Source organism: Amphiura filiformis, chromosome 2 (assembly GCF_039555335.1).
Source record: "Amphiura filiformis chromosome 2, Afil_fr2py, whole genome shotgun sequence".
In the NCBI taxonomy this organism is placed as follows: domain Eukaryota; kingdom Metazoa; phylum Echinodermata; class Ophiuroidea; order Amphilepidida; family Amphiuridae; genus Amphiura; species Amphiura filiformis.
In genome coordinates, this window is record NC_092629.1 from 34577793 (window position 1) to 34638740 (window position 60948).

Consider the following 60948-nt stretch of genomic DNA (forward strand, 5'->3'; position numbering starts at 1 on the left):
AAATTGCTGTACATTTTGTTTGATATGTAAATATTTCTGCATGTTCATACCAACGATTGATTCCAACTATAATAAACAATAGTGTCTTCTTAAAACCGAGAAAAGATGTCATCACGGTGATATTATTCAATTGCAAAATATACGTCTTATAACGGCGTCTTTAGAACACCGAACCCGGGCGCTGAACATCCCTACCAAACACGTGCTTTGGTCCTTATAACCCTCTCCGCGCGGGTATCGGCTGCAGACGACAAGAAATTAACTTTATAAATGAAAAAAATCAGAATTGTACATTTTCATGACGATATGTGGAATCAGCATGAAAAATGCATCAACATGAGTACAAACAAGCCAAGTCACGGTTGTTTGTTGGTCTCATTTATTAGTTTTTCAAACAAAACATCATGTATAACCAAATTTTAGGCTTAAACAGCTAAAAGTGATATCACGCTAATGTATACGGATTCTTTTGAGTCGTTCTCAACTTAAATTTCCCTTCTTTTACAAAATTATTCACTTTAATAGTATTTTTTAAAGCTTTTTCGGATAAAATGTATATACTAATGACAAAATTGGTGGCGCTATTTAGTTACTGGAAATTACCCTTTCATGCTTTAATAACAAATAATTCCTTTTATTGTTTGATAAAATATGTTTACAAGCTTGTTGCTTGTTTCACCTATTCCAGCTGTTTTAATGGCGGTATTAATATGATTTAGGATAAATAGCGCCATCTACAGTTTGCATTTAGTTAATAATGAAGCCAATTCTACATACATCATTGGTTGAGAAAATATCTCAAAACGTTTATGTTGAAGCCGGCCAGCTAGCAGAGCATTGATGTACATTAAGTAAGGTAACTATAGTAACATAATAGTATATCTCCACTATCTATTACATGTTGTCGAACCATTTCTTCTTCTCACGACCGCTCTTTCTTTTCCCTCCGAGGATTTGGAGTGTGAGCGGACTTCTACTGCCTCTAAGCACGTGGCCGAGGTAACCCATCTTCAAATTGGTAACCTTTCCAAGGAGCTGTCTTGAGGTCTTCAGTTCTTTCAAAATGCTGATGTTTGTCCTTTTCTCTTTCCAGTTTATATTCAGTATCTGCCTCTAAAACCACATCTCTGCTGGCATAATCTGTTCATTTTGCTTTGCATAGTGGCCAACTTTCTTCCCCATGCTGGAGAGTACTAGATACTATGGTCTTCACAATCTCCACTAGAGATGAATTATGTTCTTCATTTCCTAATGTGCTTTCCGTTCACGTTTCTATGTCTGATTTCTTACAGACGAGCATTATGGACGTTGCTCACTTAATGATCACAGTATCGCTGCTTTATGGACAATTATATCTTACCAAGGGTAAGTCCAGTAGCATATAATACATTGTGCAAAAGGTTCAGACTGCAACGGACTGGAAATTTTAAAAGGTTCATGGCGAAAATATAAAAACGAATGTTTTATTAAAATATCCGGCGAACATTGTGTGGCCCTCTTGTGGTGGCACCCTGCAGTGCCACACTTAATTTCGCGCGGGATATTTGATTGCATGTTGTTGTAACTTCTTTCTTGCTCAAAAACTGTAGCTTCGAATATGCACACGATAGCATATCTTTTCCAATGTTGGCTATTTTAAAATTGAGTTGAAAATAAATGAATGTTAACAAAATTTTCATGCACTCACCTGTCGTGATCAGCTGTGTTTACATCCTAACTTCCATTGCTTTACTAGATCGTTGCACAGTGTCATCGCCCCGATATCTTCATGGTAGAAATCGCCATGGTAGGTTGAATCCACAGCCACACATTTTATTTCGACCTTATGAGACGCATAATTAGCCAAGTGACCTGACTAAGGCTACTGACAATAGCCGGGGTAATTGATTTCTCGCTGTGTGAGTAAGCTTGTATACGACATTGCGGTCAATGGTCATACTGCATCCACTGGAGTAGTGAGTGCAGCTATAGCTGTACCTGCGCGCTGTAGTCCATACAGGACCAACGCAATATAAAATTAGAATTTTGGTCAGATTTTGAGTCGCACGGCCTTTTCTCAAGAGGCAAGCTAACGACTATCATATCTGTTCAACACGTATTTTCAAGTGTATGAGACCAGATCTGGTTTCTTGAGACGAAATCATTTACGGGAGATATTCATCATTTTCTACCCCGGTATTCGCAGATTTTCGTCTGATATCAAAATCTAGCAATTCACGTGTATCGATCCCGGGTATTTATTTTAGTATCTCTGCTGCACCAAATAATTATTAGCCAGGCGATGTTAGTGTGCGTTGTCGATAGTAATGGACATGCATGTGAAGCTATCGCTGAGCACATTCAAAGCTAGACTTCTCAAGTAACTTCTTCCGAATTCCGTGCCCTCACACTATAGAAATTGTGGGAAACATCGTTGATCTTGCAAGGTGTTCTGTGCAAGGTCGTCCAATGAACCATAACATGTCTCCTCCAAACGCTGTCTTTGGGTGGGTCAGATGTTGTGATTTCATTTAATTTATTTCAGGTAGTATTAACATTCCTCCTCGATGGTTAGATTTACTTAGACCTTGGTTAAAAGAAAGTAATGTTTTTTCTCCACTCTTTGCACACAAAATTAACTTGGTTGGTTTTGTCGTTCTCTGTGGTAGCCTATACCACTGCAAGTGCTTTACTTATCACGTATACATCGTAGAAAATACTGGCTGGCCCAGTATCACAGTTGTTTGATGGGATCATTTATTAGTTTTTCAAACAAAACATCATGTACAACCAAAATTTAGGCTTAAACAGCTAAAAGTGATATCATACTAATGTATACAGATGCTTTTCTCAACTTTAATTTCCTATTTATTAAAGCTTTTTCGGATATAAAATGTATCTATTACTGACAAAATTGGTGGCGCTATTTAGTTACTGGAAATTACTCTTTCAAGCTTTTAATACAAATAATTCCATTTATTTTTTGATAAAATTTGTTTATAAAATGTCCTTGCTGTTTGTTTCACCTATTCAAGCTGTTTTAATGGCAGATCACCTAACCCTTGTAAATAAAGAAATATGATTTAGAATAAATAGCGCCATCTATAGTTTGCATTTAGTTAATAATGAAGCCAATTCTATATACATCAAACAGTCGTATTTATTATCTTACTCTAATTATTCAGTCTATTTATTTAAACAATCTAATTATTTAGTCTCTATTGATACTGCCGTACTCTGCGTACACGTAGACGTTCCCTCCAATGTCCAAAGGATGTTTTTACCACAGTGACGCTTTATCTGGTATTTCTAGTCTTAATTCAGTTTAGTCTTCACTAAAAGTAACACCCGTTATAAATTTGCCTACAGCTTCAGAACTACATAACAATATTAATAATATTTTAACATAGCAGAAAAGGGTGTCTATGCACGCGCATTTCGGATACCCCGTTCGCCCAATTTTGTTCAATATTAACAACACAGTAGTGTTTCTTAAAAGAATTTAAAAGTTGCACTTACAGTATATACGGGTGGGTTAAAGAATTGTAATGTTTTACATTTCTTAGGGAACCAGCTTATTTGATGCAGTATGATCTCCTGAGCATTTTGACACTCTTTCCATCCAAATCGGGCAAAAATGAGTAGGTGCCGGACAAAACAAATATTTCGACAGGGGGTCTATTGGGGGTCTCAAAATCAATATGTGCATCAACAATCATTATTATATGCCTGACTGATTCTGTTGAAGTTGGAATTGATTTGTATGTAATTGATGTCTAGAATTCCATTTTTGAAAGTTGTATAAGAATTGGAGTTGTCGTTTTCTTAACGCCCAATTAAGTATCAGACATATTATTATAATGATTGTTAATAAAAAATATTGATTTTCAGTCCCCTCACAGACCCCTACCCCCACCCCGTCCAAATACTTTTTTTGGCCGGGACCTACTCATTTTCGGCCGATTTGGATGAAAAAGTTGTCAAAACGTTCAGGAGATCATACCGCATCAAATAAGCTGGTTCCATGGTTTAATATTAAAGGCATTAAAGCATTGTGGCATATAAAACTCATTATCAGTCTTCCCGCTGAATTCAATACAATACCATTTTTAAATTATGGATTGTTCTTAACAAATAAGGGATCTAGAATGAGCGTTTATGGCGTTTCGACAGTATTTTTTTGTGGGACATGATAGCACCTCAGACGTATCGAATTGCATTCTGAATACGAAGCATGTCTTTCTGATATCAAATAATTTTCATTTTTTTAAAATTACGATATAATACAAATTTTATGACAAATTATTAAAATATTGATATATAACAGTCCTCGAAATAAATTTATAAATCTAATGATATATTCTTAAAGTGTATGTAGCTGGAAGGAAAAGCCGACGATCAATTGAAAATTTTGACCTTTTATATTGAAGATATGGATTTTTTTCCCCAAAAGACCTATTTTTTTTTTTGGTGTTTTGGGAAAAAATCCATATCTTCAATACGAAAGGTCAAAATTTTCAATTGATCGTCGGCTTTTCATCCCACCTACATACACGTTAAGTATAAATCATCAGATTTATAAAGTTTACTTCAAGTACTGTTAAATATCAAAAATATCAATTTTAATGATTTGCCATAAAATGTGTATTACATTGCGAATTTCAAAAATCAAAATGATTTAATATCAGAAGGACATTCTTCGTATTAAGAATGTGATTCGATATGTCTGATGTGCTCTAATGTCCCACAATAAATACTGTCCAAACGTTCATACCCCTTCCCTTAACAAATACTGTGTTGTTAATAATGAACGAAATTGGGCGAATGTGGTATCAAAATGGGCGTACATTAAAACCATGCACCTTTTCCTTCACTGTTAAAATATTGTGAATACGAATTCTGAAGCTATAGGCGAATTTTGTAACGGCTGCTTTACTGTTTTAGAAGTATTTATGTCGCCGAACATCTCTATACATAATTGTATTTCCTTATATTGCTTTGAATTTCAGCATTTTATTTACCATTTGGTGTCGACTATGATACGATATTAGCTGATGCATGTGATAACTGTATATCCGACACTATCTCGTTTGCACCTACTGTACTGAACTTCTACGGTGACCAATACAGTGAACTCAGGGTTCGTATCATTTCATGGCCCAACCAATATTAACGGCAGGGAATCGAGAATTGTCGTTCCCGTTAACGTCGTGTTTGCTTACATTTTGTGTCCTCCCCTGATTTTGTCAGGTTCCCCATTTGACCTCAAGTGGTCTAAACAGACATTGAGAGACTCGACCTTAACCAATCAGCTTATTTACCAGCTTATTTTGTAATAGAAGCTACTCTCAGCAGCCGGCGGGCAGTTTATAGAAAATAATACTTTACCAGGCGTGGACGATGTGCGGCAAAGCTACTAGATTCACATTGAGATGTAACAAGAACAGTCTTTAAAAAGACATAATGTCGTCACACCGATGCGCACATCGTTAATGCGCACCTATCGGCTTTCTAATGTGCAGAAACGATGTTCGCTATAAACTGAACTCCTTTATTGTTCATTCATACACTCTTAGATAGCGAGAACCAATCAGAGCAAGCGTTAGAAAACCCCAAACCATGCATTGATTGTGTCTAATGTGCACACCGCGTAGTACGCGCAGTGCTTTCGCACGCATTAGATTAATATTATCCTGTTTTGCCAAATGAAATCCTAATCCTTTAGTTAGTCCTAATTGGCAATAAAAGTCAAATTGTAATATTTTTGGAAATAAAGGCCCAAAACATGTGTTTTTATGGTCTTTTTCGTATGCAGCGACAATCAAACCCAAAGACTTTTACTAAGACTAATTTCAGAAATGTATTTGAATTTTTGGAAAAGACATGTTTCATTTTTATAACCAATCATTTAATTAAAGTAACACAAAAAGGTGAAAATTAGAGCAAAATTTCGGCAAATACTTAAGATTTTGAATGGTTAGACTTGTTCAAAGTCTTTGATTTTGTGAATCGATTGTCAGAAAACATGCCGAAAATCCATGTTTTTGGCTCTTTTGGCAAGAAATTAGTGCCGTATTTTTCTGGAAAGGGGAGTAGTTCTTCACGTCTTGACCATTTAGTGGTACACTGTGATATCATGATGGCGGTGCTTACTATATTGGTCTCCTTATTTTCTTGATCCCCTTTAGATAAATACCAATAATTGGATTTTACTTCCTGGTAATCCTGGGTCAACAACTTTGTGGAACTTCGATTCCGCTATAAGTGAAGCATCTATTGCTACTCACTCTATAGACTACACAACTGTAAATATCGGGACCATATTCTATAGGAGCATAGCTAGAGACTCGACAAATGAATGTCAATTCAACCGAGTGGACAAGTTGTTGAATTTGTATGACGTACCTAACACCGTGTCTGCAACTTGGATGTTTGTTTATACTTATGACGGAGTTCAAGATTTTTGGACCAGAAGTGATTTAAACTTGGTAAGTTTACCCTCTATGATCGATTTTCTCTGCATGTTTTTTGTAACTTGTATACATAGAGGGCGCTATTTTTGCAACTACTCCGTTCCACCCAAACTGATAAATAAAATAGCGTACTTAGTGTACCTCTTACGTCATTTCCGGTTCGAAATGGTGGATTTTACGGTCATAAACTAAAGAGATACAGACAATCCTCAAACAGCCAAAGTCTCAGCATCACCCGTTAAAATGAGGGGCAATCGTTCCATGAAGTGCGCCGTCTTTCTCCTCTTCTCTGGCGGTAGTCTCTACAACAGGGGATGTCCCCGATCGTCAGATGTCAACTTAAATATTTCACGAACATCCGCACAAAACATTTTGTGATGGTTTCTGAGTGTGTCTTTATTCAAACTTTGCAGAAAAATTCATGGCAGTGTATTGTGGTGGTGTCGGGGTCAGAGTCTTACGTCATTTACAAATGGGAAGATATGCAGTCAAATGCTGAAGGCGATGGACCGGCAGGGGTAAGAACATAAGACCCGTGAAGGTTACAGCAGAAATCGTAGCCTTAAAATTGTTTTCTGCTTCTTAAGGCTAGATGGAAGGGGTTCATGATGGGTAGCGCTGTTCTGGCCCATTTTGTGAAAAATCTGGAAGAACTACCACAAGAAAATTAATATCAGGTTGTAGCGGAGATTGATAGTCATATGCCATGATAATTTAATGAGGGGACAAATAATTTTATACAAAACTTTCTTCGTTTTTTAAGACCAAGCCCTTAAAGGTACATTTTTATGACCTGGTTTTATTCTACATACACTGAAAGCCAAACAGGAGTCAGTGTGACTCAAAAAGCAGAGTCCGGCCACTCTGTGACTCTATGTCTAAAATGACTCCATATTGGGAGTCATCTGACTCCCTTGAAGAGTCATACATTTATTGACTCTTCTGAAGAGTCACTGTTGATGACTCTACACAGCAGTCATTTGACTCCCAATATAGGGTCATTTGACATAGAGTCGCGTAGTGGCTGGACTCTCCTCCTAGAGTAACCCAGACTCCATTAATAGAGTCGCCCTGACTCCATTACAGGGTCACTCCGACAGTCAGAAAAAAGACAATAATGATACACATAGATCTACATCAAGCTAAAAATTCTAAACTTTAGATTCACGCCATAGGCGATCGTCAGAAAATTTGGCTTGACCACCATCCACTTGCAATGGGAGAATATACATTCCATGGTGTCAACAGCCAAGCAACTACGGAGTCTGACTCCTTTAAAGAGTCAACTGACTCTCCTGTGATAATCAGGTGACTCCTTTGGAGAGTCAATAGAGTCACTTGACTCCATTCTGGCCATCAGTGTATGCCAAGAGAGCCAACAATTACAACAATAAACCATTGGCTAGATGGAAGTTGATAAACTTTCACCTGATATATCCTGCAATCTTTGTGGTTATTTTCTGTCTAATATGGACACGTTTCATTAAATTATTGCTATTACATTTTGCATTGGTTCGTTCCTGAAAATAATATTGGGCTTAGTAGAGTTCCCTTCTATATAAGCTTCCTCGTTATTGTAACATACATCCCTAGTAGAGAGATCCATGATGTATGATTTTCTAGCCACTTCGATTGCGTAAGTTGTTCAAATTTCCAGTTGATATCAATTACGGAAACTGTGCATTACATACTGAGATGTATAGATTTTAAATACCGGGATAGAGTATTGGCGGCACAACTTTGATCTAGCTTTGCAACGCTCGTAAAACCATGGTAAAACTTACGTAATAAACTCAGCAGGCAGCGCTCCTAGAAATCCGATATCGCAAGCCCTCTGGGCTCGAATTTTCCCAGCATGCATTGCGCGATGTAAACACAACCTATGACAAAATCTATGGATGTACTGAGCTGTACTGTACCTTTTCGTTTGTAAATGGCTACGCACACTGCTTAAAAAGGACTCTGCCACTCCCTGCCAGGTATCACAAAAATTGGTTCAGAGAATATCGGCATTCCATACGTGCAAAAAAATTCATAGTCCTGTTCGCCAAAATCAGATTTAGGGCAACAAAGCTATTTCTGATTTTGGTGCGATTTTTACAAGCACAGGTGCTCAAGAAAAATTATTCAGCCAATTCCCCCATAGAGCTCCACAGTGAAACGGCTTAGTGGTTTTCTTTCATTTCACCTCAACACTTCGGCTTAAAATAATCAGAAAACCCCCTTGACAGTTGTTACTAATATTATGTAATATTTTTGCAGAGAATAACAAAATTAAAATTTGACCAAACTCATACATTATGGCTTTAATTGGGTTTACATTGGCTTCAGGTCGAAAGAGGTGGGGAAAGCTTTACGCATGCGTTTTGGGCCGGTACGTGTATACTTATCATGATTATGCCTATCCACATCATCAACTCGCAGGGGCGTAGCAAGCGGGGGACAGGGTGGACGAAGTCCATGGGCCCCGAGGATTTAGGGGCCCCAAGCAAAAGAGAAAATGAAATAAGAGCTGATTAAGGAGATGCTAAAAGAGCTTAAAAGGCAGGGCCGAATTTACCTGGGCCAGACCAAATTTTGGAGGCCCAAACTCACCGAGAGACATGTGCACCTAAGAGTCCAAGTTTGGTTTACAAATTGGGGGCCTAGTATAAGATCGACAGTGGTGGCAGAAGCATTGCAAATCAATAGAGGGAGATAAGCATATTTTGTTCAGTTCTTACTAGGACTTTGCGCGCGAAATAAATTTTTAATTTCAGACAATTTTAGCTCAAAATGAAGGTGAATTTTGCTATGTAAAGGGCTTGTATGATATGCGTGAAGCGCACAAATTTGGTAATTTTACCATATTCTGGTCCAAAACATGGTGTTGTCGGGCTAAGAGGAACATGCACCGCGCAATTTGGGGGGCCCTCTGGCCCAGTGGTAAGTCCAGCCCCGCATTGATTCTTGTCCATGGGCCCCGAGGCTCTTGCTACGCCCCTGTCAACTCGATAAGAATTTCTTTAGTTTGCATTTTTTGAATAGGTTGGATTCCATAAAGGAAATGGGGTGGATTCTTTTGTGGCAAGTGGTATAACTGATTTTCTAACACTACACACTGACGTGTGGAATGTGGGTTGTCCTGGTCTACGAGCGTTTCGAGTTGATACTGATCCACCAACGGAATTAACACCAAACTTGCCTGGTATGTAAAATGATTTTTGGAGGGGTGCTGATTTTGAATAAAGTGGACTTCTTGACGAGGCCCCTGATAGCAGTTATTGTATCAGATTATAGAGACCTGAAGGAGTATAGACCCCAGGTATAGAAGTTCTTCAGGCACCCGGGGTTCAGGCATTAAAAACATACAAAGATACATTCAATAAAAATAACAATAACAACAGTAAAGAAACAACTGCCAAGGGTTAAGAAAAAGGGAATAATATACGGAACTGTTTCCAATAAAGGAATGCATGCCCTTCTTAAATCTGCTATTAATCAGTTTATTGTTATGAATTTGATCCCCAAATATTGTATCGTAAAACTTCGTTAATAAGCATTATGTGCTTTTTTTTAAATTACCCTAAAACTTCATTCTTGTCCGAGCAACTCGTTAATAGGCACATATGCTTATTAACGAATTTTTACGCTATTTGATTTATTCCCAGCACCAGATCCTGCGACATTTTCGTTTACCGTAACAGCCGACATAGCTGACTCATCCAAACTTGTCGTGTCATTTACATCTGTTCCACCACTAACACCGGATCAGATTTTAGTCGAAGCAGAATATGAATTGACCAACAGAGACCAGTGCGAAGTTATTGCCGCACCGGTTAAAATAAGCACGGCTGACGAGATCACGGGTTTGGATTCGTACTCTGACTATACAGTGTATTTGACTCCTTATAACCAATGCGGAGCTGCAATGCCAGCTTCCTCCTATTCTGCAACTACAGGAGAAGATGGTACTATCCAAAATATTTCATGTTTCTTGTTTTCGTCACACGCTCTTTCACTTTACGTTACAAGTGCCGTCAAGAATGTGTAACATTTCACGGTTCTTTGTCATTCAAATCGATGGTATTAAATAACTCAAGTCGTGTTCACACTGTCGGATTTAAGTCACTTAATACCGGTAATAAGTCACTATTACCGGTTATAATTTGCTTATTACCGGTAATAACTCACTTATACATCGCAAAATGAACCATTTTTTGTTCTTTTCAGCCACTTTTTGACAATTCAGGCCGATTGTCGTGCCGTGATATCCCATTGACAATTTCGTCGAGTACAACTTTTGATTTGCACAATAACGGTTTTTCTGACCCGAAATCTCTGTCGTTTATTGCTAAATTTTCACAAATGTTGTCAAACTAAGAAATGTAAATTTCCGAATTTTTTTATTACAGAACCTGGGTTACCACCAGCAAACGTTGTGAATACCGACGTGGGATGCGCAGACGCAACGTTTACGTGGAATGATGTTCCATGCGGTGATCGTCATGGAGCCATCATAGCATACAATTACTTGGTGAATGATGACGGATCTGGTACTGAAATCACCATGGGTGACATTGCAGATCCCGCAATCACAACCGTTAATGTTGATAGTTTGACACCAGGGAATACGTATACTTTCTCAATTAGAGCGGCAACCAGTATTGGCTATGGACCACTCGATAACACTACTTTTACAACGACAACAGGTGTGTGCTTCTCCCACTATGGACCACATTGGCCTCATCGGAATGCCTTAGTTCAATAACCTCAATTAAACAACCATAGTGCAAATTTGACCTCAAGTTGCAGATTATGAGTTTTTGTACCCAAATTTTCAAAGGTCATTCAATGAATGTACAAATGTATTTGGGTTAAGGATAGCCTTGATAGATTAGCATGTTGTGGATCATAGTGTGCTTGCAAATTCAAACACTCTCTTTTTTGCCGAGGTTAAAGGCCCATTCATTGATCCCAGCCTAAGTGTAACCAATTTAAAATTATTTATAAATTCAAATTGTCATTAGGTATTTTTGAAATACTTTGGCAAAAGACGAAGAAAATGGCTGAATTGACAAAGTCGAAGTCCCATTCAAATACATGTAGCTAATTTCTGATGTTAAGAAATTACATATTCGTTTATTCGTTTAAAATATCTTTATTACATGGCTTTCAGCTTAACCACTAAGCAGACTATGTTGGCACATCAATGAGAATAACCAAGGTACCAATACCTGAATTTTGATGATTTGTACGATCCTCCTATAATGAGCAAATCACTGAATGGGCCTTTATATATCAAATAATTGTCGTTCGCTTGATCCATGGTACCTAGAGACGGGAGCAAATTCTCCTTATCTGACCAAGCTACCTAGGATCCATATCCACCAGCGAGTTGATTGATAAACTATTAGTTTTCACGTAGTACTTTCTTTATTACTGTCGTACATTCCACAAGTAGTCGTCGTTCATCTAGTAGCCATGCAACGCGGTATATCCCGAAAAGCAATCGCTTATTATATATAGGTGATAGGGCTTTTATACAGCCTGTCTCAAACAAAATTGTGCAAGTAAAAAGCGCCCTCTGTGGCAATAAGAAAATACCATTGTGACATAATGCTTACATCGACGTCAAGGGCATAGTCTTAGCTCTCAAATGCCGTTTAGTCTGTTCAATTTGCTTGTTTTAATCACGAGATATGCTTACTTAACAACGAAAGGCTAAAATCACAATTGTGCCACTTTTACTAGGAAGAGGGCTGTACATGTAAATCAATGATAGCATCAAGTTTATCAAGAGTTCCTTCGTGAAATCAAAAGAATGCATCAATTACACAACAATACAAAATTGTTTTTAATGTTTTATCATGATAAAGGTATAATGATTCTCTTTTTCCTCTTACGACAAATTAAACGATAAATAAATATTTCACATTCTCCTGCAAAATTAAATACATGTGCACGTCAATGATTTTACCATGGTAAATACTGTTCGTTTTGTCATTCAAGACATGTTAAAAGACAAACAAATATTACACACTTATGGATTAATGAACTTTGACAAGTTCATGAAATTTGACAAATTAATGAAATTAGACAAAATAATGCACGCGCGCTGGTGTTGATGCGTCTAATGCACGAGCCACAAGGGGGGGGGAGTGCCTTAGGCGCATCAACACCAGCTATCATTGATTTACATGTACAGCCCTATTCTCTAGTAAAAGTGGCACAATTGTGATTTTACCCTTTCGTTCTTAACTAAACATATCTCCAGATTAAAAAGAGCAAATTGAACAGAACAAACGGTATTTGAGAGCTAAGACTGTGCCCTTGACGTTGATGTAAGCATAATGTCACAACGGTATTTCCTAATTTTACCCTTTCGTTCTTAACTAAACATATCTCCAGATTAAAAAGAGCAAATTGAACAGAACAAACGGTATTTGAGAGCTAAGACTGTGCCCTTGACGTTGATGTAAGCATAATGTCACAACGGTATTTCCTAATCGCCAAAGAGGGCGCTTTTGACTTGCACAACTTGTTTTGAGACAGGCTGTATACCTGTAGTAGGACCAACCAAGCTAACACAAAACGGTTTTGACATCATTCGCAAAAGCTTAGAAAAGGTTGCCAGGTTAAATGCCGGGTTATATAAAGGTATATAAAGGGTATAAAACATTTTCCATAACATTCAAAAACATTTTTAATAACTTACTGCAAATATTCTGACATAATGTTATAGTGTTCACTAAATATTGGCAAAAACATGTTTGCAAAAATATTTTACAATAACATTTTGAAAACATTTTAAAAGTATTGTTGTAGTGTGTCTTCATACAAAACGTTTTAAAACGTTTTCGTGACCTTTATATAACCCGACAATTAATGTTATTAAAATGTCTTTACCAAAACCAAAATATAAGTTTTGTGTTTGCTGGGAACACTTTGGGACACCCTCTCTCACTCAATCAAATATGGCGTATAGTTACAGAGTGAAATTTTGTGTTTTCCATAGCGGCGTAACGACCATATGCCACTTTTTATGTCATAGTGGCGTAGACCTCGCTACATGTCATAGAGACGTATCGGACCTATACGCCACTATGGAATGAAGCCGACGAAAAGTAACGCCATAGGGATTACACGGCGATCGAGGTGGCGTACGATTAACGTTAGGTTAGGGTATTGCGTTTTGCGTATTTTCCATAGTGACGTATAGTTTCGTACTTACTGTTTTCAGTTTGCCAGCAATATTATGTATCATCATGCAGTTATTGTTAACTACATGTATGCACGCAACACAGGGGCACTCACAGGTAATTGACCCGTACTAGTAGCGCTGTGCTGTGGGTATATGTGATAAACTAGTTAGCGTCATAAATCAAAAAGTATAAATTACTTATTCTTTTCAAAATATCTGGATTTTTAATCCGGTACAAGCTTTAATAACGGAGGAGCATGCATTTGTATGAGAAAGGAAATATGCCATCTTATCCAAACTCCCGTGTTAATCCAATGCACATTTTGATTCACCGGGCCGCCCTGACTTGGTCGCGTTTGGAAGAGGAGTGCCACCAAACCGTAATAGGTACAAATTTAGTACCTTCTGTCAATCAAGTATGGTTTATTTTCTACATGTCAATCTTTAAATTATTAGCATAGTCCTTATAATAACGGCGGAGCGCCTTGATGAGTAAATGATAGCAAACCAGTGAAAAATCCCCAAAACTCAGTCATTGGAGCTCCACCCGTACATGTCAATAGCGTCATTATCGATTGGATTAGTCGACCGTAGCGGACAATTCGATCGCTCATTGGATTAATATTATCACGTGGTAAGACATGTGCATTGGACAATCAATTACTATAATGGTTTAGTACTGCATATTTCGGTTTAATCTTCACTAAGCGGGTTTGTGGCTGAAAAGGTCACGGTGAATTTGCCGTGGACAAAACTGCACTATGTGTATTTCTTTTGAACAATATATAAAAATTTAATCTATTTAGTTTTATACTGCAGAAATTTCACATCATTTACAAAATATGATGAATGTCTGATTTACACAACTCGATTTTAAATTGGCATTTCTTCAAACCCGATTTTCTCGAAAAGTTGTGTATTGGCGGTGCCCCACTATACGCCACTATTGAATACAGCCAACGATTTGTTTCCATATGAGTGTTAATTGTCTTTTGTTTCATGTATTTATGTGTTTTCCTGCCTATATATAGGGCAGTAGTTTGTATTGACCCCTCTGACAAATTGAAATTGCGTTATAAACACAATTTATATGTGAGTATGTATGTATTATCAGCGATCTAATAACCAGTAGGAAGGCACGTGAGTGGTCTGTATCGTGGACATTGGAATGTCTAGAGCAAAGGTCCAACAATCTCAATTGCATCCTTAGTAATGCTTTTCAAAACCAAATGTGTTACAGTACTTGCTGTTATATGACTGTGAATCCTGGGTGATATCATCTGATAACATTTTTTTGCTAGTACATTATGCTAATGCTAAGCATTATACTCAAAATGCCAGAGGAAGAGCCTTGGAGAAAGTATATGCCCTCCGCGCACCGCCGCATAGTAATTTGCAGATTAGACCTTCATCAAAGAACTCGAAGAACACCGGTCCCATATTTGTCTTGCGCAAAGAGGCTAGTGGGGACACTGACAATGCTACAATATGATAATTGATCTCTGCATTGACAATGAACAGTAAATGAACCGTACTGCAAGGAGAAGAACTTTCCGATAGCCTGGTCTGCACTGAACCGAGTGAATAAAAGATTCTGTTGAACACTCTTTATGATGTATATCACATAAGCTACAACCTAATTTATATCTTTGCTTATAATTTTTTACCAACCAGTACCGGCTCCAAATGGAGTCACCAATCTTTCTGTCGTGCCTGATCCATCAGATTCAACAAAGCTCTTGGTGACATGGACAAGCCCATCTCACCCTTTGCCGACCTGCTCTATACCCGTCAGCTTCGTTGTAGAATTTGAACTCACTAATAGTGATCAATGTGAAGTCATAGCTGCTCCAGTGCCAATGACTTTCACCACCACAACTGACGTATCTGTTGTCATCACCGGTCAAGAGCCGCATTCGACTTACACTGTGTATGTGACATCTACCGTAGGATCTGTTGTTGGTCCTACTGTATCTGATAGCGCAACTACAATAGAAGCGAATGAGTCACCATGTCTCAAACTAATACACAATGATTCTTTTGTAATAGTCCGGGAATTGTTGTTACCAGAAACCGTGTACTGTAATGGGAGTGATACTAAAATAGGCTTATTTTCGACTGCGATTACAAAATCTATCATACCTTCAAGACTGCTGACGAATATGTATTTTAACCACCAGTGTTTTGCTTTTGAATACAGTTCCTACAACCCCAGTTGGAGTTATTTTAGCTGATCTTCGGTGTACATCCGCCATATTTAACTGGGATCCAATACCATGGTGAGATCAGTAGTTATAACTACGCTCTCTACGACAATGATGGCGCACTTGTTAATTCCGGTGACATAGGAGTCGCAGATCCACTCACCATCGAGATAGCAGATTTAATGCACGGTGGTACAATATATCAGTTCAGTGTGGCAGCTAATACACAATGATTCTTTTGTAATAGTCCGGGAATTGATGTTTCCAGAAACCGTGTACTGTAATGGGAGTGATACTAAAATAGGCTTATTTTCGACTGCGATTACAAAATCTATCATACCTTCAAGACTGCTGACGAATATGTATTTTAACCACCAGTGTTTTGCTTTTGAATACAGTTCCTACAACCCCAGTTGGAGTTATTTTAGCTGATCTTCGGTGTACATCCGCCATATTTAACTGGGATCCAATACCATGTGGTGATCGTCATGGTGAGATCAGTAGTTATAACTACGCTCTCTACGACAATGATGGCGCACTTGTTAATTCCGGTGACATAGGAGTCGCAGATCCACTCACCATCGAGATAGCAGATTTAATGCACGGTGGTACAATATATCAGTTCAGTGTGGCAGCTACAACGGGTGCCGGTCAGGGCCAGTTCAGTAACGCTCTCAGTTTAACAACGCCATTGGGTAATTGAAGACCTTGGAAAATCTCCGTATAAATTCTACGAGTCACAATGCGCTCATGTCTAAAGGCATAGTTCAATAACTAGTGGAAATCCAACATCAAGTTTTCGAGAATTCACTTTTTGCCAATTTCATTTGATTTTAGGGAAAGGCTAACTTTCAGGCCTTTTTGATCTTCCAGCTTTTCCTCCATATGTATCGTGTTTGTATATTTTTGATGAAATTAAAGTTGAAAATGACTCAAAAGCATCTGTATACATTAGCACGATACCGCTTTAAGCTGTTTAAGCCTAAAATTGGGTTGTACATGATGTTTTGTTTGAAAAACTAATAAATGATCATATCAAACAACCGTGACCACCACATGGTAATTTTGAGATCAGACCGACAAAGACAATGAAGAACACCATTATTTGTCTTACATAAAGAGGCTGTTGGAGGAAACTGACAATAATGCTATATTAAGATAACTGATCTCAGCATTAGCCTATTGCACACAAAGTTGTGATCACCTGGTCTGAACGTTCTTTAATATGTATATGTATTATGTATACGTATATCACGGTTGTTTGATGTATATAGAATTAGCTTCATTACTAACTAAATGCAAACTATAGATGGCGCTATTTATTCTAATTCATATTTCTTTATTTGCAAGGGGTAGATGATTAATACTGCCATTAAAACAGCTGGAATAGGTGAAACAAGCAACAAGGAAATTTTATGAACATATTTTATCAAACAATAAAAGGAGTTATTTGTATTAAAAGCTTGAAAGTGTAATTTCCAGTAACTAAATAGCGCCACCAATTTTATCATTAATAGATACAATTTATATCAAAAAAAGCTATAAAAATGCTATAAAAGTGAATAATTTTGTAAAAGAGAGGAAATTAAAGTTGAGAATGACTCAAAAGCATCTGTATACATTAGCATAATATTGTACATGATGTTTTGTTTGAAAAACTAATAAATGATCCCATCAAACAACCGTGATATCACATAAGCTACCACTTGATGTGTATCTTTGCTTATGGTTTTCACATGTTTCTTTTTTACCAACCAGTACCGGTTCCAAATGGAGTCACCAATCTATCTGTTATGCCTGATCCATCAGATTCAACAAAGCTCTTGGTGACATGGACAAGCCCATCTCACCCTTTGCCGACCTGCTCTATACCCGTCAGCTTCGTTGTAGAATTTGAACTCACTAATAGTGATCAATGTGAAGTCATAGCTGCTCCAGTGCTAATGACTTTCACCACCACAACAGACGTGACTGTTCGCATCACTGGTCTGGAGCCGTTTTCGACTTATACCGTATATGTGACATCTACCGTAGGATCTGTTGGAGGTCCTACTGTATATGTTAGCGCAACTACAATAGAAGCGAGTAAGTCATCATGTCTCAAACTTATAAACAATAAGTAGTTTTGTTATAGTCCGGGAGTTGATATTTCCAGAAACCATGCGCTGTAATGGGATTCTTAGTGATACGATAGGCTTATCTTTGATTGTGAGTACAAAATCTATTATACGTACAAAAGTGACCAGAACTTCGTTATCATCTTAAAGGAGTATTTCGTGATCCTAGCATCCTCTTTTTATGACATTTTTCAGTACATATCCCCGAAAAAACCATATTCCCAAAATTTCAGTTGATTCCGATTTTGCGTTTGCGAGTTATGCATGATTATGTGTATTACACGGCTCCATAGACAATACGTTGTAATTTCGTTCTGGTGCACCAGAACGAAATTCAAATTTCACGATATCTTTGCTAAACGAATTAATCTGCAAGAAATATTTTGTACATAAACATTATGTAGCCAGAGTATTCCAGTGATATAAAAATCTCAAAAGTGGGGGGATGAGGCTGTGGATCACGAAATGCCCCTTTAAGTCTGCTGAAGAATATGTATTTTAACGAGGAGTGTTTTGCTTTTGAATACAGTTCCTACAACCCCAGTTGGAGTTATTTTAGCTGATCTTCGGTGTACATCCGCCATATTTAACTGGGATCCAATACCATGTGGTGATCGTCGTGGTGAGATTAGTTATAACTACGCTCTCTACGACAATGATGGCGCACTTGTTAATTCTGGTAATATAGGAGTCGCAGATCCACTCACCATCGAGATAGCAGATTTAATGCACGGTGGCACACGATATCAGTTTAGTGTGGCAGCTACAACGGGTGCCGGTCAGGGGCAGTTCAGTAACGCTCTCAGTTTAACAACACCATTGGGTAATTGAAGTACATTAATAATATTGTCGTACTGATACAAGCATAGGCTTAAATACCTGGGTGACAGGGGACGTGTCCCCATCCTATTCTGTGGCAAATGAGCCATTGGTTGTTCTTTTCGGCCACTTTGTAACAATTCAGGCCAAACGTCTTCCCATTTTGTCAAGACGGATTGAACATTGACGTCACTAGATTTCAGCATAATATGCTATGCATAGTGCACTGGTTATTTGCCAGAGAGATCCAATGAAAATAAAATCAACTTTTTACCGCTTATGCAACATTGAGATCCTAACATTGTGCACTTCTAGTACCTCGAGGCTCAAAGCCATTTGGCGTGAGCTCATAACGCATGGTCGCGATTCGCTAAACTTCCGAAGAATAAAAAGGGGCTGTCGCGAGCGCTCTGGTACAAGAATTGGAATTGCCTTTAAATAAAACGTTTGGGTGTCCTTAACAGTCATATAAAGTGTATACGGCCAATTATCATGATGAGCTCGTTTAGTATGATGTTGGGCGAAAGTCTAAACACATACATATTCGTTCAGTTTTTGCCCAAAACCTCTTTTCATATGTTTACTTGTTCTTTCCTTCTTCTTCTTTGTGTGTGAAACGAACTAACCAGAGCACTTACTTTTGCATTATGATTCCATTTTTTTTTTTTTTTATTACTTTAGTTGTTCTTTTTGCTTAAGGTCAGTTAGAATAGTTAACTGTTGTGAATAAATCGAATCGTGGTATCATGTGAAGCGGTGTTGACGAAGATGTCAAATAATCACAGTTACACCTTTGTAGGGCTTGTGGTTTCTGAGTTATGATGTAAAGAGTGTCGAAACGAAACATCTTCATAAAACGACACATATCTTAAGGACCACAAATAAAATAAAAAAATAAACATGTTTCACGTCCCCTCCCGCTTCCTTTTTTGAGGTTTCCTCAAATATATTTTTATTTTTTGAAATTCAGTCATAACTTTTCAAAAAATATGTCTAGGAAGTTGGAATGTTTTCTATAGCCTTGTTACGATACAAGAAACATTTTAGGAAGGTTTTGTGATCATTGGAGGGGTGTAACTCTCATAACATCAAATGCCTTTTTCCAGGCATTATTGTATAGGCTAAAACAGCTCTAAGTATGGGTATTTACACCAATTTTGCGATAAAAAATAGAAAATAAAAAGCCCCCTCCTCCTCCTTTTTTTCGAAAACCCGGACGTGAAACATGTTTTATTTTTTACTTGGCCTTAAGCAATTTTTGAAAGACCATGTTTCTCATTTCGTACCCATTCAAATCTTCAAGGTGTTAAGTTTCATTAATCTCCTAATCTAGACAATGAAAATTGATTTTTTTTAAATGTTGAACGCCCATGACTAATACTACACGCTTTAATAAACCTGTTGTCTTTGGAGATTTACATTTTCGTCTTCGTATTTCTCCACGCAGTGCCACCTCCACAAGGAGTCTCCAACCTTTCTGTCATGCCTGAGTCATCAGATGCTACTAAGCTTAGGGTGACCTGGACAAGCCCGGCACACCCATTACCAACGTGTCCTATGGCCCTGTTCTTCGTCATAAGATTTGAACTCACCAATAGAGGTCAATGTGAAGTCATCTCTTCTCCAGTGCAAATGACTTTCACCACCACAACTGACGTATCTGTTGTCATCACTGGTCTGGAGTCGTATTCGACTTACACCGTTTATGTTACATCTGCCATAGGATCTATTGGGGGTCACGCTGTATTTGTTAGCGCAACTACAATAGAAGCGAGTGAGTCCTATTGTCTCAAACTTAAAATGACGAATATTGCGAAAAGGCTTATCGTCTATTGCGATTTAATTACAGAATCTGCTTCACGATGGCATCTAAGCACTTGCTCACTGTTCAGTACCGACGGTACCGTCGTCAAATGGATAGCCAAATAGAACGCGATAGAGGGGGCCCGCGGTCCGAGTGAACTTAATCAGTTACAACGGAATGAAGCTTTTATTCATCCGCGCTGACATATTGGAAAATATTGCCATAAAATATTCAGGAAGTCGGAAATCTTTTGTTTCAAACAATGGTACCACTTTTATGAATAGCCTGTCGGCAAATCCAATCGGCATCAATGGAAAATGCGTGACGTCATCTATTTTTCTGCATGTTTATATAACATCCTAAGTCAGCTCTATATAATATGTCATCTACCAAAGAAAGCAAAACATACGCTCGGGCATAAGGTCGACATGATCGTGTTTTAAAAGTGTCTTAATTTTATCTAAAATCATTATTTTAACTACCAGTATTTTGATTTTGAATACAGTTCCTACAGCCCCAGTTGGAGTTACTGTATCTGCTGTTTGGTGCACATCTGCCGTATTAAGCTGGAATCCGATACCATGCGGTGATCGCCATGGTGAGATTGGTAGTTACAGCTACGCCCTCTATGACGAATTAGGAAATACAGCCAAGTCTGGTGACGTAGTAGGAGCCTCATATGTCGACATCGTGGATTTAATGCCCGGTACAATCTATGAGTTCAAAGTGGCAGCTATAACAGGTGTCGGTATGGGTTTGTTTAGTGATGTTCTGAGTCTAACAACACCAGGTAAAGAGTCTTACCTATAAGTATAATCATAATATTGTTGCACTAATTAATCAATTAATGATTCAATGATTGATTGATTGATTGATTGATTGATTGATTGATTGATTGATTGATTGATTGATTGATTGATTGATTGATTGATTGATTGATTGATTCCAGAGGTTAGTTTTATAATTTTATTAGCTGGTATTGCGTATCTGATAATCTAGATTCATGACACATTCATGACATTCGTGAGTCACAATGAAGATTATTAGTGCGTTTCTTAAAAGTATCCAATGTATTCAATGTGCCACAGTGTATTTTTAAAGACAGTTCTTGTTTTAAGGTTACTTAATATCGTATGATTGTTTTCAATAAAGATGATCAACATTCCACTAGATGGTTGATTGTTTTTCCTTTAATGATAATAATAATGCCCTATACAGGCCTATGTTTGGCATGTAAATCAGCATTTTCGGCAAAAATGAAATTACAAAACCCCAACCGACACCCAACGTAGACTGTCCCACAGTCTCGATTCCGTCTCTGGGTAATGGAGCAATACATAAGCCTACTACAAAACCTAAAGTAATGTGGCCCTGCTCCAGCGCTCCTAAATTCTGTGAGCTAGAACCACCTTCCTCTATAGCCACACACCACTGCAAAATTGAGTTATCGTCAACACTACACAGTTAATCCACTCGATTTATTGAACGCGAAAATTTAAAACCACTCCGACCTCTTTGGGTCGATTAATAATGATATAGGCTACACAACTAGTAGTTATTCACGTGCCCGATGGATGGTCTATACACCAAACGGTAACCATTGTGGTAACGCACAAGCCCTTTTACAAGCACACGTCCGTTGTCCCATCCCCCGGGCCCATCCCTAAACATACCGCCATCCCCCGGGGGGGGGGGTACTCAAGTTTGGTTTTGGTAGGGACGTGCCGCTGAGAATTTGAAAGTGGACCCATAAATATACCAATTTTTCAAGAAATTTGGACCCATTTATATACCAAAAGTCAAAATTTTCGGCCGAATTTAACCCAAATTGTCCTAGTTTTTACAAATTTTCCCAAAATTTCGGGAAAATTTTGAAAATTTTGGCTAGGTTAAGGAAAAATGGGGCTATTTTCCGAAAAAATGGAGACAATTTAGAAAAAAGGACCCATTCATATACCAAAAAGGGGTCATTGATATACCAAGAGGCTGAAAATGCTACCCATATTTGCGGCACGTCCCCGTATGGTCATTTGTACTGAGTACCCCCCCCGGGCCGCCATCCCAACTTGATCACAATCATCCACACACTATGCATTCTGCGATGCCTGTTATAAATTGTTTTCTCAACTCTTTACCAAAGTACTGAGTGCTATAGGAGATCTCGCAGTTGTTGCCGATGAAGCCACGTTTAGCTTACTTCACGTTTCCTGGACTTATCCGACGAGTACACAATGTGCCGTTGAATTCATCGTTGAGTATGAATTGGTGAGAAGGGAAGAGTGTGACATCATCTACTCGACCCCCAAGGAACTGTACGCAATTGTGTCGTCGCTTTCTGTTGATATCGAGTCTTTACAAGCATTATCAATATACCGAGTTTTTGTGACCCCCACAATTGACACTCGTATTGGCCCTGTACAGTCTGAATCTGCGACAACAGGGGAAGGACGTAAGTTTATTGATTGATTGATTGATTGATTGATTGATTGATTGATTGATTTTGTTCTTTCTTTCTTTCCCTTATCTTGTAATTCTTTCTGTGATTCTTTTTGTAATTCTTTCGTTATTTCACCTCCTCCTTCTTTTCTTCCCCCATCATTGAAATTTTGTTTGTTTGTTTTTCCGTATAGCACCAGTCTTGCTACGAATCACCGTAACACCAACCCAAGTCGGGCCAACACGTGTCGCCTTCACTGTGAGTTCAATACCATGCGGCAACCAGAATATAGAAATAATAAACTACATCTATATTTTAATTGGACTCGCACCATTTGTGAGCAGCTCAGATTTTGAGGTTACACGAGGGACGATTGGTTCATCCCCGAATGGCGTATCTTCACTTACACTTTCCAATCTGATGCCGTGTACTACCTACGAGTTACGTATTGCAGCGCAATCAAATGCCGGAATCGGAGATTATAGCAGTTTCCCCTTTTCCACGGAAGTAACAGGTATGAAAACATCAAGTCAAAAATGCCATCTTGGAGAAAAGGGTAGTTTTGTATATATAAGATATTCTTAGTAGTAGGAAGCACCCGGAAAATACCCGGATACAACACCAGGGGGCAATAAGTAGAGGGGATAGCGATCTTTGGTGCGCCATTTGGAAAGTTCACCGTTTCCCATGGCACATTCAATAAACAGTCCCTAATGCGAACATAAACAAAGGCGCGTTTCACCAAGAAACGTTGATTAGAAATAATTCAAAGATATTAGACTTTAGGGGTCTGGGTTCCTGTGGGATCTCCTATTCAATATGTTATAAGATCTTTTCATACAATCCTATATCGTCTGCCAAGCAGAAAAGCGTTCACATGTGGAATCTCCTTGGATGATTATTGAACATTATAAGATTTTTTACAAATCACTCACCATATCTTATTTATAGCACCGGCGTCTGTCAAGGACCTTAGAGCATCACTTGATGGAGATAGTGCCCACATCAGCTGGACGTTTGAGACTACACAGGCTAATCCATGTCGCGCAACTGAATTCGTGGTAGACTACCAGGTGCTCAATGCATTCCAATGCAGCAGCAACAATGGACCTGTACCTGAAAGGGTTGAGTATACTAGAACATCTGATATGTCCGCGGTTATTGGAGGCATCTTGCCTAACACAATGTACCATATCTGGGTTATTGCTGAGAATAGTGCTGGAAGGAGCCAAGAAATAAAGATCGATGTTAGGTCCCACGGAACTGGTAAATATTTTGTTTCCTAATCTAGTCTTTCAGCTGCTTTCCAAATGCATTTGCATAAGACACTCTTGGTGGAGAGTAGTGGTGAATGTCCGATTGTCCGTATTTCAAGAAATACCTGGCAAGTCAAGTACAGATGGATATCCAGGCTGAAATGATGCAAGTTCGATCGTAGCGATAAATCACTTCAATTATCTCTTGATCATATTTCAGCTCCAGCTACAGCGCCACCTATTGTTATGTACCACGAGACAACAGGGGACCAAGTTCCTTTCACATGGAATGAAATTGCGTGTGAACACATGAGAGGTACTTTCGTTTCTTACGAATATGAACTGAGCAGTAACTCTGAAGACGGCAGCACGACCATTGGTTACGTTACGGAGACATCGGTGACATTGACACTTGACCCAAGCATGACCTATTCCTTCCGGGTAGCTGTTGTTAATGAATTTGGTGTAGGACCATTCAGCGATCCTATTAGAGGTCCGAATGATCAAGAATGTAAGTTATAGAATGGATCGAGACTACGATAGTTTGTGTTTCTCTAGTTGCATGAGTGACACATGTCTCCTTTCTAACCCAATCATGGAGACTTCGTCAAGGAGACTATCTGCTTTATTAAGCTGAATTTATACTCCATCGATAAGCGACGAGCGATTGGTATTTGACCAATGAGGCGGCACGCTCTTCCCAGCGCAACAAAAAGCTCTTTACCTTATTGGCTAAAAATCAATCGCTTTCGCTCAGCGATGTAGTATAAATTCAGTTTACTCAATAAGATACACATGAAACCTGAAAAACCCAACCGGTATCTCAGAAATTCTGTAGTAATGAGCGCAAAAATACCTCCGCTCATAGGCTAACACTACGTGTATGTTTACGGACTTTCCGTGCCATGTTTGAATAACGTGTAGCGATTCATATGTTAAATTTGGTGTCAAATTATTAAAAAGCTTATCATTTTCTGAAAATTCAGTTACATTTGTGGAATATGGGAACAAGCCAACAAGCCAACTCAGTTGTGGACTTTATTGGTGGGCAACCCTCTAGACTTACTTTTTCCGATCGGGAATGTCGCCCTGGGCTATTTTGTGTGGTAAAGACACAAAGGAGCAGGTTATAATCACCTGGGGCTTTTGGCACAAGATGCAAATGCAAAGATTATTGCAAACTGTGTAGACTCTCATTCATCTGGGTATGTTGAAATTAAGATTTAATTTAAATCTGGTCAACCAGACATACCTATTTTGACGGACGAACCGACGTTGCGACTGAAACCTTCAGTCTTCAGCTGGGTTGTGATGCAAATGACCTTGGGTACCGGACACTTCCGGTATTGATGACAATCGACGAGGAATGTCCTTTATGATCCTGTCCCAGCCGTGTGATAGTTTGGCCCGGACACCGCCACCGCGGTTGAGGGATGGTTGCTCAGCCCTCACCCAGATTGCCTCTTTCACTCCACGCTCACACCAACGATGCTCGCGATCTAGGATTCGGACATCCTTGGTGTCAAAATGGTGTCCGGTGGCTTTCAAATGTAAGAACACTGATGAGTCGTTTCCACTTGAGCTGGCTCTGCGATGTTGTAACATGCGATTGTGAAGAGGTTGGGCGGTTTCTCCTATGTAAGAGTCTTGACAGGCTTGCTCTTCAGAACAGCGGACCCCGTAGACCACTCCACTGATCCTCCCCTTGGGCTGTTTGTCCTTGGGATGCACTAAGGACTGGCGGATCGTGTTCGTGGGTTTAAAGTGGGTGGTAATTCCGTGGTCGCGATAAATTCTTTTGAGTTTTTCCACACGGCTGGGACAGGATCATAAAGGACATTCCTCGTCGATTGTCATCAATACCGGAAGTGTCCGGTACTCAAGGTCATTTGCATCACAACCCAGCTGAAGACTGAAGGTTTCAGTCGCAACGTCGGTTCGTCCGTCAAAATAGGTATGTCTGGTTGACCAGATTTAAATTAAATCTTAATTTCAAAGATTAAACTTCCATTTACTTGTCCCTTATGCAGTAGAGAATAGAATCGTTTCCGAATCGCTTTACCATGTTTATTGTATCAGGTAATCAGCAATTTCTTTGGTTGAATAGGACTTTTGTAATACTTAAAAGCTCTTAACTTATTTTATTGTTTTAGCTGCAATCATCAGCGTGTTCTCCGGTATTGCTGTTATCTTGATGATAGTGACATTCATTGGATTCCTGTGTGTTGTTAGAAACCGAACAAGACTACCTCCATCAGACACCTCTATCCAGCTACACGAGTTCCAGCCATGGTCCGTTTCTTTGCGTGTAAGCTTTTGTTACTAAGTTCAGTAGCGTAGCCAGGACTTTTTCAGGGGGGATGCAACTTTCAAGGGCGCAAAATTTGATAAAATGGTCAAAAATTGAAGTACAAAACGCCAAATATCAGGACGGTCAGCGTGCCACAGGTGGGGCAAGACTTTTCACAGGAGGGCAGCGTCCCCTTTATCCACCCCACCGCTAAGATTCCCGAAGCATTATTATGTGACATCCAAGTGTCGTAGGCCCACCGGCAACCCTAGTCAATGTGGCAACTGTAATCCACATCGGGTCGATTAGGCATTTTATAACCTTTAAGAATTTAGAATGAGAAAATATTGGTTGGTAATACGGTATTATTATTTATTAGTTTTCGTTATGAAGCAATGGCAAAATTCAAATTTAGGATAATGATGACGACGACGACGACGACGACGACGATGATGACGATGATGATGATGATGATGATGATGATGATGATGATGATGATGATGATGACAACGATGATAATGATGATGATGATGATGATATTTTATTTCAATCTTTTCAGAATGACGTTTGGTACTGATCGAACATGCAGGAATACCACGGGATAGTCCAGTACAATAATAATGGAGACAATTCAATTATGTGTTTGGTGTATATATGATGTCATTGCTCTGATATTTTCGGACAAAATTGCTATAATCTGCTAAAATACAATAGAAACTATTAATATTATAACAGGCTTATTGCTTTATCCTGCCTACGACTCATTCGAGAACTTTAGATAAATCTTGAATTGGGGCATTTTTGTACAAGTACAAACATTTTAACATTTGGACCTCTAGGGTCCCTAGCTTTGACTATCTGGGACCAAAATAGGCAAAAGGCACATAGAGCCCATACGTGTTCTACATATGAGACCCGGTGCCCTTGTAGTTTTAAAACTAGCCTTGTGTAGCGTTGGAGATAGCCCTGTCAATATGAAGGGTCAGAAGGAGAAGACTAGAAAGCACGGTTATGTTTGAGCAAACACGAATATCTATGCCTGTGATACCCACCCTAACCCCTCCTTAACCCAACCCATCCACACACCCCGTAATCTCTTTAATGCTAAAAGGGCTATCAGTATACCGACTCAAAAAAATAATTAATTAAAAATCAAACAATACCCCTTTAATTGCATATGTTGTGTAAACCCCTGAGGGCGCTCTTCTTAAATAATGCAATAAACATGTTTCATGAAAAAGAAGTGCAATTTAAAAAGAAAATATCTGATTACCCCTTTAAGCTCAAAACGGAGTGTCCTTTTAAGCGGTTAACATAAGGCCACGGTTGTTTGATAGGATCATTTATTACTTTTTCAAACAAAACATTATGTACAACCAAATTTTAGGCTTAAACAACTGAAAGTGACATCATGCTAATGTATACAGGTGCTTTTGAGTCATTCTCAACTTCAATTTCCCCTCTTTTACAAAATTATTCACTTTTATATCATTTTTTAAAGCTTTTTCGGATATAAAATGTGCCTATTAATGACAAAAGTGGTGGCGCTATTTAGTTACTGGAAATTACTCTTTCAAGCTTTTAATACAAATAATTCCTTCTATTGTTTGAATATGTTTATAAAATGTCCTTGTTGCTTGTTTCACCTATTCCAGCTGTTTTAATGGCAGTATTAATCACCTACCTCTTGCAAATAAAGATAATATGATTTAGGATAAAGAGCGCCATCTATAGTTTGCATTTAGTTAATAATGAAGCCAATTCTATATCAAACAACCGTGATTGACGACTGAGAAAAGTGAGCCATTATAATTATGCAAGATATGTTGCATTCAATAACATTTATTGTCACTAAAAATCTAATATAAACTCTTTATGACCATTTTACCATTGAGCACTTTAATTTTAACATGTTTAATAAACATCAGTATATTAAATTTTGAGTTCAACGGAATGCGTTCATCATGATTAAATAATAATAACATATTTTTTATCAAAATTCGACTATGGCATAGTCTAGGGGCTTAATGGCTAAATCGCCAAAAACCGGCTGATTTTACATGATTTTTACCAAAGTGCGGGGGCTTCAGCCCCCAAAGCCCCTGGACACACCACTGGACAAGGTGAAGGTATCCGAGATTTAAATAGATCTATACCCGAAAGTCTGGATGTGGAAGTTCCAGAAAAATGTGGAAAATCTGTTTGTTCATTTTTTTTCCCAGAATGGGGATCATTTTCACACTGTCATATAGTTGACACGCCTTAACCTGGGAGGAATATAATACTCTTCCTGGCCTATAGTTATCAGCAGACATAATGCTATATCGACAGAAGATAGCAATATATTATAATATTATTCACAAATTTAACAGAAAACAGGGTGGTCCGTAATAAGCTTTACCAAATGTCAAAGTTCATTTCTCTATTCACAATATTGTTACATATTCTTAAAATGTATTTTTCTAGTAAAATATAGTGAAATAAATGAATGAAAAATAAGCTAATATGGTGTGGTTTAAAGCATATTGAAGAGCGTTCAATTCAAAATCACTTTGTCCGGGTGTAATTCAATGTGTTGATTGCCATCAGTATTGCGTAAGGCACACAAATTGGTAAACACCCTCGGCGTTTATATCGTTATGAATTCGGCAGACGGCCGAATCCGGATTCGGCTTTTGGTGAATTAATTTTTGGCATGCATTACTTTTGAATTAGAGAACAAGGGATCGATGCTTTACCTATAGAGGGCGGCATATCGATTTTTTAACGGTTGTCGTCTTTGACCGTACTGTGAGTCACCGTTAGCTAACGCTGTATGCCGCCCTCTTTTGAATACTTATCATCTGATCTCCGTTAAAAAATTGACATGCTGCCCTCTATCATGTATAGCATTGATCCCTTATTCTCAAATTCAAAAGTAATGAATGCGTAAAATGAATTTACCAAAAGCCGAATCCGGATTCGGCCGTCTGCCGAATTCATAACGATATCATCATAGCTATGAGACGTAATACTATCTACTGAAGATGTTAACACATGGCTATCATCAGTAGATAGTATTAAGTCTGATAGCCATGTTTTATCAGTGAATATATTGCTGTTACACATACTGTTATCTACTGATGATAGCAATATATCCACTAATTTAACACAACATAGCTATCAGACATAATGTTATCTACTGAAGATAGTGTTGCGTTCTTCGGAACGGCAATGTTGCTTTGAAAATAATACACTGGACAGATATTTTTACTTGTATCACTCAGTCAGTTATTTTATTAGCAAGGTATAGAAGTTACTCTCTTTAAGCACAAGTCAAGAATGAATCTTACATTACAAATCTCAGTCCTTATATAGTAATATGCAAATAACCTGCTCAGTCATAACATGAGCAACTACAATGGCTCAGGGTACTTATGGGTAAGAAGAATAGCTCAGGAGAGATTAGAGTAGAGAAGAATGCTCAGGACAGATTAGAGTAGAGAAGAATGCTCAGGATAGATCAGAGTAGAGAAGAATGGCACATAAGAGGCAAGAGTAGAGAAGAATGCTCAGGGTAGATTAGAGTAGAGAAGAATGCTCAGGGTAGATTAGAGTAGAGAAGAATGCTCAGGAGAGATAAGAGTAGAGAAGAATGGCACATAAGAGGCAAGAGTAGAGAAGAATGCTCAGGGTAGATTAGAGTACAGAAGAATGCTCAGGAGAGATAAGAGTAGAGAAGAATGGCACATAAGAGGCAAGAGTAGAGAAGAATGCTCAGGGTAGATTAGAGTAAAGTGGTAAGGGTGCTCAGGTGATTATGATAATTAGTACACAGAGAGAGGATAGGAATAGAGAGAGTACATGGGGAATGTGTGGTCATAATATAAGTCTTTAAAAGTAAAACAATGGTAGGGGTCATACGCAAGATCACAACAATAGCAACATATTCACTAATTTAACACAACATAGCTATCAGACATAATAGTTGAGGCAAACAATGTAATTGTTGTGTTAAATTTGTGAATATATTGCTATCTTCAGTAGATAACATGTCTGATAGCTATGGTGTGTTAAATTATTGAATATATTGCTTTCATCAGTAGATAACATTATGTCTGATGGCTATGTTGTGTTAAATTAGTGAATATATTGCTTTCATCAGTAGATAATATCGTTATGAATTCGGCAGACGGCCGAATCCGGATTCGGCTTTTGGTAAATTAATTTTTGGCATGCATTACTTTTGAATTAGAGAACAAGGGATCGATGCTTTACCTATAGAGGGCGGCATATCGATTTTTTTTAACGGTTGTCGTCTTTGACCGTACTGTGAGTCACCGTTAGCTAACGCTGTATGCCGCCCTCTTTTGAATACTTATCATCTGATCTCCGTTAAAAAATTGACATGCTGCCCTCTATCATGTATAGCATTGATCCCTTATTCTCAAATTCAAAAGTAATGAATGCGTAAAATGAATTTACCAAAAGCCGAATCCGGATTCGGCCGTCTGCCGAATTCATAACGATATTATGTCTGATAGCTATAGCCTATGTTGTGTTAAATTTGTGAATATATTACTATCATCAGTAAATAACATTATGTCTGATAGCTATGTTTTTGTTAATTTGCAGTAGATAGCTATCATCAGTAGATAACATTTTGTCTGATAGCTATGTTGTGTTAAATTTGTGAATATATTGCTATCATCAGTAGATAGCATTATGTCTGATAGCTATACTGTGTTACATTTGTATGTTATCACAACATTGCTATCAGACATAATGTTATCTACTGAAGATAGCAATATATTCACAAATTTAACACAACATAGCTATCAGACATAATGTTATCTACCGATGATAGCAATATATTCACAAATATAACACAACATAGCTATCAGACAAAATGCCATCTACTGATGATAGCAATATATTCACAAATTTAACACAACATAGCTATCAGACATAATGCTATCTACTGAAGATAGCAATATATTCACAAAATTAATATAACACAACATAGCTATCGGACAAAATGATATCTACTGAAGATAGCAATATATTCACAAACATAGTGTGATGTGCGCTGAGTAATTTAATTTAATTATTTAACTTTGTTTACAAGCTGAAAGTATTTCATGAGATGGATAACCCCCTTGCACTTGCAAGAGTGTGTGTGTTGTGGCATGTTCTAGGGGAATTCCCTTTCATTCATCAGGTGATCAAAACAAACTGAATCAGAGTTATTAATATCATAGGGGATTTTCCATATTACTCAATATTTAGTGCATAGTTGCACCATCAGGGGAATCCCTGATAACAGATTGTGAAATTGACATGATTTTGTAAAGTCCCCAGGAAGTAAATGTGACAGAATGGTCTATTAATAGATTGTGTGTATAAAAGGTGAAGATTTGGCGTTTGGTTTCACAGAATGTCATGGGAGATTGTAACCTCCACATGTGTGTGATGGTCTTCGTGCTTCAAAAAAGAAGTACATTTTAACCAGTTTACATAGCCAATAATTGAGCTAATTTTAATACATTGCGAGCACACAAATGTGCTCTTTCTCATCAAAGGATTAAAGTTCTTTTGTCGAATTGCTGGAGTTTACTGGGTTTATGAAAACCACACACGTCTGTCAAATACAGCGGAGCTGTGTTAAAGAAACCTGTTCCCTGGAGAAAGAGTGATTGGTGAAAGAAACACCATTTTTGGAGAAAGCAGCGCAAGGAGATAAATACTTGGAGAAAGCAGCGCAATGAGATATATTTTTGGAGAAAGCAGCGCAAGAAGATAAGTGATTGGAGAAAGCAGCATCATTTTCGTGTGAGAATTTCATACGCAAGGATATTTATAAACGCAGGTGTACACTGGACTTCGCTGATTTTCGCAGGACAAGTTAGTGAATAAGGATATATTACATCAGTCGTCCAGAACATTTCAAGAACTTTAGGACCACCAACAAGAAGACGCTGGTTAAGTACTGATAGAATAAAACTGATTGTGTGATTTTTTTGTATATGCAATATTGTTGTTATATGTACTTATAGCTTTGTTTTCAATTAAAGACTTAGATTTTGTTAGCTAAATCAAACAGTTTATTTGTGTTGTGCATTCGTGTGAGTTCGGGTAAAAGGTGATTTTGGCCTTGAGTCAGTACGACTCGTAACAATAGCTATCAGACATAATGTTATCTACTGATGATAGCAATATATTCACAAATTTAACACAACATAGCTATCAGACATAATGCTATCTACTGAAGATAGCAATATATTCACAAATATAACACAACATGGCTATCAGACATAATGCTATCTACTGAAGATAGCAATATATTCACAAATATAACACAACATGGCTATCAGACATAATGCTATCTACTGAAGATAGCAATATATTCACAAATATAACACAACATAGCTATCAGACAAAATGCTATCTACTGAAGATAGCAATATATTAACAAATTTAACACAACATAGAGGGGAGGCTATAGCCGTGAAGGCTATAGCCGCGGAGCTGAAAGTTACCCTTACCAGCACCCTACTACCATCTTAAGGGGCTGGGTTTCCCACTGGATGTTTTATTATCCTTTGGGTGCTCCATGTGTTTTCCTGCTTATACTAGTTCTTCCTCCTTCTCAGCATCCAGTTGCCTAGGGCTAGGGCTTATTTTTAGTTTTAGTCTTCAGCGTCGTTTGCATGGTAGGACAGAATACCTGTTTCAGGTACTTCTGTAGGGTAGAGACACCTGAGTCTGGGAAAAATCGAGACTTCACTGATGCCGCTGAGGGGTACATACACACAGATCTCCTCGGCAGGCGACCAGGTGTATCCCCATATGATTCAGTATGGGTGGCAACTGGACTAAATGCTGAAACCTTTCCTTTATATCCTTTAGGCATTGAATTAGGTAAATATTTTTCGTCTATTTGATGTCTCACAGCCTGGGGACGGGGCTGTGGAAGAATTCCTCCTGCGTAATCTATGCGTGTCGTAAAAGCCGACTAAAAGAGGACCATGAAATCTTAGGGGCCAGTTGATGTTGGATGGCACCAACAGGATCGGCAGGATCAATAACAGGCTCAACCCTGATACATGGTTAGCCCTGCATCGAGCAGCAGCGATGTAGTACGAGTTCTTGGCGCTCCTTAATATATTCAAGGATATCGGCAGTACTCGATTTTGTGATGGGCGTTTTGGCAACCCCAAACACGGCTGTCAATGCTGCAGTGAAGAAGGCAACGGGATACCACTTCACTTATTGTTTCCCAAGATTAATCATGGAAGGTCACAATTTGATGTTAGAGACTAACGGCATGAAGGGGGCTGTGGAACATAATGTGGACGGCTCCTCGCCCGGTAGGGTGTCCCATGGAGAGCAGGTGGGCCCAGACCGTCAGCTAGCTACTGTTCGAAACAATAAGGTCATCTTGCGAAAAAGTAAGATCATCAGAGTTGGAACCTGGAATGTGCGAACTCTTAACCAGAGTAGGAAGCTGGAAAATGTTAAGCAAGAGATGACCCGACTTAAAATCAACATACTAGGAATAAATGAAACCAGGTGGACAAATAATGGAGACTTCAAAATCGATGACTTCAAGATGATTTATGCAGGTGGTGACAAGCATGAGAAAGGAGTTGGGCTAATGCTAGATGCAGATATGGCTAAATGTGTGCTGGGCTATTGGACTGTAAGTGAGAGAGTTTTGCTGGTCAAACTACAAGGACAACCTTTCAATATCTCTGTTATTGTAGTATATGCTCCCACAGCAGAGAGCACAGAAGAGGAGATTGATGCTTTTTATGATAAACTGGAGGAAGCAAAGTCTCAGTGCAAATCAGATGAAATACAACTGATCATGGGAGATTTGAATGCAAAGGTGGGGCAAGGACAAGATGGCAAAACAGTAGGCGAGTTTGGACTTGGAGATAGAAATGAGCGTGGTGATAGATGGGTGCAGTGGTGTGAAGCAAACAACATGGTAATCACAAACACTTGGTTTAAGGAGCACCCCAGAAGAATATATACATGGAAGAGCCCTGGGGATCGCACAAGGAACCAGATAGATTACATAACCATTAATGACAGATTTAGAAGAGCAGTGAAACATGCGAAGACACATCCAGGGGCAGACTGCGGAAGTGATCATATTCCAGTAGTATGCACACTTCGTTGTAAGCTGAGAAAGTTGAAGAGAGCGAAGATCACGAAGAAGGTAGATTTTGAACAGCTGAAGAAACCAGAGATCCGAATGGAGTATTCCATCAAAGTGGAGAACAGGTTTGAGCAACTTATAGACGAAGGAGAAGAGATGACATGGGAATCAATGAGGGATATCTTGGTTGAAACAGCAGAGGAATGCCTGCCAAAGAAGAAGAGAGAAAGTAAAAGCAAGTGGATGACAGAAGAAATTCTATCAATGATGAGAGACAGGCAAAAGATCATGGACAGGGATTCGAAAGAATATAGAGAGTTGGACAGGCAAATAAAGAAACGTTGCAAGGAGGCCAAAGAGACCTGGCTGAATAGTGAATGTGCCAAAATTGAGAGTCAATTTGGAGAGAATCGGAATGTGTACCAGAGGATAAATGAGATCTCAGGCAGGAAATCAGGCTGTTCAAGCTCTGGGTGCATCAAGGCAAAGAATGGTAATATGCTGGTAGGGAAAGATGATGTAATGAAAAGGTGGATGGAATATGTTGGGGAGTTATTTCACGATGTAAGGGACGGTTTGCCAAGCTTTCCAGATTCTATTGAGGGTCCAAAGATATTGCAGTCAGAGGTTCGATCAGCTATAAAATGATGAGCAGAAATAAGGCTGCTGGGCCAGATGGAATTGTTGTTGAAATGATTGAAGCATTAGAGGATTATGGAATTGAGAAACTGGCAGGAGTCATCAACAGAATGTATGATGATGGGATATTTCCGGAAGACCTGAGCAAATCAATCTTTATTGCTCTTCCCAAGAAACCTGGCGCTGTGGATTGTGAACAACACCGTTAGCCTTATGAGCCATGTTACAAAGATAATTCTAAGAATCCTGTTACTCCGTGCAAGAAGTAGAATAAAACCTGAGATTGGTAAAGAGCAGTTCGGCTTTGTAGAAGATGCTGGTACCAGGAATGCGATTTATGTCTTGAGAATGATAACAGAGAGAGCGGTAGAGATGCAGAAGGATGTTTTCATGTGTTTCATTGACTACTCAAAAGCCTTTGACAAGGTGAGACATGATCAGCTTTTTGAAGATCTTGGTAAGCTAGACCTGCATGGAAAGGATCTACGACTGTTGCAGAACCTTTATTGGAACCAAACAGCGTGCATAAGGGTGGATGGAGATTGTAGTGAATATACAAGCATTAAGAGAGGAGTCAGACAGGGATGTGTGATGTCACCAGATCTCTTTAATTATTACAGTGAGCTGATCCTAAGGGAGCTAGAAAAGGAAAATGGTCTCGGTATAGGTGGACATAACATCACGAACATAAGATATGCAGATGACACTGTCCTATTAGCTGAGTCTGAGGAGGATCTGCAAAGGCTTCTTGATGTGGTGGTTCAGGAAAGTGAGAGGAAAGGTTTATCGTTAAATTGCAAGAAGACAGAATGTATGGTGGTATCAAAGACTAAAAGCCCAACATGCATATTGAAGGTGAAAGATCAAAGAATTAAGCAAGTTTCCTCCTTCAACTACCTTGGCAGTCTAATCACAGAAGATGCCAGATGTATTAAGGAGGTTAAGAGAAGGATTGCACTGGCTAAGTCTGCGTTCTCAAAATTAGACAAGATCCTAAAAACAGTGCCCTCAGTATAGAGACCAGAATTCGGGTACTCAACTGCTATGTCATCCCTGTATTAATGTATGGAAGTGAAGCATGGTCAATAACAACAGACATTAAAAGAAGATTGGAGAGCTGCGAGATGTGGTTCCTTAGAAGAATGATGAAGATCCCGTGGACTGATAAAGTGTCTAATGACGATGTCCTAAGTAGAGCAAATGTGAACAGGAAGCTGTTACGTGAAATCAGAGTTAAGCAGCTCAAATTCCTTGGTCATATCCTCAGAAAGGATGGTTTCGAGAACCTAGTATTGACAGGAAGAATAGAAGGAACAAGGAGCAGAGGCAGGAAGAGAGTGATGTGGTTATCAAATCTGAAAGACTGGCTAAAAGAAAGGGGAGCTGAACATAAAACGACAGAGCTTCTGGAGATGGCTTATAACAGAGAATTGTGGCATGACATGATCGCCAACGTCTTAGGATATGGCACCTAGAGAGAGAGCTATCAGACATAATGCTATCTACTGAAGATAGCAATATATTCACAAATATAACACAACATAGCTATCAGACATAATGCTATCTACTGAAGATAGCAATATATTTACAAATATAACATAGCTATCAGACAAAATGCTATCTACTAAAGATAGCAATATATTCACAAATATAACACAACATAGCTATCAGACATAATGCTATCTACTGAAGATAGCAATATATTCACAAAATTAACACAACATAGCTATCAGACATAATGCTATCTACTGATCTACTGAAGATAGCAATATATTCACAAATTTAACACAACATTGCTATCAGATATAATGCTATCTACTGACGATAGCAATATAATCACAAATTTAACACAATTGCTATCAGATATAGGCCCTATGCTATCTACTGAAGATAGCAATATATATAGCAGAACAAACGGGTTATCTTTTGGGCATTTCAGTTTTAACATTGGATCCTATAGGTTTTGAGTTACTCTCTCGTCATGAATTGGGGTAATTTACTTTTTTTTGATGTGTTTAGTTTGGATGCCTGTTACACTAGAATTATATATTTTTCTTTTATTGCATCTCTTTCAAAATTAATAAAATCAAATTACCTAGTCGTTAATTTTTATTTTTGAGCAAATGATGAACCCACGTAAAATGTCTCAAAAGGTGTAAATGTATTACACAGTAGGCCTATGTATGACTTTACAAAATATCATGTTACCATGTTTACACCATTAGGCCTATAATAGGCTAATAGTTTACAGATGGTCTGGATAAACAAAAAATGTGCATTGCATTTCATCGGCATCTAGGCCTATAACATGATAACGGGATTTAATATTTAGTGGGGCTAAATGTTATCATCTAAGTGGTTGTTTATTTGCAAGGACTTTGACGCCGCCCCCCCAATTTTTTTTTTTTTTTTTTTGAAACTGGGACTACAATTTTAGTCTCGGGCACAGGAATCTGTGTAAATCATACAATTCTCACCAGACACCCCCTGCCCACTCAGTGGTGGAAAAACGCCCTCTGTAAAGGAAAAGTTTAGCTATAAAAATATTAATGCGCTAAATGCTCCGTTTTATTGCCTAATATTATTAATAATTGATTAATATACGTAGAATGCCTTTTTACACTTCATTTTATCCAGTTTTTTATGCTACTTATTTTTAAAGTGAGGAAGCATGCTTTGAAGAGTATAAAATTAATATTTTAGCAGAACTATTTGTTTAATTATAATGTATAAAAATTAAAATTTAGGTGTTGCTAGGCTCACGTTTCCACGTACACATTCAATGAATAGTGTATCTAAGTTTTCACTTTTAGGAAGCCCGTTGTCACTTTACAACTTAAAAAGTAAGGACCATGTATGAAAAAATAAGAGAGTATATATCTATATTAATTGTTTTGTGTTGCTTGAAAGTTTCCAGTGATTCCGAGAAGCTTAAAAATTTTACGTCAGTTTCGGTGCAAAATTCGACAGCCGACGTATGTAAACACTACGTCTACGGTATTCCTTGTACTAAAGTAATATTCAGATTTCCTTTTACAAATTAAGCATACTGCTAGCCGTCCAGCGCGTATTATTTTGCACAAGGTCCAATGCACGCGCTTGACGTCGCGCGCGTATACGCGACGTCAAGCGCGTGTCAAGTTATGCTGTCAAAAGAAATCTGAATATTACTATATCATATATGCATGTATGCCATAGTCGATGTCTCGTTCCAGTTGTAGTAACTACAAATTTCGAACGTTTGAAGACTTGTCTTAAGTTGTAGCAGGTGCCATAGGGCGTCTTCAGTGTTAATTGTTTTCATTATAAAATAATTATATTAAATTTAAAATTTGTCTTACTTTCCGGTTTCCCCACCAGGCATGCCAGGGTGTTGAGTCGTATTATTAGGCCCTTCGCACTTGATTATTAGTTTCCTGTTTACCGCCCGCATCCAAAATTGAGCGTCTCAAAATAATTATTTTATTTTTATTTCTTATTTTCTCCTTTAAAATAACAACTACTTCTACTTGCCATTTTCTGACTTTAATATAAATATCAACAATAATGATGAATGAACAAAGAGTACAACTACACCTTCAATTATTTATAAAATCAAATATTGTTGTAAAATAATTAAATGCCCGCTCTAGTAATCAAAATGAGTCAATAGTTGCTTGTAATAGTTCAAACTAAATAAAGAAAATAAAAGATAATTAATAATTAAAAGTCACCTTGTCCCTTTTTCAAAATCTTTAGTTTAACAGGAAACTAATAATCAAGTGCGAAGGGCCTTACCAACTAGAACTAGAACTAGAATATTGACAATAATAATAATAATTTAGTAGCCTAGTAGGTATGCCAGGTGAATTCAAATTTGCCATCAAACTGCATCATTTTATATACCAAATTAAAGCCCTTGAGCAGGGGTAGTGCGAGCGCAAAAAATCAACGGGTCCAATTTAATTTTTCTGGACCCTAGGCTTTGGTACCTGCAAAACCAACATTTAAGGGGTCCAATGAGAATTTAACGCGGCTGTGTACTCTAGACATTGTTTCTTTCGCGAAATTGAGTTTTTTTTATATGTTTGTACTAGGGGGGTCACATCATTATTTTATCTACAATATAAATGTTTGGCATTAAGTTTTTCAGAAGCATCTTGCAAAAAGATGAAGATAGCAATTTAAATGGTTCAAATTGGATAAAGCGTTTTGAAGTTCGCCAATTTAAAATTTCCTAAAAATTGCTGTTTTTCAGCATGATTTGGATAAAAACGCATGTTTTCGACAATATGGCATGTTTGAAGACTAAAAAAATCAAAATTATATGCTTCCTATGTCTGATTTTCACTTTAAGTTGCTGTATAACTGAGTCTTTCAACATAGATATGTCAAGAGGTACATCATTTGCTTCAGTTTTTGAAAAAGATTACTCCAAATATGGACTAAAATACCAAAATCAAGGATTGTCGCACTCTCATTTTAACCCCTTGCAGAATAAAATTGCAGGTTTACGACAATCTCAGATTAAAAATATGAATTGTGAATGGCTGCATTTACACTAAGCCAACTCTAACCCTTGGGTTGAAACACAAAAACAACAACAAATGCTTCATGTGCATCAAAATATTGTGAGAAATTGCCTCCAAAGTGGGAAAAATCTAGAAAATCAAGGAAATTGCCGCTCAATGTAAAAAAGTGCTACAGAATGAAACAGCAAGTTACGGACACCCTCGGAATAAAAATATCAACTTTGTACATCCATATTCAAGGTAAAACAGCTCTAGGACTTCAAGTTGGACCACTGCAGTAGATAAAAAAACAAGTTGGTCATAATATGTTGATAACTACACTCCAGAAATGGAAAAATATGAAAACTTCACAAGTAAGGTCAACAATTTCTATATGGGAAAATACACAGGAAAATGGCCAAAAAACAAATGTTTCAATATATTGCCATTTTTGAACCCAACATCCTAGAAATTTCTTGTTTACGTCAAAAGAAAGATATTTTTGTGGAGATTCAGGAAAAAGGAGTCTCAATTTGATTGCACATGTGGCACACAGTAGGGTAACTCATCATCTACAGTCATCATATCAAAATTTCACCCTTGGCCGGCGTTTCCTATGGGAAAATACACACGTTTCGGGCAAAAAAACATCAAATTTTCAAATTTATCGTGAGAAAAAACAAGTTGTGCCAAAATAAAGATACATTTCTCATGGTTCAGAAAAAGTAACTTTAAAATTCACTACATCGTTGGCACCGGTCGAAAAACTCACTTTCTAAAGGCAATTTCTTAATTTCTTCTGCGGATCCAGACACTGGTCTTTGCTGATAAATAATCGGGTGCTTTCACAGAGCCGCCGTGTAAAATTCAAAAGGTCAATAGACCTACAAAATATTTTTTTTGTAACTTCACATATACTAAATAAATATTTCAAAATGTTTAGGTCTGTATGAAGAAAACAATTTGATATTTTTTTATGCTCAAAACATGCCATTGTTCATTTATGGGTCGTATGCAGACACATAATGAGCAAATGTGTGACCCCCCTATATTGTACTTTGTTATGTTTTTTATAAATACAAGGAATGAAAATCCAGATTTATAAACTCCAACTGCAATATTTTAAGGATTTTATTTCACGATTCCACTCGTGTTTGAAATTTAAAAGGAAAGAAAATCTTTGTTGTACCAGCAGGGTACACGCAAGAATAACGCATCGCGTTCGCGTGTGCATCGCGCAATTTGGTAACGCACAGATACGCTACGCATACGCGACTCTTATCTGCATGCGTGGCGCATCTTATGGATACACCACGGAAGCACTGATTTCACAAAAACCTAGCGGTCAAATGGCTCCGTTTTAGCTGATAAAATGTGATTTTTTTCAAGTTCTTTCCCCCGATTTAAACATCAAGATATGAATAGATTTCGCCCAAACTTGTCAAGGGGCTGTGGATTTACCCGATGTTCACGTAATGTAAGGTAGAAAAACGAGAACTGCCACATTCTCCTGTAAGCTTTGATCAAGGTGCAAAATGTGACCACTTTAAACTTCAACGGCCTTTATTTCAATGTTCATTTTCTCGGTAAAATGACGATTTAGGTACACGATAACTCAATAAATATAGCATCTATAGGTAAGCAATTATGCTCATCATAAAAAGCATGATTGACTTAAGAAACGGTTTTCTCATTTTTTTATATTTTGGTCTATTTCCAATTTTAGGCATCATTTTGTGCAAATAGGCGGTTGTGAATTTTAAAAAGTTCATTTTGATGCCTTATATGGTCAATATCTCCAAAAATAAGGCCAATATCAAAAAACTAAAAAAAAACCGTTTTTGGAATGGTGCCTCAAGATTAAGAAAAAAGCAAAACAAAAATTTTTGGAAAGAGTGTTTTTTTGTTATGATGTACCTGAGAGTACACAGCTGCCCTAAGGAGTCGACCTGTCCGAAATTCTAAGCTTTGGAACTTGTCAAATATTCCAGTGAAATTATTAGTGTCGTTGGCCTATGGTGATTTGGAAGATTTACTGATCTTTTTGTTTTTTTACTTTTGATCGACGATTCTTATGTACTGATTTGCTACTCCGTGCATCGTAAAACTAATGAGTCCATACAGTTTTTATCGGACCCTTTGGTCACTTTCATCTTGTGATTTAAGGAGTCCAAAATGGCCAAAATAAAAAATAAGGAGTCCCTGGACGCCATAAACTCCTTAAATCGACCCTTGTCAAATTCCTGTGTTTTCTGTTTTTTTTCTTAAATTACGTAAATTTTTCTGTGACACAAAGAACTTGCCACTTTACATGCAGCATAATTGCTTACCTATAGATACTGAATTTATTGAGTTATCCGTGTACTTATATTGTCATTTCACTGATTTCAGTGAGAAAATGAACATGGAAATAATGGCCATTGAAGTTAAAAGTGGTCACGTCTTGCACTTTCATCAACGCTCACTGGAAAATGTAACAACTCTTGTTTTTCTCCCTTGCAACATCAGATGAATCCACAAATTCATTGTTTTTATGAAATCAGTGCTTCCATAAGTTGAAAGATAGCATTGCAGTCTTTGCAGATAGCGTTGCGTAGGCGTAGCGTATCTGTAGGTTAGCAAATTGCACGACTACGCAACGCGATGCATTGTCGCATATGGTCATTTTCACAGTAAAGGGTGTAACTTTTGATTTATAGGGTCAAAATTTCAAACCACTTAAATATGTTTCTGTTTACTGAAATCATGCATAGAAGCAACTTAAATTCCAGTAAAATAATGTTTCAAGGCTTAAACCTTTTGATTTCTAATAAAAATTTGACATTTCCATAACATTTTGGTTAAAATCTAAGAAAAAATGTATTTTACATAACGTCAGAAAACTATGACATGAAAGCTGTAATACATGTGAAATCCCATTCCAAAGTAAGTCAACAGATATAAGTTAAATTTTATACCATGTTTTGCTATGTTTGTAATTGCAGTTTTGAAAATTTTAACATCAAGTGTCATTTACAATGGAAATTTCCAAACCTGAAACACATTTTTTTAAGTTTTAATTGGGTTCCTAAAATAATTTGGATGTCTAACTTCATGTACAAATACTACTTGATGAAAGGAACCTCCCAGCCAAGTTCCACAGAAATTGGAGTTATTTTTTAGAATTGGCCATTCAAGCGATTTGTGTTTCGGACTTCGGAGGCTTCAGTTAACAACACAGGTGATCATAAAAGTAAAATATTTGGCTAACTACTACAAGTTGACATAAAAAAATAGGTAAAAAATATCACAATTACCCATTTTCATGCTTTGCTTCTAAGTATTGAATTTCAGTTGTGACAAAAATTAAATTATCACAGCAAGTCATTTTTTTTTTTTTTTCGGAGGCTTCATGTTAACAATTGTTAAACATTGCAGAAGTAGTTTTTTTGAAAACAGCAGTGTTGGGATCATCTAAGCTGTTATTTTCTTGTGTGTATTGATTCAATGATTCTATGCGGCAGATATTGTAGATTTATCACATGTTAATTTTTTCACCCATTTGTTAAGTGTGGTGTTTTTTGCATGTGAAGCCTCCGAAACAGGCTTTTTGGGTACCAGTATATTTTTCAAACATTAACCATAATGTCAATTTTTTTTTTAATTTATGACATTCTGCACATATCAAGTAATAATTACAATGCAGATATCAGTATGAAACACACCAATTTAGATATGCATAGATGATAATTAATCTTATTGTTGTTTCGTAAGCTTCATTTGTTTCGGAGGCTTCAATTGTTAACGGAAAGTTTGTATTGGGTCCCATTTTCAAACGGTGATATATATCTCCACGATTTAAAAACATGTGACTTGAGGATCTACTTTGCTACATTTTGATAAATAGATTGGATGAGCTCTTTTATTTATATTTGCACAAGCTTGCTGAACAGTTTGTTTCGGAGGCTTCAAAAAGTTAACGGAAAACGGCTCTTTGAAGTCAAGATTTTATCAAAATTTTAAAAGCTTGCAAATCGACTAATTTTTGTTACCCATTTCAAGTTAAGATAACAACTGTTATGAATCAAGAAGAAGTGAAGAAATAACCAAGAATTATGAACCAAAGCTACACCCACAAAGTTTGTTAACAATTGTTAACGGAAAATGAAGCCTCCGAAACGACAAATATCGAAGTCCGGTTCTCAAAAATACAGGGCTGTTCACAATTAAATCTAATGTGGCAGTGTTTACTGAACATATGACTGTACTTTCAGGATAAGATAAATTATCCATGAACTATTTGAAGAAAACACAGGGTTTTACAAAAATGTTACTGTTTTTATAGTTTTTCAAAATGGCAATATTAGGTACATTTAAGCCTGCTAAAACTGAACGCAGTAACTCCCAAAGCTGATTATGCTACCCAAGGTAGCTGCTAACTAGATGACTTATGTGGCCAAAATCATGGAATTCTGTGGCTTTATTAGAATACTACGGATTAAAATGTTAAAAATCCAAAGTTACACCCTTTACCGTGAAAATGACCATAAGTGTGTACCCCGCTGGTTAAATAAAAAATTTCTTTCTTTTCAAATTGCGCGCACGAGTGAAATAGTGAAATAAAATCCGTAAAAAAATGCAGGTGAGGTTTTGGATTTCCTTTGCTTGTATTTATGGGTACACCCTGTCAGTCCGAAACACCATCAGTCCGAACCACCGCTAGTCCGAATTTTAAGCTTACCTAACCCTAAACCTAACCTTAAAAATTCGGACTAGCGGTGGTTCAGACTAACAGTGTTTCGGACTGATGGGGAGACCCCGTATTTATAAAAAACATTACAAAGTACATACCGTACGTATCAAAAAAGCTCATTTTTTCGAAAGAAACAACGTCTGGAGTATCATGTATACAGCCATGTTAAGTCACTATTAAATCACCTGATTGTGAAAACACTGATTCAAATGAACTATTTCATTTATTGTTACCATTTATTGATGTCAAGTTAATTTCGTGATCCTAGCATCCTCTTTTTATGACATTTTTCAGTACATATCCACGAAAAAGCATATTCCCAAAATTTCAGTTGATTCAGATTTTGCGTTTTGCGAGTTATGCATGATTATGTGTATTACACTGCTCCATAGACAATACGTTGTAATTTCGTTCTGGTGCACCAGAACGAAATTCAAATTTCACGATATCTTTGCTAAACGAATTAATCTGCAAGAAATATTTTGTACATAAACATTATGTAGCCAGAGGTTTCCAGTGATATAAAAATCTCAACTTTTTTTGAGAAAAGTGGGGGATGAGGCTGTGGATCACGAAATGCCCTTTAAGTCACTATTTAAATCACCTGATTGTGAAAACACTGATTCAAATGAACTATTTCATTTATTGTTACCATTTTTTGATGTCAAGTTAATTTCTTAATTTGACGGTGTTACTTCATTCCTAATGCCTCTCCAACCTTTGGATACAATTTACCTCTATGTTATTTCATCTATTGCTAGTAGAGTTCAACAAGTAGCGTATGGCCTTTTGTGATATTTTGAGTCAGTAATCCTTGAGAATAATACCTTTGGTTCACATACTTTGATTTCAACTGTGTTTATCTTCTAGACACACATCAGACTTGAAGGTCACCATGGCAAAGTTCATTCACCTCATCACGGCAGTCCTCCTCATTACCGTCCCAGCCATCTCAGAAGATGTCAACGAATTCGAAGCAGCGCTCAAAGATGAACCCAAATCAAATTGGACCGATTTCTGGATTATCCGACTTGCCTTAAACCTACTTGGCTATGCGTCTGTCATAATACCGGCGTGGTTGATAATACGATACGTCAGGAGCAGCGGTTACCTAGATAGGGGAGGTGAGGAAAATGGTAGGAGTTATGCAGTTTGTTTGTAAATTCATCTCTGTGCTGTGGCAGCTATGCAGTGAACATTCCAAAATCTAGCACCCATCCATTGTCAAGATGTGCTTTGTGATTGTAAAACCATGCCATATAATAATAACATGTTTTTTACCTTACCATAGGGCACCCATTTACCATTATATTAGGGCACCCTTTTACCATATTATTTACCCCTCAAATTACCAGCTCCATTACTCAAACGATGTAGCAAGAGAAAGTAAAAAACGGAGAGAAATCTAGACCATGACAATAGCATCATTTGCGTTGCAAATGTGCTAAAAATGAAATAATTTTTGCGAACAAAGTAGACTTCTGTACTGTCTGTTTTACTTGTTATGAACATTTATATGCATTGAATTTGAGCAAAATGTTGGCAAAAATTACATATTAACCCTAACCCCCTAAGGGCTTTTCGGCGACGGGAAGAGAAAGAAGGAAAGAATAAAGAGAGAAAAGAAGGAAAGAAGTTGTTTGCTCTGGGTGGGATTCGAACCCGAGACCCCTCGCATGCCAAGCACTCGGTCGGCGACACTTTGCCACGGGTCTTGGGCTTCGAAACCGTGCCTATATATCACTTAGGGCGATTAAGGTCATCATACCACGTGGGATGCATGCACGAACAGCACATATATCAAGTAGTATTTTGTAGTATTCAGGCGGGTTAGGGTTAAGGAAGCCTATACTGAGTTTCGATAGTGGTAACCTAACCCTAACCCCCTAAGGGCTTTTCGGCGACAGGAAGGGAAAGAAGGAAAGAATAAAGAGAAAAGAAGGAAAGAAGTTGTTTGCTCTGGGTGGGATTCGAACCCGAGACCCCTCGCATGCCAAGTAGGGTGCATCATGCCCCCCTTTTGTCAACCAGATTTTATGTAGCCAGTCTTAACGCGGCTGTGTACTCTAGCCATTGTTTCTTTCTCAAAATTGAGTTTTTATGATATGTTTGTACCTTGTTATGTTTTTTATAAATACAAGGAATGAAAATCCAGATTTGTAAACTCCAACTGCAATATTTTAAGGATTTTATTTCACTATTCCACTCGTGTTTGAAATTGAAAAGGAAAGAAAATCTTTGTTGTACCAGCAAGGTACAGCGCAACAACTCATCGCGTTGCGTGTCGCGCAATTTGTTAACGCACAAATCGCTGACGCTTACTGCTGACGCTTATCTGCATCTTGCGCGCATCTTATGGAAACACCACGGAAGCACTGATTTCACAAAAACCTAGTGGTCAAATGGCTCCGTTTTAGCTGATAAAATGTAGGTTTTTCAAGTTCTTTCCCCGATTTAAATATCAAGTTATGAATGGATTTCGCTCAAACTTCTCAAGGGCTGTGGATTTACCCGATGTTCACGTAATATAAGTTACAAAAAGCGAAAACTGTCGCATTCTCCTGTGAGATTCGATGAAAGTGCAAAATGTGACCACTTTAAACTTCAACGGCCATTATTTCAATGTTCATTTTCTCGGTAAAATGACGATTTAGGTACACGATAACTCAATAAATACAGCATCTATACAGTACGGCGGCAACTTCGTGACCTCTTTAGTTCGATAGAAATTTTTTACGGGTTGGTGAACACGGGTTACGTAACTAAATGTTGAAAATTTGGCGGCAAACATGTTTTAGCGAAATAGCTCCAGAAATGGGAGACACGGGTCGCTTTTTTGCTTAAATTGTGTACCATGATCACGGATAAGATACCAAACATTTGTGCAAAGAACAAAAAAAGCGAGTAAAAGTTGAATAATATTGAAAATAAAGAAGCTTGAACATGTCCAAAGTGGCCGGAAAATGAGAAAAATTGCATGTCACGATCACCAAAATGGTTATATCTACAACTATGAGCAAACGCCGGTCTTATGCTTTTCTGTAATGATAGATATTAAAGGCCCTTTCAGTGATTTCACAGGAACATTAAAAAAATGGAAATTTGTCAGAGTTGCTTAGAAATAAAGAATAAGTCTACAGAATTTCATTAAACCACTTTTCCCTGAATACATCGACAAATTAGTCAAAAACAGAAGTTTTGGAAAGGTTTTCTACTTCAACTCAAATCGGCTCGAGAAAATCGAGATTTTCGTACAAAAAAAAAAAAAAAAAAAAAAAAACTTCCTAGTCCAGTGTTTCTAACACGGGGAAGTAGAGTCTAAATTGATTTAAAACAGGCGCTTAATTTTTGTAGTAGAAAACAAAATAAGCAATTAAAGGTCACCGAGGCAAACTAACGATCAATTCAAATATGAAAACAGTTAAAATTGTGTATTTTGTTTAAAATAGTAGCTACTGATGTAATAAGTAGTAGAAACAATACATAACGCGTGTTGGTGCAGTGTACATGGTGTAGAGTGAGCTTCTTTCGATCTCGAGTCGGACTTTTTGTACTGTCAGTATCAAAAGTCCAGAATCATGCAAATGCTTTATTTTGTCTAAAATACACGGCTTTCGACCGAACCACTAGCAGGCTATGTTAGCACATCTATGCCAATTACAAAGGTACCAAAATCTGAATTTTGATGATTTTTACGATCGTCCGGATGAGCAAATCACTGAATGGGCCTTTAACTAACTTGAGCTTGTATGAAATTTTCATCGAAAATGATTGGTGGAACAATCGAGTCGTAGGTTGTAAAGTTACTCTCAAAACTGCCCGTGTCTCAATCGTGCGTGTCCCGTTAGTGACAAGTGTCACTAGCAAAATAGCAGTCATTATATCGAATAATAATCGTCAGAATCGTCCAGTTGACTCCAGTGATATTTCTTTATTCAAGTAAAATACTGCATTGACTTACAAAATATTGAAGTCAATATAAAAAGTAATATCACCTCATTTGACTGAACTTAAAGGGGGGTAACCCTATTGGTTTTGGATATGGATTGTCTTTAAAATTACATAATAATATCAAATATCTCCCCATTTATGCTGCTTTGTGAAAAAGCGAGAGCATTTTCAGCGTAAATGTGAATAAATAGCCAAATTTGCAATCCAATACCTTGTATACGTGAATTGCATTCTGGGTAGGCATGCAACAACAACAATTCCGTTCAGTATGACGAATGCTGACATGCTGCAATGCCGGCCCGTATTGAACGGAAAATATTTGTTTTGTTTTTTTTTTTTGTTTTTTCGTACCGTTTCAGAAAAATGGAAACAAAATATATTTCCCCTTGCAATATGTACATTTCAAATGAATATAAAAAGTTTGGGTTAAAATGGAGAGGAAAAAAACCTTCCGATACGGGTTTTGAACCGGGTACCTCTCGGGTAAAAGAACGGTAGCGCTAGCCAATTGAGCTATTTCACCAACTGAAATAAGTAAGGAATTGTTTTAATTATATACGGCGGACCGTCTCCTCAGCACTTAGCGTAGTCTCCTACACAGCCAGTTTGCGTCGGTCTGACACTCGTCGATCCTCGTGATAGCCACATACAGTCTGGCAGCGAGACTACACTTAAGCGTAGTTCGCTTTTTCTCTTCCCATGATCCGAAGAAATTTTTATTGTTTACAAACTGGTAACCTGTAAAACCGCTGTGATTCATGATTTCTCCGAAATACATCGACTTGGAGCGTCAAATTTCAGGATAGTAATGAGAAAAATAGTATCTATTATGTGATACCAAAACCTCATCAACAATGAAAAAAATCGGGGATGATGCTGTCGATCGGGTTACGGACCTTTAAAAGCAGTTTTAAAAATATTATTGTTGATCGAGTCCCTGAATGAGAAATAAGGTTGCAAAAGATACGAGTATGTTACAGCAGGTTGTGATGGTCTAGTGGTTGACGCCGTGGTTTGAAGTGCGAGAGGTTGAAGGTTCGAATCCTACAGCATTTCGATTTTTTTTCTCTCTTGTTCTGTTAGGCCTATGGTGTAGGCCCGTCAGTATTATGATCAATTAAAAATATTTCTATGCAACACGTTTGCAATGTTTTTCTTTATGCGTAGGCCTACATATTAAAAAATAAGATAGCGTCAGCCATAATTTACTTAATTTCAAACCTGATATTTTGGCATAATATTATTTGTAATTTTTACACCGTTCTTACACCATACCCAGACATACACATAATTGGAATCAGCGTTTAGTTGTCTAGAGTAACTTTAATTATCTTCAATAGAACACCACAAGCGGTCAAGATAAAAAAAATGCTTTCTTTCATTTTACCTCATTATTTCTGCTTCAAATGATCAGAAACCCTTCCTGAAAGTTGTTTACTAATATCATAAATATTTTCAAAAAACAAAAAAAAAAGCGCTATGGTAGGGTTCGAACTTCCAACCTCACGCACTTCAGGCACGGACTTAGCCACTAGACCATCACAACCTGCTAACTTATTCTCGTACCTTTTGCAATGTTATTTCTAATTCAGTGTCTCGTTCAACAATAATCTTTTATAAACTGTTTGTAAGTTCAGTCAAATGGCTTGAAATCACGTTTTATATTGACTTCGATATTTTGTATGACAGGGCAGTATTTTGTATGAATAAATAAATATCACTGTAGTCAACTGGACGATCCTGACAATTATTAATCGATTATATGGACAAGGCCGGCTGTTAATTTTCCTGCTGACACTGGTCACTTATGGTCACGCACGATTGCGAGGGAAGCCGCTTTGAAAGCAACTTTCCAACCTACGACTCGATTGTTCCACCAATCATTTTCGCTGAAAATTTAATACAAGCTCAAGTTAGCTAATGTCTATCATTACAGAAAAGCATACGACCGGCGTTGGCGCATAGTTGCCGATATAACCATTTTGGTGATCGTGACATGCATTTTTTCTCATTAAATAAATAAGTTCATTTTCTCCACAATAATTGGACTTTTACACGTTACTGTTTGCCTCATACTCATGTTTCATATCTAATCTACATGTATGGGCTCAATATGGAAATGAAGGGAGAAACCACTCATGTATTCCATTTTTTTGATGTTTTCTGAAAAACTGTATTTGCCATCTGATTTGCAACATTACGTTACGTAACAGCAAAGGTCACGCCGGTAAAAATTACCGGAAGTGAGCTAAGTTGCTGTCGTACTGTATAGGTAAGCAAATATGATCATCGTAAAAAGCATGATCGACTCAAGAAACGGTTTTCTCATTTTTTTATATTTTGGTCTATTTCCGATTTTGGGCATCATTTTGTGCAAATAGGCGTTTTTGAATTTTAAAAAGTTCATTTTGATGCCTTATATGTCAATATCTCAAAAAATAAGGCCAATATCAAAAAAATAAAAAAACCGTTTTTGGAATGGAGCCTCAAGATTGAGCTAAAAGCAAAATAAAATATTTTGGAAAGACTGTTTTTTTGTTATGATGTACCTAACAAATATTGCCAAAAACTCACTTTTTTGTGATTTTCTTCATAATTGTTGTTTTTACCCCATATCTGTATTTATATTAAGATTTATTGATGTCTTGCCTTCATAAAAATGTATACTTTTTATATGTTTTATGCAAATAATTACAAAGTTATTGCACTTTTACTACATACATGTCTGAGAGTACACAGCCACCTTAAAATGTGCCAAATGATGAAATAATAAGATTCCCAAAATTTGAATTAATTCCGAGTTTGTCTTATGGGTCCTCCGTGGCCTGAAAGTTTGAACGAATAACCCATATGAACATAACGCAATAGGCATATGGCAGCCATTCACATAACATGAATTTTCAATCATAAAATTGGCTGCTCTAAGTAAACAAGTACTTGGGGTGTTATTTAACTGTGTAAATGATACAGGCAATCCAAAACCATTGCATTTTATCATGAAGCAGCTGTTCCAAACCCATAATTAATCATGTAAAAAAATAGCTGCCATATATACATTTCTTGTATTTGACACATAACACATTGAAATATGTGTATTTCTAGTGGGGGGAAAGTCTTTTAAAAACAATGTTGGCTAACAATGTAAATGATGATTGGTCTTGGGCCTAATAATATGGAGTCAATGAGATAAAATAGTGCATGGACTTCCATTGTATCCCTGGGCACTATTCTTTGAAAGCTGGGTTTCCCCCAGCAAAGATTCAGATGCAGAATTATTAGACGGTATGCGAATTGATACTTTTTGAGATCTGAAAGTCAAAGGCAGAAACGAAGAGAGATGACTACTCAACTCATTGAGCTATATAAGGTATTCTTGGGTGATCATTAAGGTGCTGACATTTAAGCAACCTGGTGCAATCCACAAGCAAGGTGAATGGCAAAGTTAATGTACTTGATGAAGATCACCGGGAAAATAACATCGCCCAGCTGCCACAGGGAACAGTCACAACAAATTAAAGCATCAGCTACCCAAGATGTGTGACTTTATATTTACAGCTATCATCTATCCTGGTAGATAACCTGTAGTCAGACTGCTGATGCATACTGGAACAATCTTGACCTCTACAAGCGCTGTGAATTCTTCAGTATCACAGAGTGCAAAGGCACTAAAACGCCAGAGAAGCAAGCAATTGCGGTTAAACTTTTAGAGGTAACTAAAACCAGCAGAAGAAGTTATAAATCCAAGTAACCGGTTTGGCATGGGGTTTTAAACCAACCTTCCCAGATAATATTGCTCATTTGCTCATTTTGCCAATTTTGCCAATTTTGCTGATTTTGCCAATATTAGATTACTGCTCGCCTGTTTGGAATGTTTACAAGAAATGTAATATTGATAAATTGGAACAAATACAGCATCGTGCTACTAGGTCAATTCTTTGTCAACGTGGGGGATCAATCATATGAGGACAGACTCAGAACTCTAAATCTCACAACTTTGAAAACTAGAAGGACTTATTTGTCTGTTTCATTCGCTTGTTCATGTCTTACTAATGCCAATCCCTTTCTTTTTTCCAGGTGGTGTGTTAATACGAGACATGAAGCTTTAATTTTAAACAATCAATCACTCCTAAAACAGATGCTTACAAAAACTGTCTTTTAGTTAATTTCCCAGTGTTATGGTCTTCAATTCCATCCGATGTCAGAGACTCATATCTCACCTGTAACAAGTCTACTTTTAAATCTCAACTCAAATCTCACTATATGGAGCATGATGATTAATTTGTATTGATGCCTTTTTGTATTTTTTTCCAATATGATTTGTATGTGTGTGGGTCTGCTGAGTTGGGAGCGCTGCACCTTGTGGTGACAGTGCTCTTTTGTGCTTTCAGTGTTCCCCGGCAGCTCAGTAGACCCAATTTGTTGTTTTGTCTCAATTTTGTTGTTAATTGCCAGATGAATAAAATAAAATAAATAAATAAAAATATCACACAGTCAACTTCACTCGCAGACTTGAGACTTGGTGATAGGACCCAATTCATGGTTCATGCTAAGGATACTACAGATCGACCATCAATTTCTTGAAGAGAGAGTGGAGAACTGGGCTATGTGTGCTACTATCCGATTTCTAACATCAGTGCTATCAATGTCGTCAACGATGCAGCTGAGTGTGCAGTGAAATTGAGCTTGGATTTCCTCAGCACTGCAAAATCTGAGCGCCATTATCAAAATGTTTTACAGGTTGTTAAACAGGACAGGAAACGCAGGCCACGTCTGTGTAAACATAAACTTTATGAAGATATGCATTTGAAGGAGTACTCATAGAAAGTGTGATTTCATCCCACATGAACTGTGGTTAAAGTTTTTAGCTTAAGTGTGCTTTGAAATATAGTTCAAATTCAGCTATTAATTGTAAATGGCAGCACACTATGCTAAATACATGTAAGTGTGTCACAGCACATGGCAGCTATTTAATTTTGTGATGTATATCCATATTCATTTGAACTTTAAGTTCAAGTTTAGTTAAAAACATACCCCAATTACATATAATCCTAATCATAAATTTTAAGTACATGGCAGCCATTATATGTACCATTAAACTTTAGAAAATGTATAGCTGCCATATGCCTATTGCGTTATGATCATATGGGTTATTCATTCAAACTTTCGGGCCACGGAGGACCCATAAGACGAACTCAGAATGAATTCAAATTTTGGGAATCTTATTATTTCATCATTTGGCACATTTTAAGACTGGCTACATAAAATCTGGTTGACAAAAGGGGGGCATGATGCACCCTAATGCCAAGCACTCGGTCGGCGACACTTTGCCACAGGTCTTGGGCTTCGCTGGCCAGCGAAACCGTGCCTATATATCACTTAGGGCAATTGCGTCATCACACCACGTGGGATGCATGCACGAACAGCGCATATATCAAATAGTATTTTGTAGTATTCAGGCGGGTTAGGGTTAATGAGCACTTTCAAGTCATGTTAGCTCATTAAATCGATAAAGCAAACCATTACAAAGAAATTTAAAATGTATGCATGATGAAAACCATATGTCCGATTAGCTTCAAAGGCATATTAATTATCAGTGTTCTCTGCCCTACTCTATATGTTTAAAACATGAATAGAGCACTTCGAAATGCCTCCAATACCACCTTAAGTGTATCCCTATTCTCTACTCCTTGTCTATATGTAGCTTTTTCAGTGAGTGATAAGGTGTTTGGGATTTAATTTGGACACTTTTTTTATTATAAAATAATGATTTTCTCATCATTCATGTTGGTGGTGTTGCATAATTTTATCTGCACTGACCAGTGATGGTTCCTCTGTTCATTTGCTTTATAAAACATATAATAATACTTACACACAAGGCATTAGCCAGAGGGGTGTCTTTAGGGTGTCCAAAATGGTCAAAATAACCTTATTCTACAAAATCAGGGTGTCCACTTCCTATTCACTCCATTATAAAAATCATAATTTTAGGGTGTCTAAATTGAAAACAGGGCGTCCAAATGACACCTGGACACATTTCTAGCTAATGCCTTGCTTACACATCAGAATCTTAATCTGACAATAATGAAGTTAGAAAAGACAATTTCATTACACATTAATTCACATATTATGTTGTTTCTTACAGGCCATGGTTGCTGGTTCAAGACGGTGAAATCGTGTGTAACTGGTGCAGAACAAAAAACCTCTTTGGAAGAAGGCGGTACAAAATCCAGTACACAAGATAAACCAAAGGTAATACATGTACATTTACAATATACATTCATTGAAAGCTCTCATGTAGGGCTCCAACAAATAGCGCTTCTGATCTTTTTGTAATAGCGCTTTATAAGCCCTTACAAGTATGTAATTACATTATTTGTGGGACAAATGGCAGTTTTGGTTGTGAATGCATTTTTTTGACATTTTGGAAAAAATCTACAAAAAAATAATCATTTTCTATCAAGGGAAGGACAAAGTGGAAATGTGTGACATGCCTGGAAAAAATGTGGAATCATGGCAGCTCCAGGGTTCGGTTTTTGCCGGCAAAAACCTGCCCACAAAGTTTTTTAACATGGTTTAAACCGGCAAAAATGGCACAAACTGGCAAAATTTCATATATAGTCAGTCAAATAATAAAAAGTTATACAGAAAGCTTATAAACAGCATCACACAACTTTCAATGAATCATTCAACATATTTTTTGTCTCATCAAGTCCTTCAAATAAAAAAAGTTTTGAATTTGGTAAGCCGCATTTCAGTTTATGCACTAGTGAGCAATGAAAACCCTTGCCTTTAATTTCTTAATATGTTACTTAAAATTACAAAATCTGGCCTTGTTACACTCAGGAAAGTATTTTTGTAACTTAATAATTTGTTTTGAGATGAAAAAAGTGAACTATTTATCACTTTTTTAGTTTTTGCCATTTTTGCCGGCAAAAACTGTTTTTGCCAAGTGGTGAAAACCGCGGTTAAAACCACGTTTTTTCCAGCTGCGTAAAACCCTGCGAACCCTGGGCAATTTTTTAACTGTTTGAGATTTGGAAAAAAATGTTTATTTCCCGAGAAGATAAGCCCAATTGCCCTAAAATTACCGGAAATTGTTCCATAATGTAAAATGTATTTCTTACACTACAAGATTCTTATTTGGGACTGCCTTAGTGACTGTATGTGTACCTGTGCACTGTGCAGGGAACTCCAATAGGAATTGTGTAGTGTAATAAATATACATTTTACATTTTGGAACAGTTTCCTGTATTTTGAGAGCAATTAGGCTAAACTTTGTGGGAAATAAACATTTTTTCCAGCCCTGAATTTTGTTATCACTTCATAATCTTTATATGCATAATAATAATAATAATAATAGATTATGAAGTGAACAAACATCATCACTTTTATTTGCCCTTTCACTCTTTTAGATTTCGTATTTTTGGCAGGAAATCGCACCTTTTTACTTTTTTGGAAAATCTAGGTGCATTTTTGGCCTCCTTAATTGCTCATGTTGTAGCCCTACTGTTTGAGATCGTAATGTGTGAGGTCATTCTTTTGAGTGTACTAGCATATTGGAGTTTTAAAGAGTTAACAGCACATCTGGATTTATTCATAAAGTGCATGTGTTACACAAGCTCAGCATTTTATGGCATAACATAATCCATGGTAATAAAAATGTCCAACTCGCCAAGGTCCTGACCATCTAAAGAACATTGTGAATGTGATATATACAAGGTTACCTGCCCAAATCCTAGTATAAACATTAATTGTTGGTATTTAATTCCTGCACAAACCTGCCAGTTGACCAGGCCAATGATGTTAAGGAACTGTGTCCTATAGAGATTGAGATGTTTGAGATCCTAGTGTGTGTAAATGTCATTTTTTGAGTGTAGAAAAAGCATATTGGCCTGGAACTGTGTCCTAGAGATTGTCACTTTTGAGATCCTCAAATGAATGTTTTGTTTGTTTCACTTTTCAGATGAGCAGAGCAGTATTACTAATCCTGTGTGTAGCTGGATTGCAGGGATCCTACCTCACTTGGGGTGTACTTCAAGAACGAGTTATGGCACATGAATACGGCAAAGATGACAATAATCCCGGAGAGAAATTCAAGAATTCACAGTTTTTAGTTTTCATGAACCGTGTCTTGGCACTCTCCGCAGCAGGACTCGTTATGATGTTAACGAAACAACCACGACATGTAGCGCCATTGTATAAATATTCCTACTGTTCACTATCGAACATCCTCAGTAGTTGGTGTCAATACGAAGCGTTGAAATTTGTAAGTTTCCCAACTCAAGTGCTAGCAAAGGCATCCAAAATCATCCCCGTCATGCTTATGGGTAAGGTTGTATCATCAAAATCATACGAATATTATGAGTACTTCACAGCAGGGATGATATCGGTCGGAGTGACCATGTTTTTGTTAACGCAAGGCAAAGAGGATACCGGTAACACAGCGACGACCATATCGGGTGTGGTCATATTAGTTGGGTATATGACGTTTGACAGCTTCACGTCAAATTGGCAGGCCGAGTTATACAAGCAATACAGTATGTCCAGTATACAGATGATGTTCGGAGTCAACTTATTCTCATGCATATTCACGAGTTGGGCTCTTCTAGAACAAGGAGGATTTGTCGAAGGCATTTCGTTCATGCTTAAATACAGCACCTTTATGTTCCATGTTAGTCTTATATCAATATGCTCCGCTACCGGACAGCTTTTTATATTTTACACAATTTCACAATTTGGTGCGGTTGTTTTTACCATCATCATGACCACGCGTCAGGCCATTGCAATATTCCTCTCCTGCATCATTTACGGACATCCGGTGTCGGTTTCCGGTTTTCTAGGCATCATGGTGGTGTTTGTAGCTCTGTTTTTGAAAGTTTACGCCACTGCGAAAAAGAAGTCTGCCAAAGCAAAACAAGCGAGTCAAGCGCCCTCACAAACAATTGATTCAAATAAAGTGTGAAGAATATAGAGTTAAAGTTAATCTTATTTTATTGGTGCAGGAGCTATGACAAAGGAAAAATGGCTCAAAATTGGCCACACCACACTCCAGTGTGTAAAGGGTATTTCGGATTTGTGGCATTAATAAATATTGATTTGTTGATTAAAGGCACTATCAGTGACTTGTTAAGGCCTAAAAAATTGTTTGATTGGCGTAACCCGACCTACCCTAAAAAAAGGCCTGACCCTGACTTATTTTTTTGAAAAAAATATTGAAAAAATAATTGAAAAAATTAAAAGCAAAAAAAATTGATAAATTTACACATAAGAAAGAAGAAAAAAAGTTCCAAAGCCTTTTTCAAATTAAATTTACAGATTAAAAAAAATCCTCTCCTACCTACCCCAATTCTTTTTTATGTTACACCAATCAAACAACTTTATTTAAGGCCTAAATAAGAAAGTCTTTATAATAACAACCAGAATTACACGGTTCGTAATTACGGTGGCCCCCACACATAGGTGTGTTAAACAAAGATTTGTATATAGAATAATATGCAAATCAGCTCATTAATATTCATAAATATGTAAATAGCATGACACAAAATACAGCACATCAGGCACATTTTTTCAATCCTTTATTTACTTTTTATGTTGAAGTCGTCTATACAAAATGAAAGCAGTTCCTAAATTTCCATGTTTTTGTCTACAAACTCAAAAATGTCACCATGTGAAGGGTTTTCACAGATCACATCAGAAATCTTTGCATATTTGTAAGAAGTAAAGGAGAGGTGTGCCCAGTCACATTCTCAGCACGACTTTTAAATAAGGAAAATTTGGCATATTCGTCAGTATTGGGGATCTCGGTCTGTCCGGTTTTTGCCCTTTGGTCAAATACATGCTGAAAATTGTATAAACTTCTCTTTCACGTCAAGCTATTCCTACAAAGTTCAAATTTATGTTTTCAAAAAGATCACTGATAGTACCTTTGATTATAATTTTTATTATTATTATTATTTTAATTGATAATCATTTTCTTCCTGTACAGTCTCATTACCACATTGTCTTTCATCTTTGCTAGGGGTAGGATTTCATCACAAATGTGGAAATTACGCAGCCTTGCTGATTGGTTACAAGATATTATAGTAAGAAACTCTTCCAAATTTGTTTAATTTTTTTTTATATCCATGGTAGAAAACCTGCCCTCCAGCAAATTCCAAATCAAATCCTACATTTTCTTCTTCTTCTTCTTCCTTGTAAGTGCCTCCCTCATATGCATGAGTATTATCGCACTGCGTACAGACAAGCAGTACTTATTTTTACTCTGGAACCTAGAGTACATGAGCGTATTTTTGAAGTACAGTCAACAGTACCGGGATGATCCCCTGCTCTTTTCGAATAGCCTGTGACGTTCTTTAATGTGCACACTACATTAATGTGAGAAAATATGCATGTACACGGAACCGACACACCTTGGTCTGGGGCGGACATTTTAAAAATGAATTTAGAAGAGCAGCAACAACATCACTTGCATTACATACCAGATGTTAAATCCACATCATATGCAAAATTTGAGGAAATTCGCACGAGTCTGTTTTATTTTAGGGCCATTTTTCTATAACTGGTCTTTACATGTAGCCCTATGGAGAGAGTGCCCGTTGAGGGTGCTATAACCCCCATTTTAGGAACAAAAATGTGATTTAAAAAAAACGGACTCATACGAATTTTCTAAAATTTTCAGAGTATGTAGTATGAACGTGTAGAAATATAATCAAGTAGTTGCCCTACCTGCTCTTCTCCGAAAAAATAAAAAGTCCTATACCTCAATGATAATGAAACCTAGATGGACAGCTTAAAGTGCCCTCCGAAGCACTAAGCAAGTAGAGTGAAGGACACAAAGAGCCAGCTGAGCTCAGGCGGACCTGGGATTTGAACCCTTGACCCCCGGATTCACAGTCCAACACCTTAACCGCTAGGCCACGCTCCCCTCTCCCCTCTATTTTCCTGGGAATTAGCTTCTTGAATTCCATGTTTCCAAGGCTATGTGTGATGAAATTCTATCCCTGGTTTAGGGACTGGTCAATATTTATGCCATGCAGATTTAAAGAGAGTATGTTTTGTTATCGGGGAAAAAGGGGGGGTGCTCCTTAAGGAAAAGAAGATGTGAAATTTTAAATGCAGAAATTGGAAGAAAAGGAGGGAGACATAGGCTCATATACATCAGGGTTGCAGGAACTCACAAACTATATAGTTTGTGAGTTCCTGCAACCCTGATGGTGCAGGAATATTGGCCAATCTGTTAAAACACTTAAATGTATATACATGTAGAGAATATATTTAATATTATTATTAACAGTGTGTTGTAGCATAGATTCATGCACAGCACCGGTGTCCTGCAGCAGTAGTCCTCTATCGGCATTGGCATGAAATGGCTAATTTAAATCCACACAACCCATATGGAAGACTTGATCTTAATCTCCCACAGAGGGGGTGTAGATTTCAAATGGAGTCACCCAGTCAGGTGACCCATTTGAAATGCTTCCTGTGTGGAAGATTAAGGTCAAGTCTTCTATCGGGGATTTGAACTGGAATAATAGCCTAATCAAGAACTGGCAGATATTGGCTAGCTTCAACAGATCACATGCATAGAATTTTTATCTTTTATTTCCTTACAAAAATACCTTGTATTCTCATTTTTTTTATAGAATTATAGTTCATTTGCACGTTAAAGCCTTAATGTACGATCTTTTTTCAGAATATATCTTTATTTTTTCAAAACCGATTTTTTGGCATATTTGTAATAATTACACATGTTCCAGCTTACATCTATGAGCAAACTGTCAAATTTGCCCTATTTGTATTAAAACGGGATGATTTTCTGTTGGTCCGACGTCTCCTACGAAGCCAGTTTGGTTACGCTTCCTCCACATGTGTGGAAGGAGCGTAACCAAACTGGCTGCGAAGGAGACTAACTCTGAGGCCGTACTCGGCATCCTAATCCAAAAAGTGAGAGATATTTTGAGTAATAGAGGTGAAGTTTATGATGTTGTTTCTTTGCAAATTTCCCAATGTTTTTCGCGTCCAAATGCATTGAGAACTTTCATAATGATCGCATATTAACTATTTTATTATTTTGGAAGAAAAATCAACAAATTTAAAAAGATCGTACATTAAGTCTTTCAGCATTCACTTTATGCAGCGGTGCTACATAAGCATTTTATATGTATGTACACATGAAAACACATACATGTGCACACATGAATACTTCTAAGGATTATTGTGGTGCAAAAGGTTACTTGATGCTAATGTTATTGGTGCAAAATTTTATTTCAACATATTTTAGTACCGGTATATTATTGCAATTTATTTTGTCAAAGTTTGAACCCAATTTCTAAACCTTATTTTTAAATTTCAAATTATAGCAATATCTTGTACATAGTTTATTAGTTGGGTAAATTTTGGCATTTCCATTTGAAATCCACACAATGTAC

General features: G+C 37.4%; 2 protein-coding genes across 3 annotated transcripts; both read left to right on the plus strand.

The window, feature by feature from the left end:
- Positions 1 to 6934: 6934 nt before the first annotated feature.
- On the plus strand, positions 6935 to 24794 carry LOC140140165 (receptor-type tyrosine-protein phosphatase F-like). Its single transcript, XM_072162028.1, has 13 exons — positions 6935 to 6970; positions 9480 to 9639; positions 10103 to 10402; positions 10847 to 11143; positions 15310 to 15717; positions 16238 to 16534; positions 17598 to 17924; positions 18486 to 18779; positions 20223 to 20549; positions 21085 to 21369; positions 22720 to 23028; positions 23968 to 24282; positions 24493 to 24794. The coding sequence occupies exons 1-13, from the start codon at positions 6935 to 6937 to the stop codon at positions 24792 to 24794; spliced, it is 3657 nt and encodes a 1218-aa protein (XP_072018129.1).
- A 13309-nt stretch (positions 24795 to 38103) lies between these two features.
- LOC140146123 (adenosine 3'-phospho 5'-phosphosulfate transporter 1-like) lies at positions 38104 to 59667 on the plus strand. 2 transcript variants are annotated; one of them, XM_072167878.1, is made up of 4 exons: positions 38104 to 38190; positions 45440 to 45705; positions 54663 to 54769; positions 56484 to 59667. In XM_072167878.1, exons 2-4 carry the CDS (start codon positions 45465 to 45467, stop codon positions 57480 to 57482), a joined length of 1347 nt encoding a protein of 448 aa, XP_072023979.1. In that variant the 5' UTR covers positions 38104 to 38190; positions 45440 to 45464; the 3' UTR covers positions 57483 to 59667. The 2 variants fall into 2 exon arrangements, with proteins under 2 accessions (XP_072023979.1, XP_072023980.1); XM_072167879.1 differs by having other exon boundaries at positions 45440 to 45693.
- Positions 59668 to 60948: the final 1281 nt, after the last annotated feature.

Excerpts from the sequence above, each read along its gene's own strand:
- LOC140146123 (XM_072167878.1), top strand. The coding sequence starts at position 45,465 with ATGGCAAAGTTCATTCACCTCATCACGGCAGTCCTCCTCATTACCGTC. Across the intron at positions 45,706-54,662 it reads TAGGGGAGGTGAGGAAAATG|GCCATGGTTGCTGGTTCAAG; the intron begins GTAGGAGTTATG and ends TGTTTCTTACAG. Across the intron at positions 54,770-56,483 it reads GTACACAAGATAAACCAAAG|ATGAGCAGAGCAGTATTACT; the intron begins GTAATACATGTA and ends TTCACTTTTCAG.
- LOC140140165 (XM_072162028.1), top strand. The coding sequence starts at position 6,935 with ATGCAGTCAAATGCTGAAGGCGATGGACCGGCAGGG. Across the intron at positions 9,640-10,102 it reads ATTAACACCAAACTTGCCTG|CACCAGATCCTGCGACATTT; the intron begins GTATGTAAAATG and ends ATTTATTCCCAG. Across the intron at positions 11,144-15,309 it reads TACTTTTACAACGACAACAG|TACCGGCTCCAAATGGAGTC; the intron begins GTGTGTGCTTCT and ends TTTACCAACCAG.